Consider the following 72,089-nt stretch of genomic DNA (forward strand, 5'->3'; position numbering starts at 1 on the left):
TGAATTAATGTACTCATAATCTAATAAAACAATTTTATGCAATTAAGTATATTTGTACATTAGATTGATATGTAAATAAACTGCAATTCAATTATATAATATTTCCATTGATTTTTAATATTTTGAAGGAATTATATTATTAATAATATTTATTATCATAAATATATAATGTTAAAGCAACATTTTCTTTACAACCTACATATTTATGATATTTTTCCTCTTAAAAAAATATAATGTGACGATAAGATAAATAAATTTCAGCCAAGGTAACATAAATTACATGATTATCTTTTTTGGAAAACTATTAAAGTTGAAAATGAAATTTATATTATATTAATATGAATTAACTTGTTATAAAAAATAACATATAAAAAAGTAAACTATTAAATTAATTCAAATAAATCTATTATATTAAATGAATTTATAAATTATATGAATATTAGTAAGGGCATTTTTGGAACATTCTATAAATTTAACATATTCTCGATAATAAATCCTGTAAAACAAACATCACTATCCAAATATTTCCAGATATCCTTAATTATAAATTTTTCTACGAAACAAGCGTGACTATCTAAAGAAGCCGGACATTTAAATTCCAGGCATTTGAAATTCCAAGCATCTGTAGATGTTGGGCATCTGCATTCCTGAAAAACAAAGAGCCCTAATAGCTTAATTTTTTAAACAGTTGCAAATATGTCAAATACATTTACTAAAATTAACAAAATAGCAACCACATTTAGTTTTTTTTTTCAAATATAGCACTTAGAAAAAACGGAGGTCCAATTTTAAAATAATAACCTTACTCAAATGATATACATCTATAATATATCTGTAATAAATTTGACTATTGATATATGTATGTGATATACATCTGATAAGAAAGGAGAAAGAGCTTTTTCACTAGCAACCTAGGGTTGGTAGCGAAATTCAGTCTTCGTGACCCCATAACTGCAATATGTATGTGATATACATCTGAGATACTATTGATATGAGTATCTGTGCAATATGTATGTGATATACATCTAATATACTACTGATATGAGTGTTTGACTACTGATATGAGTGTTTGATATACTACTGATATAAATAAAATTTTTTGCTATATTTGAAAATTTTAAAAAACAGGTGACATTTTTTGAATTATATAAAAGATTTTCGCTACCCACCGTAATTTCCCTTAATTTTTTAAGAAGATTCTTGCAAGAGAGGTGCTAGAAGTTGGGGAAGATCTCCTTGCCATGTAGTACTAAAAAACAATTTTAGGGGATTTTGATTGCACAATTTAATTTAAAAAGATTTTGGACAAATAATGGGAATCAAATCTCTAACCTTTGGGATGATAAATGTAGCGTAGATGATGAACTCACAAGATCTTTGCAGCTATTTTCAACATACAACGAATTAGTGTGTGGGCACCTTTTAAGAGAAAGGATGAGGAATAGCTTCTTCTTGATCGCTACTAAAGATTAGGGAGAGTAGCACATTAGCCAAAAACCTGATGAATTTCTTAATTACATATTTAATTTTCTTAATTGATGTGTTGCTCTATCTCATGGATTTGGGAATATGAACTATTCCACGAGACCAGCCAAATCATGTAAATTAAAAGTCAATTAAACATTTTAATTTTAAAATAAATAATTAAAAGTTAACGAGAGCAAAAAGCTATTTTAAATAATTAACATTTTAATTCTAAAATAAATAATTAAAAGCTTCCAACTTATTATTCGTTGCAAAAGTTAACAAGCTAGTAGGAGGAGAGCTAGAGGGAGCAAGAGCGCGAGTAACGGATAGGAGCGAGTGAGTATAGAATAGACGAGTGAAAGCGTGAGTGAGAGAGGAAGAGCGAGAGCTAGAGTAAATGGAGAGCGAGAGCGAGACCTATTTTCAGTGTGGTTAGAAGCGTAATTTTATTTTGGAAAACCAGGTCAGATCTGATTTATGCTCAATTTTTCATGTCAGATAAAAAACTCAAGAGAGAGAAGAATATCTTTTTAAAATATATTTAAAATTTTGCCACATCATCACAAGAAAATAAAAAGGCACATCATTTCTAATGTTAAAAATGTTCAAAGAAAATTAACAGTAGTTACCTAAAAGCAGCGTTATTGAAACCTTTGAGGCAAAAAATGAAAATAAAATCGAAAACTCAAGCACAAAAAAGATATTTTTCCCAAATTTTACTATTTTATAATTATGTAATTGACTACAAAAAGAAAACCCTCATGATTATTTTTAAACTTTCCTACAGTTATCTTTGTTTTCAACTTTTATATTGGGAGCTACAACATGAGCAGATTGTAAATTGTTTCAAGATGGTGTAAGATTAGCACAAACTGCCAACTTTTGGATGATCGAAAAATTTATCCTTATCTACATTTAAATCCTATTTTATTTTGGTTCTTGAAGTTTCATATTTATAAACTGACATGAGAGCTGCTTTCCTCTATAATATAATAGGTGCCCTTTAACAAAACTGTGCCTTTGCAAAATAAAATCTACATTTCTCAAGTTTCAACTCGTCAAGATGGATTGTCAAAGCGGACATAACTCAATGGTAATTAACATCTATCTCCAACCAAGAGGTTATGAATTTGATATCCTATCCACACGTTGTACTAACAAAAAAAACTCACCGTAAAGAATTAACATTTATGTGGACAAACTACAGATAATAATGGCAGTAAGAGGCAGTGAAGTCCAAAGAATGAAGAAAATTACCGCTCCCTTTACCTGTTAATGTTCCTGTATCACACATCTTACAAACTGTTCAACCACTGGCCAATCTCTCGAAAAATCGCCATTACCGTTAGAATCCGAAGACCGTATCAGAAGTGAGATCTTCTTCCGTCTAGCCACACACAAGGACATCAAAAAGATATAAATTAGCTATGTGTTCTCTTCAGGCTTGTACTTCCATTTTCCATCAACGATCTTCAGGCAAATCAATCAGACACCAGCACAAATAGCTCCTGGAGAAGGGGGAGACAATAAATCAACTTGCCGTAAACTTCGTATTTTTTGTTTAATGTTGAAATTTTGGGGTTGAGACGATTGATTTCTCATTTGATTCGTTATATTAGAGAGAGACAAACCTGCAGCCCAAGAAGAGCAGCAAAACTTCCCCTCGTCAATGTATGCAACGTCGAGCCCAACAAACCAGGAACCGGCCGTGACATCGTCATGGGCGTAAGAACGGAGAATAGATCTACAGATTTGATAAACCCAATCTAACCATTTGTGTTGAGGCATATTACATGCAGACAATGGATGACAAGGAGAAAGACTTGCCTGTTTATTGAAATAAACTTGGCCAGAGCTTTTGATATGACATACATTTCACCTGAAGCATGACGGAAGTATCTGTTTTCCAGAGATGACAATTTTTATTAAAAAAAATACAAACATATGAAACACAACTATAAATGCGTATTGATAACTTCCACAATATATAGCTGAAAAGATGAGTCAATGTGTGTTTGGAAATTCTTTTAATATAAATGCTTTTGCTAAAAGTAATTCAATTATAAGTCTTTATTACTAAAAGTACTCAATAACCAATAATGATAGTTTCGGTTCGAGAGTGCTTTTGACTGTACTGAAAGTGCAAAAACACTCCCAAACATAGGGTTAGTATTCAATATATTGCATCTCTCTCCAGGGAAAAAAAAAAGAAAAAGAAAAAGTACTCAAAATATAGCATGTTTGCAAAGCAAGTGCAGTGGAAAGTATTTAGCAGGACGAACTAGTAACATAAATATTGCAATATGGCATACGCATGCAATATCACTCACGTTTTTTTGTCACCAAATTTCCACCAATCTGGTTCGTACCATTTATGGCCCCTGAGAAGGTCCAGACAGAGAACGATAAGAGATTTAATTTCATGGTCAAAGGTTCAGTACCTATGTTAAAAACCTACTGTCATTTACGCCATACTCACGGTTCAGAGAATACTTCACCAGATTTCATGCACCCGACATAGACACGAGGTTTGTCCAAATAAGAAGCAAGTGTGCTCCCCAGGGCATCTGTATAGGACAAAAGTAAATTACAAAAATTATAAGCCCATGTATACATTTCCACTCATAAGTGCATAAGCACAAAACGGGAAGAAATTGAGAATAATAACGAAGACAAGACTACAAACTATGTGGTTGAAGATATAGTAAAAAGGTTGAGAGTATTTTTCTTTAGAAGAAAAAAAGGGTCATGAAAAACACAGGCCAAACCCAAACAAAAGGAACCCTAGAAAAGAAAAATTCCAAGAAGTAAATCCCTGTAATAGTCAAAAGGTAGGATAATCATAAAGACCCAAAAGGAGGCGTTTACATATACTAGACTTCAAAGTACTTCTCAAGGTTCCACTACCTTCTTAAAATTTCTTTTTATTTCTAACCAATGCTCTAAAGAATAGCGAAAGAGCCAGTCTACAAATGAAATCTATCTTCAAACAGATGATGCACAAGGCCCTCCATTATAGTGCAACAGTATCAACTAATGTTGTATAACTTGTATTACATTATCTCACTTTTAATTCAAAGAGATATAGCAATGGCTTATCAAGAATCATTGACAGGCTGGTGTTTTCTTCTTGTCTCAAAAATGCTAATCAAGATCAGTAACTTTCTTTGGGAGGATGTTTCATATGCAAAGCTAGATGAATTGACTGGGAAATATTCATCTCAATGGTTGTACTAACCAATATTTATATAAACATCATCATTGACTTTGGCATAAAATTCGGCATCCCATTTATCAACAGCATAAGCAAAAAAAAGCTTAGCCTTCTTTGGAAGCTCTTCAGGCGCCTCCACATGGTCATTCTGTAAGAAGTAGGCCAAAGCCAGTCAACTAAATTTTACTTACGTTTAATCCAAAATTCCATCACCTATAAATGGATGGTTTTGATGTTGAAGCACACTGTCTATAACAATTAAGAAAACATACATGTATAACGAAATCATTATATTGTCTATTTTCATCGTCAATGGCCCTGTCTAAACTGTCCCCACGGTTTGCACTGCCATAAAACTAGATGTTAAGAAAGGCATTCAAATTAAAATCAAAATATTAGACATAAAGATGATAAATAGATGGAAATAGAAACCTTCTTCCAATGACAAATCTAGCAATTATGCCCTTCTGATTCTCCATTTTTTTCAAAGAAGCACCTGCAAATGAAGCTCTTAGTTCTAAACATTCAATAAAAACAGCTTTAAGAAATGAATGTATATACAGAAGAAATGAATGTTCTAAACATAAAGAGGGATAAAATTTGTTCCCCTGCAGTAGGAAAGTGCCACGATGAATTGCAGTCACAAGAAGCAATATTTTTCACACCATATCAAATCCCCAATCTGATTTTTCATTCTCAACCTTGAATTTTCTGTGTTCGTTCTATGAGGCCTATACAACCACAATCCTAGCAATTGGGTACACGAATAAGTTTGACCACAGAGAATAATAATGCATTACCAGTTCCCATCCATGCTTTACGAATTGCATCTCTGTTGTTTTTGCGGCCAAATCTAGTGATGACTCCAATTACAACCAAGGGGATCCTTGTTTCGTTAGTCTCTCTTGAATGCTTCACCAAAAAACCCTCCTGTCTAGCAGCAGCCAAATCCATCTCAAGCGCCATCAACTTCTTTTGTTGTTCCCTATCAAGAAAAAAATATATTATGAGAGATTGGTGCTGCATACTTAAAATTAGATAATTTCAATTCAACCAATCAAAAAATAACTACCTGCAGGCTATGATTTTTAATGTATCATCCACTGAGATAGCAGACTGTCCCTGTACAAGTACCACAGATCAATTTTAATAACCCAGGGAAGACAAAAATAAACAAGTGGATATGAAATCAACAAAAATTCCAAGTGGATCTGGCACCTATAAAGGGGCATAATAGTAACGAATTCAAAGCCAAGAACTAATAGCCACTACTACACGTTTAGGATAGGCCATAGGCTCATAGCAAATAACATGAAAATATGCTCCGTTTAAATCGTTCTGTGCCATCTCATAGCAACGGTTCAACTAGCAAATTTTGGTTGATTAAAGTTTTCATTCAGGATTTGAATGCACCTATCCACTCGTACCTTTGTAAATCATAAAAACCAAACAAATGAAAACAGGAACGGTCTGTATTTGTTTGATAATTACCGAATAAACTGTGGCAGGGAAGCCAGTTACAGAAAATGATAAAAATTGGCAAACTCATACTAAGTTTTTCCAGGCATGAATATTCCTTTAAGAGGCGGGATATCTTGAAGTAAAGAAACATGTAATGTAATATATTTCAAGGACCTTCGTGTAAGTGTCAACCACGTGCTTCTCCCCTATGCATTCTACAATGCCATTGAACGCCACTTATATTAATATTAATCAAATTCTAAAAACCTTCCCAATCAATGTAATAATTGAACCACCCGTCACAGAATAGTATCTGAAATTCGGCTTAAGCCCAGTATAGAACGAAATGCGGATGCTCAACTGGCGATTACAAATAACATCCAAAACTCCATAAATCAGTAAGCGCAATTAATGGCTGAAGCGGCTTACTCACCTGGCCAGTTAGCCTATCCAGCTCTTTAATCAAGTAAACCCTGTTCTCCGCATCCTGCCATAATCTGCACACATCGTCCAGGATTCAAAATCATCGATAATCAAACAGGGAAGGAAAAAAGAAGAAGCGGGGACGACGAAATCAAAGAGAACGAACCGGCCGGCGACGTAGATGGAAGCGAAGGTAGCGAACATGGAGAGCAAAAGGGTGGGAACTCGGGATCGAATAGGCATGCCCGACAGGCGAGCATTCGATCCCTTACTCCGCATCTTCTCAGCAACTAACAGGCTTCGTCTTCAACCTTCGAAATCCAAAATGATTCAAAACTGATGCATTTATCAGATCTTGCAGATCACAACATCTGAGACTTGGTTCGGTAATGAAATTGCTGTGCAGGATGGATTCGATTCCGGAGCAGAGAGCTGAGAATTGGCCGAGACTGAGGTTGGAGGAGCAATTGGATGAGAGAATGGGGGAGAAGAAGATGGAAGAAGATTGATTCCGCGGTTGGTGAATTGTTTCACTCCATTTCAGAGCTGGAGATGAACAGAAAGAAATTGCATTCAAAATCTCATTATCAAACTTTGGTAAGTAATAAAAACACACAATCTTTTTTTTTTTTATTGAGAAATCTAATTGGTTAAACACAGAGAGGAATATCACAATTAACCTCTTCCTACATTTTTTACCTAAAAAAAATTAATATTCTTTTCAAAAAAAACAAAAAAATAAAAAACATTGATATTTACTATATGTGAAAATGAATTTAAATACTTGTCAAATAAATAATGAACTTTATAAATTTGAATTTAGAATCTTTTTTCTAATACTCCATAGGAGTAGAGATTTTAATGTCTTTAACAGAGTTGAGCGCTCAGTTGACAATTTGAATGCTCAATGTCAAAATAAATAATAAAATTTTAATTTATTGTATTTTTTTTTTATGAAAAGAAAACGAAATTCGTTAATTTGTTATCATTTTACAAATAAGTTTATGTATGTTCTAACTTTTAAAGAGATATTTATTTGTCAAAGTAAATCATAAATTAAAAAAGTTAGTAGTCATTTTTAAAGTATTGTAAATATTTGGCAAAATGAATAGTAAAATTTTAATTTGTTATCAGTATCATAACCTTTGTGTGCTGAGAGGGACAGATTTATTTGTCAAAATGAATGATGAAAATTAAAGAAAAAAAATTACCACCCAAATTTAAACAAATGTAAACATTGTTTTTTATGGGGAAAAAATAAAATTTTACCTCGGACATATCACAGTCAATTTTCACTCTAAAATTTTAATTTTGACCAATTGAACTGAATATTAGATAAATATTGCAAATTTTTTATCTTCCATTTAACTTTCATTCATTCATCCACTAATTTTAACGGAAAAATAAACCTTAAAATTTACTAATTTCAACGAAAATCAAGTCTCAAACAAAATTAAGTTTAGTTAATAATAAGCATTATTCTAAATTTCGCTGGAGTCGATATGTCGACGATCTCGACATCGACATAGGAGAGAAAATCGTTTTTTCCCAATGTCGTCGACATGTCGAGGAAATGTCGATTTAGTTGTTTTTCAAGAAAAAAATCTAGACCGAAAATTTTGAATCCAGAAAAGGTTTTCCGCAAAGTGCAAAAAGTAAAGTAAAACAATGATCTATTTTAAATTTAAATTAAATTTAATTAAAAAAATCTAACAAAATCTTCAAGTAATTGATTTAAAAGACAAAAAAATTTTAAATTAAATTTAACTACCAAATCTTAAAACATGAAAAATCAATTTAACTCATTATTATTAAAAATTTAAATTTTAAACTAAATCTAATTTTTCTAAAATTATTTCATCCTTTATATATATTTATATTTCACATGTTTTATTCGCTATATTGATTAGAAATTATCAATAAAAAAGCAACATTAAACTTTAATTTATTAACTCAAATAATTTTTATATATGTATACATATGATTTTGTTTCAATATTTTCATCGCGACGATATTTTTATAAATATATTATTTATATATTTAGATATGATGATTAAAAGTGATTAGTTAAAGGTTTATTAAGCTACAATTAAAATATTATTTATTAATTTAAAAATTTTCCATCAATATCTACTATTTTCGCAATTTTCTCCGAAATATCCATCGATATGTCTGTAACATTGGGACCTCGACATTTCATCGACATCAACATTTCGAACCTAATAAGACTTCATTCAATAGCCCTACTAAAACTCAAAAAATTCTACAAAAATCTAGTTTTAAGGTTATTTTTCTTTATAATTTCGTAATGGATATATGTTATATAATTCATTAAATACACGTAAGAATATTTTCACAAATTTTCAAATATAAGCATATGAGAAGATAAAAATGGCCAAACATGTTGAAATTGAAAGTTGAAAGTAAAAATGGATACAACTTCCCAAATTTAGGATTAAATATTGAACTTAAAACTTCCCTTCTGAAGATTTAGAAGGAATCTCCTCTCGAATTTCCCGTAGTCCAATAACATATAGATAAATGGACATTTCCCACTCCCCAGGTTGTTAAAAAAAAAGTAACCCAAAGTGAGTAATCCAATTTGGGTTTTTTTTATTTTATAATTTAGGTGGGTGGCTAAATTTTAGCACCCATTTTAAAAAATGACCATTAGTTTTTAATTTCACATAAATGGTTAAATCATATTTTAGGAGTTTAAAAATATGGTGGTTTTCCAACTTTACCTTTGACCATGTTTTTTTTGTCCTTCTCATATTCAACCACCTAACAAATTTGATTTGAAATCAAATTTACTTTCCTACCATTTTAAGTTGTTTCCTAAATATATTACCACAAATTAAATTATTTAAATTATTTTGTTTTGAATTTGAATTAATTTAAACGATTTGTCAAGGTCTTCAATCTCATCCATCTGCCATTGTTCTACTGTCATTGGTGTGGTTTTTTAATTAAATTATAAGGGCAATACATGCATAAACCAATCAAAGAATTATTAAACTTTGAAGGACAATACATGTATATATAACTATGCAATTCAATTATAAAAATTAGAAGGTCAATACATGTATATACCAATTGAAGAATTATCAAAAGTAGAATATATGTTTTGAGTCTATCGGCTGATGGGATTTTTTTACATTAAGAGGGGGAATCTCTATATTAACAGGTCAATACATGTATATACCAAAATACAACTCAATTATCAAAATGCAACTTCATACATGTATTAAGGTATGTTGGTCTCGATGGTCCATACATGTATATATTAAAATGCAACTCAATTATAAAAATTAGAAAGTCAATACATGTATATACCAATTGAAGAATTATCAAAATAAGAAGGTCAATACATGTATATACTAATTGAAGAATTATCAAAATCCCTCGTCCCGTTTCTAAGGTGATTGTGCATGATTCCTTTGAATGCCTTGATGTTATAAAAAAATGGCCAAAATAAATAAGGCGTCTTAAAATATGGCCAAAAATATGAATAAATCTAGAAAGGGAAGGTAAATATGTAATTCCATTTTAATTGCTCCAATGTTTTTATGCATGAAAACAACCGAAACATATTATCATCTAATAGATTATCTACAACAGAAGTAGGCAAAAAAAATCAAAGACTCACCACCAATATCCATAAATGAAGTAAATATGGCCTCTTCCTCAACCGAGACATTTATATAAAACTATTGAAGCTATACCTCTTCCTTGCTTTCTAAGATACATTGTAAGATTATTTTAACCCTAACTTTTATGCCCACACTAATTCTAATTAGATTTACTTAAATATACGATGTATTATAATATAAAACAACGACATTTTGATGCAGTGGGTCTTAGATGTTTCTATAGCCTATATGGACATCTCTAACAAAATCTGAAAAAAAAAAAACAAGGGAAAGTGGTTATGGATATTTAAAAAAATGTTTTTATTATAAATGAACCATCATTTAAATACATTTTAAAACAAGAACATAGCACTCCTCTTCTACGGACAGAAAACAAACATCATCATGTTCTCATAAAGACTAGTCTGCATACATGCCTTGATTTGTATATGCAAGTATCATCCCGATGGAAACATGCGTGATGAAAACACTTTCCTCTATTTGTGAACACTTTCTAGGTATCAACATCATCTTCTTTCCATGGAGTGATTGGTAGCGGTTTTCTTATTCTTCAAATTCAATTACTTTTTTGCTAAAGTAGTTTAAATTTATAAAACCATATTTACAATTTCTTATTCTATATAATCTTTATTTCACTAATTTACAGGTTGTTTAATCATCTTTTAGGGCTTGTCAATTGCCACTTCTCTCCCCCTTCCTTCTCTCGTCTCCCATTCCCCTACCCCTCTGGTAGCACCTTCTTCATCGACGACCACTCATTCCTCATGCTTACCCTCGGCCCGTTTGTAACGTTCTTCCCCAAAATCCACCCCCCCAATCGCCAACACCGCCATAGTTGAAGCCTAAGAGGAGTCCAACTACTTTGCCATGTTCAACCCCCTCGACAATGTCGTCGCTCTTTATCTACTAGGCTTCGATTTGATAAAAAAGCTCAGACAAAGTTCTCTCCTAGATTTTTTTCATTTGGTGCTGATTCTCCTCTCTCATCTACCCTCCCATCATTTTCTCGTTAGGCCTCATCCCCTCCACTCCCTTTCTTTCAGGTTGAGTTGGGTTGAGTTGCAAATCAACTTCGATTCCATCTGGTACCTAAATTGCCTGACTCAAATTTTTGAGTTGGTCCAAAAAATTCTCTTAACCCAACCTAACCCAACTCGTGAACACCCCTAATCCAAATAGTTATGCTACGGTTTGTAAATATCGATTAGAGATACTTATAGAGTAGGTACTATATTCTATGAAAGTAGTGAGAGGGCTATTATGGTCATTCCACAAGGGTTTGATGCACCGTCTTAGGCTTTTTTAAACACATTAAGCATGAAGGTATGACCTTATCATTCCTCTACTCCAAAGAATGTGTATCGTAGGAATACAATTATGAAAAGCTTTCCACAAACAATGCTTGATTTTGGTTGTTCTGTTTTTACAGAACTGCTATCTGTGACGTAGGGAGTTACCCCACGTCACTTAACGACCCACTCCCCTGCAATTTTGCAGGGGAGTTTTTATTATATATATAATATTAATAAAATTAATATTAATAAAACTAGTATTAATAATAATTGATATATATATATATATATATATATATATATATATATATATATCAAATAAATAATTAACACTTAATTATTTATTACAAAAGTAGAATCATATTCTATAGCATTTCTCTCGTATAACCTATAGTTGTAACGTACATCTTATGCACATTATTTTTAATCTATAGTTTTAATATGAATCATATTCATATGAATCTCATTCAAATAATTTCTCTCATAATATATAGTTTCAATTAGAATTAACTATATATTATAATATATCACTATACATATAATCCCTTGAGCAATTTGAACATTTCAAAATTTTTCAAAAACTCGTTCCTTGTTTTATCTGTAATGAGGTAGCAGGGGGACCTAATGGACCTACAGATCAAAAGCTTCTAACGATTCGAGATTAATCGGTCAAACTCATTGACCGAGTTAATCAACATTCGTTAACTACGGGTCACTCTACTAAAGACCCACAACTGCACTCTTCTCACTGCAGAATGTTTTCGTGTCCACGAATATACGACCATTAATGACAAGTCAATCTTTCATGAGTGTTCCTAACCACAAATGTGTCAAATTACCGTTTTACCCCTGTGTCACATCTTGCTCCTTAAATACCACTGCTCCTCTAATGAACAACCCAGTTATGGTCCGACCAATGACCGGAAGTCCCTCTCGGGCTAGTTAGAGGGTTGGACCCCTTGTTCAAGTCCCGGAGTCAGCATTTAAGAGAACACTCTTCTATTCCCTAAAGTCAAGGAGGAGTGAATTCCATCTTATGAAGTTATGTTCTCAGCTCCCCACTCGGTCTCGTCCCCAAAATGGTAGGAATATTGAGTCGGCGTTGCGGGTCACTCTCACCCATACAGATCAAAGGACGAGCCCTCATGGGCATGAGTCCATAACTCACTCAGGATTGAGAATGAGTTGTTTGGTCATCCTAAGAAATAGCAATCTGTTAGTTAACAGTGTTACATCTAAAGCTTGGCTATTTCGTGGTCCGGTCTTATACAAACTCATTGTATAGGATACCCTCACTTGCATGTCTCCACACGAACGACTTGGATCGAGCCGTTTGTAACATTTACAAAGTGGGTCGTATCCATAGTGTTGTTAGGATAAGATACCTAGCCTTATCCATATACTATAGACTCTTTACGTTATTCACAGAACATTATCCACTTGTATATCAGGGGTATATCAAATATATACCTAGTATATCAGGGGTATATCAAATATATACCCAGTATATCAAATATATAACTAATAGATATACTGTCCCGGTTACATGATGATAACCTTGTATGTTTAGTTTATTGGGTTTTGGACAATGCAATGCTATGAATTCAACAACAAATTGATTGAATAAAACTTTATTGAATATACATTTCTTTTTACATAAATACAAACTACGAGTTTAGGGCAACACACCCAACAAACTCCCACTTCAACTAAACTCGAGTGGGGTGTACATTATCAAAAAGCAAAAGGAAAATACAATAAACTAGGGCATACACTATACACATTACATTTCTCCCACTTACCATAGACTAATCGTACAATGCTCGTAGACCTAGACTTTCTAGATGACCCTCAAACACTTTAGCCGTGAGTGCCTTCGTAGAAGGATCAGCAATGTTCTTTGGAATTTGCCACAACATCACTGTTATCACAAGAAAGCGTGATGGCCAAGTTCATATTTGAAACAACTTCCAAATCGGTCAAGAACTTCCTAAGCCAAACCGCTTCTTTTGCTGCTTCACAAGCTGCAACGTACTCAGCCTCCATCGTGGAGTCTACGATGCATCCTTGTTTGATGCTTCGCCAAACTACAACTCCTTCGTTAAGAATGAAAACTGACCCCGACGTGGATTTCCTAGAATTCTTGTCTGTTTGGAAGTTAGAGTCAGTATATCTTATAAGGATCAAATCCTTAGTGCCATACACGAGCTTGTAGTCCCTCGTTCTCCTTAGATACTTGAGAATTCTCTTAACAGCAGTCCAGTGATCATATCCTAGGTTGGATTGATACCTACTGACCATCCCTACTGCATAGCAAATGTCAGGCCTAGTGCACAACATAGCGTACATTAGGCTGTCCACTGTTGAAGCATAGGATATACGTCTCATATCTTCAACTTCTTGAGGTGTCTTAGGACATTGGTCCTTAGACAAATGAATTTCATGCCTGAAGGGCAATAAATCTTTCTTGGAATTTTGCATCGAATATCGAACAAGCATCTTGTCAATATAAGTTGCTTGAGACAGGGCTAGTGTTTTGTTCTTGTGATCCCTTAGAAATTGGATGCCAAGAGCATACTGAGCTTCTCCCAAATCCTTCATTTGAAACTCAGTAGCTAACCATTTCTTTATGTCAGTGAGGTATCCTACATCATTCCCAATGAGTAGGATATCATCCTCATACAACACTAAGAACCTCATACAACACTAATAAGGCTATAGTGTTATTGACGATCTTATTGTATACACAAGACTCATCAACGTTTTGGTCAAAACCATAAGATTTGATTGCAGTACCAAACCTTATGTTCCAAGATCGAGATGCTTGTTTCAATCCATATATGGACCGTTTAAGCTTGCAAACCTTTTGCTTTTGACCTTGTGCTATGAACCCTTTGGGTTGAGATATATATATACTTTCTTCAAGATTGCCATTTTCATAAAGGCAGCCTTGACATCTATTTGCCATATCTCATAGTCATAATATGTGGCAATGGACAAAAGTATTCTTATGGACTTAAGCATAGCTACAGGGGAGAAGGTTTCTTCATAGTCCACCCCTTCTTTTTGTGTGTAACCTTTCGCCACTGTCTCGCCTTGTAGATATGTACCTTTCTTTCGACGTCTCGTTTTCTCTTGTACATCCATTTGCATCCTATGGGTCTTACCCCGTCAGGTTAGTCTACAAGTTCCCAAACAGAATTGAAACACATAATATCCATTTCCAGGTCCATGGCTTTGACCCATTTGTCATTTATCGACGTCTTCCATTGCCTATTTGTAGGTCAATGATCCTCGACACCGTCATTAGATATGACAACTTGGGTTTCAATTAAACTCATATAGCGATCAGGTTGTGACACAATCTTCCCACTACGTCGAGGCACTCTCAATTCTTGAGATGGATATGACTGAAGTGATGTACTGGCTCCGTCAACAACTTTTGTTGTAGTGTCAGTTTGATCAACAACTCTTGTTGACGTGTTTGTAGCCTCTTCGGAAATCTCGTTAATCATCACCTTACTCCGTGGTTTATGATCTCGAACGTGGTCTTCTTCCAAGAAAGTGGCATTTGTCGATACAAACACTCTGTTTTCTTGTGGATCGAAGAAAAAAACCATCTCTCGTCTCTTTAGGGTAACCTACGAATAGACATACTTTTGAACGAGGTTCCAGTTTCTTTGGGTTAGTCATTAGCACATGTGCCGAGCATCCCCAAATGTGAAAGTGACGTAAACTAGCTTTACGACCCTTCCATAGCTCAAAGGGTGTTTCAGAAACACTCTTTAAGTGAACTACGTTCAAAATGTAAACCGCAGTCTCCATTACCTAACCCCAAAACGAGTTAGGCAACTGAGCATAGCTCATCATTGATCGAACCATGTCCAACAGGGTTCTGTTTCTCCTTTATGATACACTGTTTTGCTGAGGTGTACCAGAGGCTAAGAGTTGAGATGTGATTCCATGTTCTATCATATAGTCCTGGAATCTCAAGTCCATATACTCTCCACCCCGATCGAATCGAAGTGTTTTATGGTTTTGCCTAATTGATTTTCAACTTCAGTCTTGTACTCCTTGAACTTTTCAATAGCTTCAGACCTATGTTGCATTAGGTATAAATAACTATACCTTGAATAATCATCTATAAAAGAGATGAAGTATTCATACCCTCCTCGAGCTTTAACATTCATCAAACCACAAAGGTCTGAATGTATAAGTTCTAAGGGCTCTTTGGCTCTATAACCTTTTCCAATAAAAAGTCGTTTAGTCATCTTGCCTTCAAGATAAGATTTACATGGTTGTAAAGAATCATCTTCTAACTCATTTAGAAGGTCATTTTTAACTAACCTCTCAATTCTATTGAGATTAATGTGACCTAATCTTAAGTGCCAAAGATAGGTATTTTCTTTGTGAGAAAATTTTTGCATTTTATTTTGAGTTGTAGCATTTTTAAACAACTCAATATTTAAAACTGCTTTAGTTATGGTTGGTCTTAGCACATACAAGTTTTCAAGTAAAGCAGAACAAATGTTGACACCATTTCTTGAAATGAACGCTTCATTTAAATTAAAAGAAATGGAATACAAATGTTCTAACAAACAAGAAACTGAAAATAAGTTCTTTTTAATTTTAGGAACTACGTACACATTATCTAATAATATATACATATTCTTGTTTGTAAACAACTTGAGCTCCTGTACTGCCACAGTTGAGACGACCTCTCCCGTTCCAACCTTGAGAGTCATCTCTCCAGTGCCAAGCTGCCTCTAGGAACTAATTCCCTGAAACGAAGAACAAACGTGATTAGTGGCTCCTGAATCCAATATCCAAGCGTAGTCATCGTTCTCCACTAACCATGTTTCCAAAACAAGTAAATCATATTTACCTTCGTTGGCTTTCTTCTTTTCGGCCAGGTATTTCGGGCAGTTATGCTTCCAATGCCCGTCCATGTTGCAGTGGAAACATTTTCCTTTGTCTGCAACCTTGGCCTTGCCTTTCTTAGCAGCGGCAGCAGCGGAATCAGGTTTAGACCCCTTACCAGCAGCCTTCTTCTTCTTGAAAGTCTTACTTCTAGAAGAAGAGGACGCAGACTTTATTCTAGAGGACGAACCTCGATGGAACCTCTTTGAGGTGGCAACATTTGCCTCCCCTTCTTGTCCCTTACTTTTCATAAGAGACTGGTAGGTCTGCAACTCGTTTAAGAGTGTGGTAAGAGTGTATTCCAACTTATTAATAACCGCATTACTGCAAAATGGTAGGAAACTCTTCGGAAGAGGTTCCAGAATGAAGCTGACCTGACTCTGTTCGTCTATGACAGCCTCGTTCGACTCTGCTACATTGAAGTGGACCATCAGGTTGAGAACGTGTTCTCGCTCTAAGGAGCCCTCCTTCATAAGGGAGTTGTAAATGAACTTAAGGGCTTCGTTTCGAGCTTGTGAGGACGGTTGTCCAAACATGCTGTGCAGCAAGTCCATTATCTCCTTAGCAGTGATCGTGTCCTCGTGCTTTTTAGAAAGCACATCAGATATGCTCGCCAAGATGTATACCTTAGCCTTGTCATTGGCCTAGATCCATCTGTCATAGAAGTTGCGCACCGCCACAGTGGCGTTAAGCATAGGAGCTTGAGGACAATCCTCTCACAAGACGAACCTACGATCATCTATCACGAGTATAATGTTTAGATTCAATTTTCATTGTTTGTAATTCTCGCCATTAAGTTTTTCCGCGGCTAGGAGTGCAATAATAGAAGTAGACATGCTAAAAGTAAAAACATACCTATATTAGTTTCATGCATTATTCTTTTGAAACCAATCAAATTTTAGCAAAAGTAATTAACCACCCTAACAAAATTGTTTTGCAACGACGCTTCAGTGATTTAGAGCAACAGCCACCGTAGGGCAGACAGTTACTCCTTCGCTAAATTGAGACATTCTCAACTAAATTTTATACCAGAATAACTCCTATTCTTATAATCTTTAGTCATTGTTCATTTGGTCAGGAAATTTCTAACTAGCTTAACAATTTCCCGTAAGTGTGACCCACCATTTTCAAACCTCAGAGGTCCGCCCCAATTATCCCACTGTAGGGAAGGAAAATATTGGAGTAAAAGCTAAGTGACCCTTATTTGCCATGGTTTTGATTCCATACAATGAACCCTCCGTAGGGATGGTCGTATCAGGACGATACGCAGGTCATGTATGAAATCTCATGGTGCAAACCAATGGCGGAGACCGCAGGATGTGTTGTCACACATCCTTCTCCCATTTACTATGAATATTATCTCCATTCACCTCGATATTGAACCATGCAAACACTTTCCGTAGGGAGGTCGCGCTCAGTGCGACACGAGGCCGAGCAAGGAACTTCACAGTGTGAATATAAAGGAGAACGTGAGAAAGAGAGAAAAAGATGTTATATATACCTTGTATATCAAACATATACGTGGTATATTACATATTCCCTTTTGCTCCCACTTAGTATTCTAAGACCAGGTAGAGGTGTTCCCTTACGGTCAGTTTAAGTACCTCAACCTTAGGCAAAACCTTGCTTAGACAGGGTTCCCTTATAAGCAATATTTTATATTTAATCTTTTATCATTTCATTTTAAACAAAATAAAAGACAACCCCCTAATTATATTAAAAGATATAACCTAAGGTCCAATTAACTTAGACCCTATGTTTGCATGCAACTCTTTATTATAGATTTTAATTTCTATCTACTAAATTTTATAACTTTTATAAAATTTAAGAAATTAAAACTATAAACATGAATTGACGACATACATTAATATAACGATTATATTAACTTAAGTAATGTCATGTTCAATGCAGCTTTATTTTCAACTAATTAATACAACACTTATATTAATCATGAAAATAAAACATCTATTCATACAATAACATTTATAACTATATGATGCATGATTATACATACATACTATATATCAAACATACATATTATGGCATGTAACCTATGTGGGATTTTAAAACTATATGACACACAATATGCAATATACATTTAATTAAAATACACATTCATAATGCAAAAAATAATTAAATAGCAAAGTTGGACCAGATTTGGGCACCCTAAGAGAGCAAAATTAAATAAACAAATAAAAGAAGATAACATCCGAAATCGCCCCTCGAACTGCGAACTAGAGCCAGGTCGGAGAACACCCAAGACAGCGTCGCGGAGCCTAAGGGCAGCGCTGCGGTGCTGCTGCAGCACAGCACAGCGCCGCAGCACTATAGTGCTGCGCTGCGGCGCTGTATGCTGTTCTTCGACAGCACCATGGCGACGCCACAAACAGCTTTCGAGCGACCCGGACTTACAGACTCAATACAAAAACATAATGCCCAAAACATTGGGCCCTTACATGATCAAGTCAAGAAGGAAAATGATATCTAAATGCCAAAATCCAAAAAACTCCAACCCGCAATACTCATATTTCGAAAATGATGAAACACCCACCAATAACACTGATTTTGTTCCAAAATATTCAGAACGTAAACACCACTCTGATACCAATTAATGGGATGTAAATCCTGCAGCGGAAAATGGATCGAGTTCTTGAATTTTGAAGAACAAAACCACATAATTGAAAAGGATGAAATATAGGGGAAAAGAATGTTTTCCCTTTACCTTTAAGAACTCTTCTTCAATGAATCCTCCGAACACCATCAAACGATCTTCCTTACTATCCTCAGGGTGCGACGATCTCTCTTGTGGGAGCGTCGGTTTGGAACGTGAGGGAGAATTGAGAAAGTGTGATTGAGAGAATGCTGTATCTTTCTTGGGCTTGGTTGTTCTGTTTTTGCAGAACTATTCTACAAAAACCAAAAACCAAAATCCCCATGTCACTTAACTACCTACTCCTCTACAATTTTGTAGGGGAGTTTTTATTATATATAATATTAATAAAATTAATATTAATAAAACTAATATTAATAATTAACATATGTAACAATTGATATATATATCAAATAAATAATTAACACTTAATTATTTATTACAAAAATAAAATCATATTCTATAGTATTTCTCTCGTATAACTTATAGTTGTAATGTATATCTTATGTATATTATTTTTAACCTATAGTTCTAATATGAATAATATTCATATGAATTTCATTCAAATAATTTCTCTCATAATATATAGTTTCAATTATAATTAACTATATATTATAATGTATCACTCTACATATAATCCCTTGAGCAATTTGAACATTTCAAAATTTTTCCAAAAACTTGATCCTCGTTTTACCCGTTATAGGCTAGCAAGGGAAACTAATGGACCTACAGATCAAAAGCCCCAGTGATATGAGATTAATCGGTCAAACTTATTGACCGAGTTAATCAACATTCGTTAACTACGGGTTACTCCACTAAAGACCCGCAACTGCACTCTTCTCACTGCAGAATGTTTTCGTGTCCACGGATATACGATCATTAATGACAAGTCAATCCTTCACGAGTGTTTGTAACCACAAATGGGTCAAATTACCGTTTTACCTCTGTGTTACATTTTGCTCCTTAAATACCACTACTCCTCTAATGAACAATCCGGTTATGGTCCGACCAATAATCGGAAGTCCATCTCGGGCCAGTGAGAGGGTGGGACCCCTTGTTCAAGTCTCGGAGTCAGCATTTAAGAGAACACTCATCTATTCCCTAAAGTCGGGGATGAGTGAATTACATCTTATGAAGTTATGTTCTCAGCTCCCCACCCGGTCTCGTCCCCAAAATGGTAGGAATATTGAGCCGGCATTTCAGGTCACTCTCACCCGTACAGATCAAAGGACGAGCCCTCACGAGCAGGAGTCCATAACTCACTCAGGATTGAGAATGAGTTGCTTGGTCATCCTAAGAAATAGCAATCTGTTAGTTAACGGTGTTACATCTAAAGATTGGCTATTTCGCGGTCCAGACTTATACAAACTCATTGTATAGAATACTCTCACTTGCATGTTTCCACAAGAACAACCTGGATCGAATCATCTGTAACATTTACAAAGTGGGCCGTATCCATAGTGTTGCCAGGATAAGGTACCTAGCCTTATCCATATACTATAGACCTTTTAGGTTATTCACAGAACATTATCCACTTGTATATCACGGTTGTATCAAATATATACCTAGTATATCAAATATATACCTAGTATATCAAATATATACCAAATAGATATACTGTCTCGGTTACATGATAATAACCTTAGATGTTTAGTTTATTGGATTTTGGATAATGCAATGCTATGAATTCAACAACAAATTGATTGAATAAAACTTTATTGAATATACATTTGTTTTTACATAAATACAAACTACGAGTTTAGGGCAACACACCCAACATGATAAACTCTCAGTAAAGATGAGAAATAGATAAGGAGATATAAAATCACCCTGACGAAGTCCTCTAGAGATAATTCTTCCTCTAAACTCCCCATTAATCTTGATAGCATAAAGTTCACTGTTGAAATGCAGTGCATAATAAAGGACACCCACTCTTCAGCATAACCAAATTTGAATTTTATCATTACTCTTTCTAAAAAAATTCACTCCACTCGATCATAAGCCTTGCACTAAACTCTTGGTTTGTAAATGTCAAACAAATTATTTGTTCAATAAAGTTTTTTTTTTGAAGTTTTAGAATTGCATTTACCCAAATCCAATAAACTAACATCCAAGTTTATTTAATAAAACTGGAACAATATATAATTGATATACATGGTATATAGTAGATATACAATCAGATCATGTTCCAGTAATAACCTAAATGACTATAGTATATGGATAGAGTACCCTCATCCTAGCGACACTATGACTATGATCCACTTTGTAAAAGTTACAAATGACTCGATCCAAGTCATTCATGTGGAGACATGCGAGTAGAGGTATCTTATACAATGAGTTTGTATAACATCGAACCATGAAATTATTAATCTTTAGTTGTAACATCGTTAACTAATTAGATTAACATTTCACAGGATGACCATGTAACTCGATCTCAATCCTGAGTGAGTTATGGACTCATGCATATGAGAAATTGTTCTTTGATTTATATAGGTGAGAGTGGCCCGAGACATCGACTCAATATGCCTAGTATTTTGGGACAAGTCAAAGTTGGGAGCTGGGAATATAACCCCGTGAGATGGAATTCACTCTTCCCAACTTTATGGAAGTAGACGAGTTGTTCTCTTAATTGCTGACTCCGAGTCTTGAACAATGGGTCACACCATTTCATTGGCCCAAGAGGGACTTTATTTTATGGTAGAACCATAAACAATTGTTCATTAGAGGATCAGTGGTACTTAAAGAGAGAAGTAATTATAGAGGTACAACGGTAATGTGACCCAACTGTAGTTACGGACGACTTGTGAAAGATTGACTTATTCATTATGGTTATATCCATGGACGCACAATATTCTACAGTGTGAAGAGTGAAGTTGTGGGTCTTTAGTGGAGTGATCCACAGTTAATGAATGTTGATTAATTTAATTAATGAGTAATCTTGTATCATTGGAGCTTCTAATCTATAGGTCTATACTAGCTCACAATAGGTAAAATGAGGATCAATAATTTGAAAGAATTTGAAATGTTAAAATTTCATAAGGGAATATACATAACGTATACACCATTTACATATATATTGATGTGTTATATAATTAATTTTGAATAAGGATTTGAAATTAATACTATATTGTTATGAGAAAATTATTTGAATAAAATTCAAATAAAATTTAATATGAATTATTGATTCATATTAAAGCTATAGGTTTTCCAAACACTCGTAAGGTGCCTATGTCGCCACACAGCACATCCATGCCCCTATTATGCTGGCGGTTGATTGTTCTACATTGGGTACCTGCATTGGATACGACATCAGTAACATACATCGTCATGGAAAAGTATTAAATTGAGGATATGGCTTTGAATATTACGTGGCAGCACGTGTGGATGGAAAGCCTAATCTCACAACCAGCTCCGTTCTCATCAACGTGAACTCCTTCTCCGTATTTGACCACATGCAATTCAACCCATTCTCCATATGCCTGAAGGCGTCTGTGAAGGCTCCAGCCTCCCCTTCTGGTGCATCTCTATGAGAGTGAGCAATAACCCGGGCGTCACCAGTGCCAATATCAAAATGAGATTGTGGAATTGTCCTTGAAATGTCATGATCCACAGTTAACTGGTCACAAACTGGCGTACATGAAGTAACTAATCCTGGTGCCGTCAACATGTCCACGTCCACCTTCGTGTCAGGTTCAACTAACATGGCTTCCTCATTAACTAACCATTCCTCGTCCGCTGTGGAGTTTTGTCCTACCGCATCCATCACAGATTCGGAGAGCTCCTGGTAGCCACCATCCCGTCGTCTCCCCTCTAAATCGGACTCATGTATCCTTCCAACTACAGCCATCTAACACTCATAAATATCAATATGAATTTAGTTGCAAAAAGATAATAATATACGCTTAAAGTAGATGAGGAACAAGGCCATGTGCACAACCTTGCTAATATCCAACACTTTCTCGATTACTATGGTCTGGACATTGTTAAAGTTGGACCCACTACTACAAAATATGAAATAGACTACACTGTCTTTTAGACATTCAACTACACTTTAAATAAACCTGTAGTCTAATGTTCAAGAAATTGATATAACTGTAGTCTAAAAAAATGCACGGATTTATGTACTATGATTTTTAGCAACCATGGTCTAAAAATATATAATAGACTACGGATTTGGGAAAAAGAGTAGTCTAAAATCCTACTTTAAACCACGGATGTAAAAACCGAGGTTTGTACATCCGTGTACTAATCTACTTTTGACCATGGTTGTGGTCTAAAATTCCACTTTTACACTATGGTCCAAAAAAATAATGGCCTATAGGATTGATACTAGATTACTTTTGACTACAAGTACGATCTAAAATTCCCTTTACACCATGTTCCAAAGCCAACTGTACACCACGTTGAACAAAAATTGTGGTTATAGATCGAATCTTTGTTAATTGTTAAATCATTAGTGTATACACCATATTTGGTATGACTTAATTTATCAAATAAAAAAGAAGAGAAAATAATAAAAATTAATTTAGAAAATATTGATTGTTTTTAATTAAAAAAAAGTTTGCAAAAAAAAAATCTATTTTTCTTTATTAAAATCGTGGAAACATAAATAAAAAATAAGAATGTTACCAAATGGGCTCATAATAACCACAACTGTGGACGTTTGATATTATGCTACACTGCATCTATTGATTTATTTTTGTATATAAGCAATTAAATTTTAAAATTTGAACATAAATTTTAATTTTTCGTTGGATTTAAGAAGATGGTTTTTAGGAGTGGTGAAGGGAGGGCCCCAATTGGTAGAAAAAAACTCGCAATCCCTTGGGGTTATCTTGCACTTTGAAGAAGGAGTAGAAAAAGGAATAAATATAGTGATAATTTGATTCTTCGTCGCAATAGTAAATAAGAGAGAAAATTTAATTTGTTTCTTCGTCTTTACAAACAAACAAAAAATAGGAGGTAAATTCACTGTGGCGCACTCGTTAAAAAAAAAATCATTTTGTGGAAACCATTTATTAAAAAATAAATAAATAAGCTTAACACAAAGTCAGAAAAAGAAATAATAGTAACTTGGTCCCGAGTATCTACCATTATACCCATAATGATTGGACATACTATTGCTATTCATAATGGAAAGGACTATTTGCCTATTTATATAACGGATCGCATGGTAGGTCATAAATTGGGAGAATTTGCGCCCACTCGAATTTTTCGGGGGCATGTGAAAAATGATAATAGATCTTGTCATTAATAATTAATATTATTAAAAAAAAGTGAATATAGATACCTATCATTCATTACTAAGAGGTAAACCGTATGATAAAGAAGATAAAAAAGAATCGATATACGGAAGTATACGCTTTAGGTCAACATATATGTATGTCCGCTCACAAAGTGCGAAGAGTAATTGATCAGATTCGAGGACGTTCCTACGAAGAAACAATGATGATACTCGAACTAATGCCTTATCGCGCATGTTATCCAATTTTAAAATTGGTTTATTCGGCAGCAGCAAATGCTAGTCACAATATGGGTTTCAATGGAGGTGAAATTTGAATTTGATCTAACTAAATGTTTTATCCATTTTGTTGAAATTGGAAAGCAAATGACCCAAATCTTTTTGTTCATCGTGTCTTTAGGTAAATCTCTCTCTAACACATGGCAAATGACTAGTATTTTGTGTACTTGGGAGTTGATTTTAAAATTTATTTATTTTTTATGTTAAAAAATGTTGAGAATCTAACTTTAAAACTTATTTATTTTCCATAGTTTATTATCCCTCCACTAACAACATTGACAAATTTGGAAGGTACATAATTTGAAAAAAAAAATTCCATACTTTGCATTAGTATTAATCATCAATTGGTTGATTCTTTTTATTTTTTAACTCATTCCTATAGCACAATTACCATCTCGAATTGATGGCTTAGGTTGACCCTAAATAGTTAATATAGTAAATAGTTACTTAATTAATTGATATGTAATTAATTTTAAATTTAGTGTGAATTGATTCATTTAACCAATTAAATAACTAAAAAATAATGGAAATTTAAGAATATAATTTTGAATTGATTTGTGTTTTGTTTTGCTTATTTATTTATTTTTAGTACAGAATCTATTTTTGTTAAGGTTATATAAAAATCTTGATTTTAAAAAGAATGTAAAAATAAATTTAAAATAAGTTTTTGGACCTAAATTCAAACTGATTTTGATTCTTGCCAAATTTAAATTAAAGATTAAAAATTCGAATTTCAATCTTACTCCTAAATTAAAGTTTAGTAGTTCACCCCATGTAAGGAAAAAAAAAAAAAGGTCGGAGAAGGAAGGAAAATAATATAAAATTGAAATATTTTTTTTTCACTGAATCAATTTTTTTTCCTACTTATCTTATCTTCTTTTTACCACAACCACATTCTCTCTTCTCTTTACAACTTCCTCACTCTTTCTCCTTCTCTCTTTAAACCCTAGTCTCCACCCTTTCCATCTTCTTCAATCTCCATACCCGCCACGAATCTGAAATCCAACGACTCTCTACATCAGATCCGACGACGCCCACATCAGATCCGGCATTGACGACCGACGACCGACGACTCCTCGACTCCCCCATAGAAGTAGACGGCGACACCCGACAACGAGGTACAGCGACAACGCTTCAACGCATTAGATCTGCAGGCAACCTCTTCTTCGGCTAAGATCTGCAACGCTCGACACCCACGACGACCCACAAACAGGTCCTTGATATCCAGATCCGGAAACCCAACCATATCTAGAGAGTTGGTGAGTAAGGTAAGCGACTCTGGAATTTTAGGATAACTAGAATGTATTATGATAATTATTTTGTATCTGAACTGTTTGATTGTAAAATATAATTCTTATTTGTGTTTGTGATTATTAAATTTGTGGGTATGATTTGGTATACTCGATTGACTTATGGTTAAGTTTATGATTCTAACATACCGTTTGTATTGAAAGTTCGAGATTCTTAATTTTTTTACTCTAAATATATGTAGATATTTGGACTCTATATAGTGTTGAAGCTATTTTATGCATATATGGATAATTATGTTATGAAATTTTGTGTATTTTGATATATGGGTTGTCTGTGGTCTTGAAAGATTAATTACGTAGCTAAATTATTTGTTTGTGGTTGCAAAAATCTGTAGTTATTTGGATATTTCTTCTTGTGATATTTTGATTAAAAAATTTTATGGATATTTTAAGTGTATGAAATATGGCAAGAGTTTAAGTTTTTGTTACGAAATTTTATTTGTATTTAGAATTTTTAGGATTTGAAATTATTTTTGGGTTCTACTTGAAATTCTTAGTATTGTGAGTCTTCAAGTTTGTGATTTATTAATTTTGTGAATATTAGAAATTTGAAGTTTCTTAATTTTAATTCATAAATGATTGGATTTTTTGAACTAATTATATATGCTTTGATATTTTATTTTATTTATTTTTTAATAAAAAGAGAAATAAATGAGAATAGAGTATTGTGCTTTCGTAGAGTTTTGACTCCTATACAAATACACGAATATTCGATAAAATCTTGGATTAAATCCACCTTTTAATAAAATAAAGTTTAAAATGAGTTACTATCTTAAGAATGTTTCATGTGTTAAATATGTTGGTAATATTTTGAATTTGTATTATAATGCCTAAATATTTTAGGCATGCACTGTTAAAAGTGAGATTAGTGAATTCTAATTTTATAATCATTTTAAAAATATTTTTAACAGATTATTCGATATGTATTTGTAATATGGATAAATCTTGAATGGGAGCTTATAGACTGTCAAAGCAATATGAGTTGGGTGTGAACCAGTTTATAAAATTTGCTCAGCATCACGTTGATGATCCATCAAGAATTCGTTGTCCATGTTTAAAATGTGGAAATATTGACATGCATGATGGAAAAGAAATTATGAATCATTTAATTATTAATGAAATTGACCTGAGTTATACTACATGGTTTTGATATGATGAAGAACTTCCTGAAAAGTCATATGGGAATGGTAAAAAAAATATGGACACATGTCAAAGTTTTGAAGAGTATAATGTTAATGAAACAATTGAAATGGTCGAAGCAGTGCAAGAAGAATTTTACAAGTCTCCAAAAAGTTTTGAAACTTTACGTAATCATGCCAAAAAGCCTCTATATAAAGGTTGTAAAAGATTTACCAAGTTATCAACATTGATCAAATTGTATAACTTGAAAGTTAAACATGAGTGGAGAAACATAAGTTTCACGGAGCTATTGGAGTTGATAAATGAGATATTACCAGAAGAAAATGGACTTCCAAGTTCGATGTATGAAGCAAAGAAGATATTATGTACATTAGGATTGGATTATGAGAAGATTCATGCGTGTCCTAATGATTGCTGTTTTTATAGAAAAGAATATGTGGGCATGAATAAATGTCCAATTTGTGGAGAGTCAAGATGGATGCACCATAAAAATTCAGATGAGAGAATTGGGGTTCCCGCGAAAGTAATATGGTACTTTCCACCAATTTCTCGTTTCAAGCAAATGTTTAGAAATGATGAGCTAGCCCAAAAATTAAATTGGCATGCTAATGAGAAAATAAATGATGGATTATTATGTCATCCAGCTGATTCACCTTCATGAAAATTAGTTAATTACTTATGGCCTAACTTTGGTAAGGAATCACGAAATCTTCGTCTTGCTTTATGTACAGATGGAATGAACTCACGTAGTGTTATGAGTAGTAATATAGTTGTTGGCCAATAATGATAGTAATATACAATCTCCCACCATAGTTATGTATGCGAAGAAAATTTATGATGTTAACTATGTTAATTTCTGGACCAAAACAACCAGGTAATAACATAGACATTTATTTGACTTCGCTGGTCGATGATTTGAAAAATTTATGGGAAAATTGTGTTGAATGTTATGATGCATATCGTTAGAAAATGTTTAACTTGAATACATGCTCAATATATTTAAAACATGGGAGGAAAATATCTTATCTTGGTCATAGACGATTTTTACATCGTAATCATCCTTATAGAAAACAAAAGAAAGCGTTTAATGGATTTCAAGAATGTGGAGTTGCACCTCAACCACTGAATGGAGAAGAAATCTTTAGTAAGTCAAGTAATATTTTATGTCGTAAAGGATGAAAAATGTCAAACGAGGTTCAGAAAAAAAAACATCAAAACAATCTTTAAATAAAAGGTCAATATTTTTTGAACTTGAATATTAGAAAAAACTTTATGTCAGACATTGTTTGGATGTGATGCATATTGAGAAAAACGTATGTATGAATATTATTGGCACACTCTTCGATATGCCTGGAAAAACAAAAGATGGATTAGCAACGAGATTGGATTTAGTCGAATTGAACATTCGACCCGAACTAGCACAAAAACTTGGACAACATACTACTTATATTCCTCCTTGATGTTACACGTTATCAAAAGATGAAAAACGTCAAGTATGCAAAACATTATGCGAAATCAAAGTACCGGAAGGATACTCTTCTAATATCAAAAATCTTGTATCACTTGAAGACTTGAAGCCAGTAGGACTTAAATCTCATGATTTTCATGTACTTATGCAACAATTGTTGCCCGTTGCTATACGATCAGTTTTACCGAAGTATGTGAGGTATGCAATCACTCGGTTATGTTTCTTTTTCAACAAAATATACAGTAAGGTTTTGTCAGTATCCCAATTAGATGTATTACAAAACAATGTTGTAGTCACTTTGTGTTTATTGGAGAAATATTCCCTACCATCATTCTTTACAATAATGGTTCATCTCGTCAGAGAAGTTAAATTATGTGGGCCTGTCTATTTACGGTGGATGTATCCTTTCAAACGTTATATGAAAATTTTAAAATGATATGTGAGAAACAAACATCGGCCAGAACGGTGCATGGCCGAAGGTTATATCATTGAAGATGCAGTGAGTATTGTACTAGTTTTTTTTTTATCAAGAGTAGAATTGACTGGTCTTGGGAAATATAAAATAAATGAAAAGTTAGACGTTGGAAGACCATTGGGGCGTGGTTCATTTGTTAAACCTGTAAGAAATTATTGGAGCAGGCTCATGGCTATGTATTGGAAAATACACTGAAATGTTGCCTTATATTGAGTAAGAGTCCATTCAATTTACATATATAATGTACTTTTTCCAATAATCTACTAATTAGTATGTAAACTTTGTTGCAGTCGACATATGTCTACATTAAAGGCTACAAATCCATCTAAAGTCAAAAATAAAAAATGGCTCCAAGATGAACATCATAAAACATTCATCCCATGGTTACGTAAAATGGTATTCTCAAACTTTATAATTATATATAATTCATTAAACATTGTTAACAATTAATGTTTTGTTAAAGAATAATTTTTATATATGTTTCAGGTTGCATTTGAATTAGAAAATGAAACAAATCATGTCTCGAATACTTTAAGATGGCTCGCACATGGTCCTCATGTAGAAGTAACAACCTATGAGAGTTATACAATTAATGGATGTCATTACCAAACAAAAAGTCAAGATGATGTGCGCTCTGTTCAGAATAGCGGGGTTATGTTAGTGGCTAGAACGATGCAAATTTCTAATGCTAAAGATAAGAATCCAGTTATTACTGATATGTCTACAGGATAATAAAGGAGATTTGGGAGCTTAACTATAATATATTTTCTATTCCAATGTTGATGTGTGATTGGGTAGAAAGCAAAAATGGTGTAAAAATTGATGATCTTGAATTTACTTTAGTAAATCTTAATTGAATTGGACATAAGGCTGATAGTTTTATTATGGCTACTCAAGCTAAACAAGTTTTTTATATACATAATCCAGTTGATTCACAATGATCGATAGTACTTGTCATTCCACAAAAAAAATATGATGATTACAATGATAATTGTGATGAACTCAGAGATACAGTACTATTATCTAATGGATTTTCTAAATATATGTCATCTTCCGATTCAATTGAAAATATAGATGATGATGAGATGTCATATATTAGAACAGATTGTAATGGTACATTGATTATGAATAATAATACAAATAAAGGTAATTTAATTAATATCTTATTTTTCATTATTATATATGGTGCATAATTGTATAATGTACTCATATGTATTTGTTTTGTATTTTATTTTTTAGAGGATAATGGAGCACCTAAGTGACAGTGATGATAATGACAAAGTTACTCAACCTGATGATGTTCGTGCGAGGAACACGAGAGGACCGACTGTTATGCGAAACTTGTTTCATTTACGTTCAACTGGTGAGTGTTTAGATATTTGATATAATGCTATAAGACAGCCTATCATAGTAAATGCAAAACAAATGCAAAGTTATATATGTTAAGGATAAGGGTACTCCTTCGTACCCGAGTATCATCACAATGGTATGATTTTGTCCTCACGGCTTTACTTTTGGTTTCACCTAAAAGGCTTCATATCAATTGAGATAATTGTCCTCTCTTATATACCTATGATCATTCCCTTCCCTAGCAAATGTGAACTTTGTTTGCAATCACCTTACAAACCCAACAATATAGGAGCTTGTGCACGCAATCACATTCCTATTTCTTTTAGTGACTAGCATCGTGTTCCGAAATAGTTGAAAACCAAAGTTTATGAGTTGGTTGAGGTATGTAAATTAAATTAAAAATAAGTTTATTTTCAATTATTTTATAATATGTGTAATGAACTTATTTACATTATATTTATAGGCTGCGTTTGTATTAGATGGTATCAAGAAAGAGAAAATTTTGAACTCAGCATCTCAAAAATGGCGTCAATTCAAATCTTTATTAGCATGAAAATATATCTATCAAAATAAAGATGATTTGGATTGTATAAGGAATCCATCGAAATTGTATCCTTTCATTAGTCAACAAGATTGGAATAACTTTATCCATGCAAGACTGAACGAAGAGTTTCAGGTATAAATTTTAATTTAATTAAATGTGTAAAAATCTTATTTATTAATAGTTTACATATGTATTTGCAGACTTTACATATCGAACAAAGTAAAAGAAGATCAAAACATCGTTATGGACATCGATTATCACGTAAAGGTTACACAAATATGATTGAAGAGTTGGTAAGAAAATACTATTTTTTTGTAATTATTTATGAATATATTAAATTTGATGTTATATTTAATGGTTGTTATTTTGATTTCATTTATTTATTACGAAGAAAGATAAGGGGATAGATACTACATAATTTGATAAAGTAGACTTATTGACATATGCTCGAAAAAATAGCAAAGGTGAATTTTTGGATGAAAGACTGCAAATATGGCGACTAAAATAAAATGATTGATATTTGTTTGTTTATTTAAAAATGATCACATATAATAATATTAGTATTATCATTTTGTAGGCAAAACTGTCCCAAGTAGCTTCAAATAAGAAAATACTACCATCGTCGAATGATATATTAAGTCAAGCTTTGGGAACATATGAGCACAGTGGACGTGTGGGGGCTTTGGGAGAATATGTTCTGCCAAGTTTGTATTTTCGCACCCCTAGTAATAATGTAAGATTTGACACACATCAACAAGTACTTGCTAAAAATATAGAATTAGAAGAAAAGTGTCACAATTTGGAAGAATATAATACTGTACTTGAAGAACAATTAAAGTTAGTGTCAACAAAACTAAAGTATTATCAAGAGTTAAAGAAGTAAAAATCTCACACTCCAATATCTGAGTGGGAGAGTTGCTCACAACCAGTTATGGATGTAACAACTCACAAGGTATATTCTTCTTTCACAAAATTGTATTTTCATATATTATATTATATCATTATGTATACAATTTCTAATAAATATTTGTCTCTTTAGAGGAAAAAATGTGAATTGGCAACGAATAGTGATATGATGGTAGTAGCATCTGGCTATGTATACGAGACAACTGACTTGAATGAAGTAGTATATGACACTCCAATTGGAGAAGATATTGTTAAAGTGGGCATTGATATCGCTACATTAGAGAATCGTCTATTCCTGTTTCCAGTCAACGAATTTATCGTACGTGTAGAAGATGTAGTAGGATATGAAGTAGCATAGCCTTATGATCTTGCTATCTATCCAAAACAAGTTAAGGTACTTTTTGTAAATTAATTATTTCAACATATGAAAAATAGTTTACTGTAATTTTCTTTTGTGTGGTAGTTGTCTACTCCCAAAGACAACGTTGCACAAACAGTTAAGGAACTAAATAAACTACAGAAATCACTAAGCTTGCTATTTGAATATTTAGAAATGAGTGATGCCAACAACAAGTTCCATAAAAGTGAACCTACATAGAGATGTATATGGAATAGAGCAGAAAACACATATATTGGATGAAGATATTTTTCATTTCTTTACGATTGTAGAAATTCCAATTAACGTTATTGCAGCTTATATTAGGTAAGTTTTTACTGTTAATAATATGTTTCTATACTTATACAGTTATGTATCAACGTTAATAATGATTTTATTTGTTTCTAGCTACTTGCATGTCATGTTAGTTCATAATAGTGCATCAGACAAATATTTATTTGTGGACCCAAATCCACTTGGTAGCCTTGTTGGTACTTTTGAAAAACGTGTGTTGTATTTAGCGTCAAGATTGGTTGCAGCTAAACATAATCAGTGGGTCATTATTCCATTAAATTTTGGGTATGTGTTTTATTTTTTTGAATGTATATTTATTACAATATTTTATTTTATTTTTTAATAATTATATTTTTTTTGTGCAGATATCATTGGGTACTCGTTGTATTAGATTTATATGCAGATATCGTTAGATTCACTACGAGGTGCTATTCATCAAGATGCAAAATCTCTTATCAACATTTAAGTATTTTGACTTGTTGTACGTTATCTTACTTATATTTAATATATAATATATTTGTGTTCATATTAGTGTGGACTTGATTTTTTTTAAACAGAGCAATAAAGTTATTTAAATCTGAAACGAGATTTGTTGGAAAAAATATTCCTACGTGGAAATCTCCTATTAGAGTAAATATTCTTTTTTTCGTTATAATTATAAAGTTGATCTTCATTCATTAAATTTTATTGTCGTCTCATTACTTGTTATTTTTTATAGAGTCCTCGTCAACCTGGATTTGTTGAGCGTGGATATTATGTGATAAAAGATATTAGAGATATTTTTATGGATAAATAGAATACATCACTCAAAGAGTTGGTATGATATAAATGCATAATTGTTTTATTTAGTATAAAATTGCTTAAATTATATTTATATTTTTTGTGTTGCGTTCTTTTCATCATGCAGTTCAGTAGAAAAAAGACATACACACATTCATGCATGACATAATATGTAGTATTTTTAGTTCTTAGCTTGAGTAGTTTACTTTTATATTGTGTAAACTTACATTTATTTATTATTTTTAAGTACATCATGGGTGGGGTTCGAACTCTCAACCTTATGGTTAGATACATATGTCTTAATCTGCTGAACTATGCTTTGGTTAGCTACGTTTATTTCATTTAATATAAAAGTTTGCATAAGTTTTATTTTCCTTAATGTTAGAATCGTTTTGTCAATTGAAAGTTTTTATCCATAATAGTAAGATTTTATTGCCTTATTTCGATAATATCAATATCGATATTTGTTTTAAATTTATTGATATTAAAATATATATATATATATGTTAGTATAGACCACGCCTAACATCAACCGTTGTCTATAATTATAAACTATGGTTGACGTTAGACATGGTCTATACTATAGACTACGACTTACATTCGTTGTAATCTATACTATAGTCCACATATAACTTCAGCTGTAGTCTAGACTACAGCTACGTTGGTCGTGGTATATAATACTATAAACTACGGATAACGTTAGCCGTTGTTTATATTATACACCATGGCTAACGTCAACCATGGTATATAATACTATAGACCACGACTAACGTTATCTGTAGTTTATACTATAGACTACGGCTAATGGTAGCCGTAGTTTATACTATAGGCCACAGCTAACGTTAGCCGTGGTCTATAGTGGTCTGTAGTATAAACTATAATACCCATATACTACGGTCAAGCAACCATGGTCTATCAAAATAGACTATGGTCATGTGACCATGGTTTAAACCAAATTTTGTAGTAGTGACCATTTAAGTAGGCGAGGCACGACAGTGTTACTGATCCTGCTAGCGGCCTTACCTTCTAGCGCTGATATAATTTCTTATGCCCACACCTGCAAGCATATGTATAAAATGAAAGATATATTGTAACGAGAATAGACTCAAACTTGGGACTGTATCATACGATTAGTTTGGAATATTACTTGGAAAGCAACTAGAAATCCTATCAAGTTATACTTTAAGTGATACTTTGGATTCTTCCCTCCCTTAGCAATACACATATCGACCTTGTCCTTTAGAGCAATTAGAAGGCCCTTAATCGTGTTGCCAAATTCGTGTTCCCAGTCTATATTGTTGAAGTAATCCAAGTCCTCCACATCGTCAAACAAATCCTTCTCAACGTTGCACTTCTTCTTCGCTTTGCCCATCATGGGCAGCTTCGTATAGATTACCAACGACACCTTCACTACATCGTCGTCACTCTCAAACACAAGCTTAATATAAATCTCCTCTAGAGTTGAAATCTTCATTAATCAATCGTTTTAGCGAAGTACCTATTTACTAGATAGCCCGTCGACTCCTTTTGTGCAATTGTAACACGAGTCCGTGATAGTCTAGTGATTAGCAGAAAGTCGTTCTTCAAGAATGTAACGCTGGATTCACTTATGTTAAAGGTGATTACATCTAGCCTTTCATCCACTACCTTCCTCAATAGGAAATAATGCACCAACCCACTACAGAAGATGAAGTCCACATCCATAAATGGGGCAAACACCATGCGCCTGAACTTCTCCAGTTGAGCCTACGTCAGCTTCTTCTTTTCAATCAAATTAGCATGGTTCAAGTGAGCTAGGTTGGTTGCCTGTCCAGCAAAATGCTCATCCTCATTTATCTTCAAAACTGGTTCCATAGTTGATACTACAAAATTAAATAAAATAAATAAGATATTCATCTCATTACATACGAGCTTGACAACAACATATTGACATAGGAATCTAACTTATAACTCAATTATCGACATCGCTATGTACTGTGCATCTCTCTCGACCTCGACACCTCCACATTGACATCGACTACATCTCTAGTATAAGCGGTCCTCAATAAAACTATATATCGATATAATGTAATCGACGGCCAATGTAGACATCAAGCCGACCGTTATACACATTCGACAACACTACCGCAAATTAATTGCACAATCGATACTACATGGAAGACAAATTCGTGCTATAACAACAAAATTACTAATGCCTACGAGAATGAACTTGATGAGACACGCCGTGAGGGTACCATTACTTATTACAACATTCGAACGAATAAAAGCCATAATCCCTAAACTGAAATTGTATCGCGGAGAACTTAAAACATGCGGTGAGCGCAACATTACATATTACAACAGAATACAAGTTCAGAAATCGTTAGACATCGCAAAATGGAAGAGCTATAGCTTCAGGTACTGTAACGCCCCTAAAATTCACACAACTCAAAGTATGACACGTTACTAAAACCACCTAGAAAGTCTTACTCATACTAGATAATTAGACCACTAGCAATACAACTATGACAAATTCTCACCACACTTCCGCTGCGCTACTCTGATTAATCACACTTACAAAACTTTAAAGAAACTAGTCAACACATGAAAATCATCAAAATTACAATCTTTTATAAACAACAAATTAAGGGACAAACCCAGCTTAAATAAACTTCACAATCTAAATGGCGACTTAATTTTAACAAAAATCAAAGTAGTAAGTGGAAGATCTAAAACATCTGCCAACGGTCTGAACTTCGCACAATCATTATCTAAACAGAGTACATTAACTGAAACAGGATAACCTCCTAACAACCTATCCTAAATTCAATAAAACTAAATGGAAGCTAGTCATGGTCTTTCTCCTCGAGTCTCCTCCGTGCCATCACCATTTCAAGACTTAACTCGTTATCTGCAAAAACTGGAGGGAAAAAGAAGCCCTTATCTGAATAGTCATGCACAAACAACATGCTTATCAAAGAATCAACACATCATGCTTATCATTAACTTAAAGCCTTAAATGAAAAGAAACATATTAAAAAAAGCATTTTATGCATAATTTTAACTAAACATGCACCACACATGTCGAACTCACATCTCAACTCACTAGTTCTCTTTATTGATTCCTCCAAGACTTACTCCTTCGAGTCGTACCGACCCCTGACCTCGCTAAGCATCGACACTTCTCTATAGTGTTCGGCGTTGGACCTTGACATTTATCCCTAAAGCCTCAACTACTACTCAGCATATTGGTCTTTGACCGCCACCACATCAAGACCCAATACTAATTCAACAATTAGACTCATCGTGCCAACCCCCAACCTTTTGTACCCGGAGCCTTGACACTCATCTATACCAAAGCTAGTGTATCGATCCCCGACCTTTGTACCTATAACCTCGATTGCCAACCAGTGACGTGCCAACTCTCTTGCCCTGTTAATCCTCTATTCGCTTCATTACATCTTGAAACTCTCACCAGGGTCCTACCATGCTTCTAAGCCATGACCCATGCAAAAATTATCTCACGACAATTTAGCATGCGTTATACACAAACATATGCAACTATCATTCAGACATGGCCATCCACAATCACAAGAATACATTTCTCTCAACATTCAGCATGCTCTATATTCAAAATGAGAAAGCCAACATATATCGTATCAAACAAGTTCGCAATAGTTCCTATTCAAATACAAGTTGCATGACAAAGTCAGCATGCTCCAAACATAACAAATCATATAGTCAAAACAGTTAACACAACTTTCACATTCAGCCCAACCAGGACATAACATCAATTCAACTTAGCCAACCAATATTACATCCAACATGTATATAGCTCATAATACAGTATATCACATATCTACATGTATTTCCAAATTCTACTTAACAATTATAACATAAACAACATTTATAAGGTATCATAAATCTCAAACAATCATTCAAAAGACACTCATAGGCCCACAATCAACAAGCATTTCATAGTAACACACAACAAACAATCCCCTCAACCTTAGATCTGCATGGGTGAGAGCAGCTCAACAACGCTGGCTCAATAAGCCTCCTATTTCAGGGGTAAGACCCGATAGATAGCTAGGGACATAGGGTGCAAAAAGGAATTCACTTCTACCAAATTTTAGGATAGTAGAGAGTTTGTTCTCTTAAGGGCTAAATCCAGGTCTTGAACAATAGGCGCCATCCTCATCAAAAGGTTTGAAAGGATTTTTGATTTGATAGTTGGACTACAAATCATTGTTCATTAGAGGATCAGTGGGACTTAAGGAACAAGAGGTAATTATAGGGGTAAAGCGGTATTTTGACCCGCTGTAATTACGACAACCTATGAATGGTCGACTTACCGATCATGGTTATATCAAATGGACATAATATATCTACAGTGAGGAGAGTGCAGCTACGGGCTTTAGTTGAGTGACCCGGTAGTTAACGAATGTTGGTTAACTAGGTTAAAGAGCTTAACCGGTTAATCTCGGATCGTTGGAGCTCATGATCTGTAGGTCCATAAGGTCCCCTGGCTAGCTCATATAGGAATAAACTTGGAATAATTTGAAGGAATAATTCGAATCGTACGAATTAGGTTAATCATATGAGATATGATTAAGTAATTGATATATCATATCAATTTGAGAAATTTGGTAAAAATATTTAAATAGGATTTAAATATTAAAATTATGAATGCGGATTCATAATCGGAGGCATGGATTTCGTCAAACAGTCAGATTTTGGAAAAAGTCAAATAGTTGACTTTGACCAGAGAAAGTCAAAGGTTGACTATGAAGATTAAAATAATGTTTTTAACCAAGTTGGTGGAAAATTCCACTAACTTGTTGAGTGGAACATTTAAATAATCTCAAAAATCCACTTTTTGACACTTAGCCATGCATGCATGAGTGGAATGTGTGTTGTAAGCTTTTGGTGAACTTAAACATGCATTTTGACACTTAGTCATGCCATGCATGAGTGGAATGTGTGTTGTAAGTTTTTGGTGAACTTAGATATGCATTTTGACACTTAGCCATGTCATGCATGAGTGGAATATGTGTTGGTGAATTTTGACATGCAAGAGTTGCATGTAATTTGCCTATTTAAGAAGGTTTTTGTTCAAACATTAATAAGTCTTGGAACCTTTGGCCATTTAATATTTTTTTTAATAACTTATATAACTCCTTTTAGCGCCACATTTCTCTAAATTTTTCCTTCTCTAAAAAGAGTCCCACCACTCTATTCCAATCCTTGAGAATAGCTAGGAAAATCTCTTGGTGGTCCTCATTGGAGCTATTTGAAGAATTTTGAAAAACTACAAAGGTATATATTTTTTTCTAAGCATCATAATGTATGATCATGCATGTTTAATCCTAGGTTGAATTATGCATCTAGATTGTTATTTCGAATGTATGTATGATCTCCGCATGTATGTACATTAAAAAAAATTGCTAAATCGGCCTAACAGGTTACATTCTCACCGCTGTAAATTTAGGCTTGTAGTATCCCCAATGCTTCTATATCAGAAATGCTAAGGATTACACCAAGTTGTATTGTATATAAATTAAGGTGGCGTTTTGATAAGTCTTGATTAAAGGCTAAAAAGAATAAGTTTGCATGCTTAGTTGAGGGTTATTTAGGATGGAAAATGTATGTTCATACATATAATTTAGGGAAAATGTTCATATTTTGTGATTAAGGACTTCGGCATTTAGTTATAGGTAAATGAAGACTAATTGGTGTAAATATGTTTACTTTGTAAGGAATCAGAATGTGCCAGCCACATTACTTTGAAAGATCCAGCTTCACAAAGCTTTAGCCACATTCGGTGCCTAGATTATCAAATTCGAAATAACCACTTTTGACCAAGTAATTGGTCCAAGATTTGGTTTCACTTCCTCAAATCTCTACAACCATAATTGGTTCCAAACTTCTCATGAATTCCTCAACTTGTTACTTCCCCCAAGCCTATAAATTGAAGCTCCTAATGGTCATCTCAACACACTTCATTTTCCATGCTTTTGTTCTTCCTTTCTACTTTGTTATGAAACTTTATTTTTATTTTTCATGCATTGCGTGTTAGTTATCTTATTTTTCTTTAAATTCAATTATTTAGTTTGAATAATTTACAGAAATAAGAACGCGGTTAAATGTGAGAGGTTAAACGTGAAAAGAGGAAATTTAGCTAAAAACTTACCTTGCCAACTAGACAACACTACCCCGTCTACTTCCCACCATCCTCAACCACATGGTGATGTCAGGGAGTTTTTATGACCTCTAGTATTATTTCATTCAATGCATGTTCTGTTTCTGTTAATAAATTAGTAGATGTGCATATCAGGATTTAGGTAGTTAGTTGATTTTGTCTTTTTGGAAGAATGTTGTCAAGTCGTGGAAATTGTGATTTGTTGCTTTGGATTAGCATTGACATGCATGGGAATAATAAAATTTGCTTGTCTTAACTCAGTTCCCACTCTGTTTGCAAAAAAAAGTCTCACTTAGGAATACTTGTAATTTTATGGTAGCAACGTTGATCTAGCTTGACTTTGTGCAACTCACCAATTGACAAGCTCAGATTGGTTGCCAGCCTAAAGAATCCCGTGACTACCTATTTTTCGAGTCATTTTTGTGCTAGAAAATTTCCATTAAAGGAAGTGTGCATAGTCTCTACTATATTTTGAAAAAGTTATTTGAGTTAGAAAATAGAAGAATTTAAAATATTTTTATCTTTTAAACAAATGTGGCTCTATGATGATTTTGCTTGAGAAAAGTACTAGGGATTAAAGCTTTGATGTTCCTCCTGAGACACAATATGAGCAAATTACTCGACTTTGCTAAATGTTTGGTTTACTCTCGTATTTTGCATGCTTATTATTGATTTGTTAATTGTTGTTTTTGCTTGAGGACAAGCAAAATATTAAGTTTGGGGGTGTGATAAGCCAAGATTAAAGACTAAAAAGAATAGGTTTGCATATTTAGTTGAGGGTTATGTATGATGGAAAATGTATGTTCATACATATAATTTAGGAAAAATGTGCATATTTTGGAATTAAAGACTTTGACATTTAGTTATAGGTAAATGAAGGCTAATTGGTGTAAATATATTTACTTTTTAAGGAAAATTGAAGATTTATGATCAGAACACGTCAGCTACATTACTTTGAAATATCCAGCTTCTCAATTCTTCAGCCACATTCGGTGGTCAAATTATCAAATTCGGAATAACCACTTTTGACCAAGTAATTGGTCCAAGATTTAGTCTCACTTCCTCATATCTCTACAACCATAATTGGTTCCAACTTCACATGAATTCTTCAACTTGTTACTTCCCCCGAGCCTATAAATTGAAGCTCCTAAGGATCATCTCAACACACTTGTTTTGTTCTTCCTTTCTACTTTGTTATCATACTTTAGTTTTTGAGATTTTGTTCTAGCATTTAAGTTTTTTTCTTCAATTAATTTTTCTACAATTATTCTTTGTTTATTTTATTGCAATTCTATTTATTCTAATTTTGTACTTTCTTTCCAACTTCAATGGAAATGTATTATTCTGTTATCTTCACTTGTTATTTCATTTCTTTTAATTCAATGATTAGCTAAATTATTTCTTCAACCTTCCTACAAATGGTTTAGTTCGTCTTATTTTAAATTACATCTATTAGTGAGTACGGCGTATTACGCTCATTTTGCTTATCTTGATTGATAATTATTCTAGTTGATTTTCTTGTTGACCACTTGTTAAATCACATTAGTTTGAATTTAGTTCTGAAAAGGTTAGATTCAAATGGATTTCATCAAGGTAAAACGAGAAGTTACTTAGAGATAATAACTAAAACAAGATCCTAGACATATGCTCTCTAACCCGTTAAACGTAAGTTGGAGTTTGATTTATTTATGATACTAGAGTTTCATAGACATATGTAAATGCTAGCCTAAACTTCTAAACAAACCAAAAGCGGTATAAAATAGGAGTTGAACTCGTTTGCATGAATTGAGCATAATTACGGGCACATTTAGTAGGTGTAATTCATCTTTTTAGAACTAAACAATAGTAGGGGGTTGGCTTTTTAAATTCTTTTATTTTCGTGTGTTTTTCGTGTTCAAATAGATTCACCAATTTTTATCCCAAACCCGATTGCTCATTCAAGCGATTTACAAAATCAATTTTAAAATAAAACTAATCCCTGTGGTGGCGAATTTGGAATTTTTCCAGATTATTATTTGTGACAGTGTGCACTTGCATTCTACCCTCTAGCTTTTAAGTAGAGGCGCAACATGTTTCATGCAAATTCATGTTATTATCAATTCTTATAAAGTTTATAACCCGGTAAATTAATTTAAAAATCCTTCATGTACACTTACAGAATTTCAGCAAAAAAAATGGAAAATGACATGAAAATAGAGGTCATGTAGTTGATTAACTACTCCACTCTTGAGAAAGACGAATCACATCATTAGTAATAATAGAGAAGTAGCCAATAATCAATGCCTTTAGCTAGAAGCACATCAGAAATTCGCTTCACCAGAATTGAGAGAGACAGAGAGAGACGTTAAAACTAAACAGAGATAAAACAAAATAAAATGAAACAGGCATGAGAATACTTGTAATTCAAGTTGAGAATAAATAAAATCAATCAACATTAACCATGTCGAATACAAAAATAGTCATCCCCATTATCCTCCTCATCATCATCGTCACACATACTGGCACTAAAAACTTAAAAAATAATAATAATATAGTAGAGCAAAGTCATATAAAATTACAAACTTGACCAAACACAATCTGAAGTAAACTAGCAGAGATCATCCATCAGAGATGGCCAAAGACTCCGGTTTCAAAAAATGAAGTGAACAGCGGTGACTCAACTACAAGGGAGATTAGGGCTGGGTGAGGGCTGAAGAGAGTGAACGAGAGGTCGAAAGACTACAAAGTTGTTTTTTGAAGTGTTCGTATTTTAACATTTTTTCCCAAGATTTTTTACCTTTGAAAAAAACAAATACATAAAAAAAATTAGCATTTGTTGATAAATATAAAAAATATATGTATAATTTCTTAAACTTTTTAAATACTTTTGATAAAAGATGATAATTTTTTTTTTTTTGATAAAAGATAATATATTTTTTTAATAAGATTCTTACTTGATAAATTTTTTTTGAATGGTTGTTTTAAGGGGTTTTTTTTTTAACTATCTTTGATAAAAGATAATATAATTTAAAAGTTTGTTCATAAACATATCATTTTTCAAAGAATAATTTTCTAAGGTCTTCAAAATAATTCAATAAAAAAATAGTACATTTTCTATGGTCTTTGGTTCGTCGATGACGAGGGAATACAACCATCTCTGACCTCGATCACCATGTCCACCAACTTCAGTTTCTCGCGAATGGCTCACGTGGCCGCCGCCATGTGTTTAGGGAACCAATCGGTGGCTCCACCACCGATAGTGAATTTCATCTCTTCTAAAGCCTTCTTCACCAATCCCTTGATCACTCTCATTTTATACATATTCTTAACACTCCCCATCACTAGTTAACTTGAAAATAAACGTAAGACTCTAAGTGACTATCATAATAAATTTTTAGAGAAATGACAATATATAAAGGTTCAAATACATAATCTTCCTGCTCTAATGCCATATTCAACTACCACTAAATCCAAATTGATAAAATAGGCAGTAAGAAACTTACTCGAGCAATGAGGATCCAAGAGTTGGAGCAATACCATGGATCTTATGTCCAGTCACTTCAATAGTTGGTCTCAAACAATACAAGTCAGTAATAACATAATAAACATGAGAGACTAGTTAGATATAAAACTTGAAGATACAGATAGGGAAGAACCAAAAATGAAAATAAGGTAACCATTATAGCGTGCTTATTCTATTGGTGGTTCAGTTTCATTCCCAATATTTAATAAATATTATGCAAATTGACTATCACTTTAGGCTCTCTTGTTTTTTGTTAGTTAAAATTTTCTCATCTGTTTCCAAAGATATGACTTTACCAAACTTTCATTAATCATCTGTTGTCTGATTGCTCGTGGGACAACTGGTAACACTTGTCGAAAATCTCCCCCAAATACAATAACCTTTCAACCAAATGGGTCTATAGAATCTATTATGTCTCTAGAAGCTCTATCGACTGCTTCTATTATGGTTTATTTTTTTTTTTTGTCATCGATGCCTCATCCCAAATAAGAATAATTAATTTGAAATATTAAGGTTATAATCATGTGAAATTAATTCCCTTAACTATCTTCTTGGTTGAAAATAAGTAGAAATTGATATATTTACTTGAGAAATTGAGTTGTGGAACAGTTGCTCAATGGTAAAGTTATTTCTCTAGAGTATGTGATGTATTTGAAAATTCATAGCCCTTTATTTGGATGGTCTGTATAAGCTTGATGAATAATACACTTATATGTGTGATGTACTGTGAAATTTATAGCCATTTATTTGGGTGGTCTGTAGACTTGATGGATAATACATTTATGCTGTGACGTAGTGTGAGAGTCCATAGCCCTTTATTTGAGTAGTATGTATGGACTTGACGGATGATATACAAAGTCTTCGTAGCTCAATCTTTTAGTGGTTTATTTGTGTTAGACTTGATGAAACAATAACGTAATTATGAAGTTGGGCTGCCTTCTATGAAAGAATTAAAAGGTATCTTTCTAGAGCTTTCACGATGGCCCAAGGTTTTGTGTGCATTGCCATTAATAGCACTTGATTTATATCACGGAATCGAAAAACAATGAATAAAATGTGTTGTGGGGGTCTCAACCATACTTACTGGAAGTTCAAGAGACAACTCACTTTCATTATTTAGGTTGTTGTCTCACTTCACTATGCATTAATTCAAATTGTAGATGTTAATGCTTAAGTTTATTTTTTTCATTGTTCAGAAAATGTATTTTTTTAGGACTAGTTAGTCATTCGTGGGGGAATGTTGGGAATGACTAATATGTCCTTAAAAGACTTAGTCTTCTAGCTATTTTTAAACTTGATAAATTTAAAGTATGCTATTTTTAACTTTACTATTTTTTAAACCACCAAAAATAGCATATTGTTTCTATATAAATAAAGACTTGTTTTTGTTTTATAACAGGAAAAGAAAACCTTTTTAAGCACGTGGATCGATTCCATTTGGGCCATGCGAGTGCACGCCTGGGTTCGAAGTTGTGTTAATCTTGGGGAGCAATAGGCGAGCATACAATGTAGCACCATGGTCGTGTCGTAATTGCTTTCAAGGCAATGGCTTCATCCACGACACAACAATCTTTTTCATTTAATCCTCATTTTTTCCAACATGAATAATGTCATTCATAGGTCGTCTTTTGAAGAGACGGCCAACTATTTCGAAGCATTATTCTTGAAAATAGTTTGGGTAGTGGTATATATTTGGAATAAGTTTCAAAAATAGCATTATTAAAAAAAAATCCTTACTTTGGTTGCACATATTTTGTCAGGTTTGAAAACAATCCTTGATAATAAGGCTACAAAATTATTGTAGGACATAACAAATGGGCTAAATATGTGTTTTGGCCGAAAAAGCATTTTAGGTCAAATATACCTTGCAATATTTATCTTACTACATAATTAGCCTTTAAATCTCTAATAACAATTAAATACATTAAAATAGAATATTTAATTCATACCTTACCCTCTCAATCAACATGAATGTTTTTTAAAATGATTGAGATTCTGAACGATTGCTTATTATTAAGAGATTGAACATGCAATTAAATACTCTGAATAGCTGGAATTATATGATTAAAAGATTGAATTATACAATTAAGCATATTTATTTTGTTGTTCAAATTATAACTGCTCACACTTAAACTTCCCTACAATTGTATATAAATTAATTGTCACAGCTTACCACGATTCAGACTATCCATAAGGACTCGAAAATTAAACTTTCAAGAAGCCATATATTGTGTACACCAAGAAAGTTTAATCATTCACAGTAAGTTGCAAAATTTAAATTCATTTTTATTTTTGTAATATAGTGATCATCTAACATAATTTGTTTAAACAATACACATATATCAATGACAGAGATGCTAATTGCAGATGTGTTAATCTCAGGGATGTCAATTGCAGAGTTGAAACCATTTCAAAACGTATGGTGCACAAAAGTCACCATTGTCAGAAAATTCATCAAACAAAAATTCAGAAAAAGAAAAGGTTAACATATACACATTCAAAAATAAATTGTTATTGATAAGGATGTAAAACTATTTTACACACTATTTGTCTCATTTTTAAAATAAATGTTTAAAATTGTATGTTAAATATTATTGTAGGGAGACATGATTAAAATTACTCTATTTACGATTCGATTGAGAAATTCGCTGAGAAGTTAGAAGAGAAAATGACATACAAAATATTTTATGGGAGTATAAAACCAATTGATACAAGATACAAGAATGTCAATGACAAAATTGAGATTGTTGATGTAAAACAGTGAAGTTGATGAAATTGAATGAGAGATATACAGGTTGAAGAAAATAAATTTAGTCAACTTCGAATTAATGAAAAATCCAAATGACATGGATTCACAGACGAGTATGCATAATATTATAAGTTTATTTTAATTGTCTTATTTATTACCTAATAATAAATTCTTAACTTTTTTGCACATATGGTTGGTCGTGGAATACAAGTCAAGTTGACGATTATTAGGAAGTTTCAAGTAAACTACAACACGAAAAGAGAATCCAAATCATGGATAACAAGTAATATTTAGAATTATTACTTTTATACTTATATAAATTTGTTGTTATTGTTTAGTACTATTTATTGACAAAACTAATCTGATGCTTTGATAATTGTGCAGATTTAACATTATAAAAGTGATATTGTTTGATGATTTACTTGAAATTGAAGAAAAATCCTAGAGAGAAATTGCCATAGAAACAATATAATTCTCGTCATAAATGTTAGAAAAAGTAACTATAAAGGTAATTTCTTTTACGTATTATGTAATTTGAATCAACGTCATTATAAATTATATTCTAAATTATTATTCCTCACACGAGATTTCCGAAGAAATTATATTTCATGGAGTTGAACTTTTATGTTGTTATGTTGTATAGTGGATTCAATCTCTAATCTTTATCCTCTGATTCTTTTTCTTAAACTTGATGTGAAGATTGAGATGCTTGTTCTTGAATTTATATCGAAGTTCTATGTCCTTCAAAAGTCTTCAAGTCTTATAGTTTTCAAAGTCTTTAAGTCGGTCTTCGAATCTTCAAGTCTTCAGAGAGTTTTCAATTTGGTGTGAATTCTCTCCATTCTAAAATTCTGAACCCTTGAAAATGAGGGAAACCCCTCTATTTATAAAGGTTTCCACTAGCCTTGTGGTATTTTGGCTTTGAGTAATTTTGGACTCAAACCATGGATTTGGCTCTATTTGGGTTACGAGCTCAATTTAATTTCAAATAGATTTGGGCTTGGATGATTTTGAACCTAGCTCAACTATTTAAGTGGATTTAAACTATTTAAATTTAAATATCAATCCACCCGATCTTGTGATAATTTGGGTTTTTGGCGAAGATACAATCCAATAGATTTGTGAACTAAATTGATTCAGGGCCCAATTCTCGTATGACCCAATTTAACCAATTAAATTTAATTTAAGAGACCAATGAAAGACATGTGACGACATTATTTGTAATTGTCACTTTGTCTTAAATTTTAATTTATGGTTAATTTATAATTGATCCCTAAATAAAATAGATAGTGACGCGGTCGTTTATGATTGACCTAAAATTTATGGTCCTACAAATGCCCCATTTTCAAAATTTATGTCAAACATAATTGTGGATGAATTTCGAAAATATTGTGCAATCAAAAATATGAATTTAAGTAATCATTTTGATAAAATTTTTAATCATGGATCAAGATATTATTGTAGGTCCAATTGACAATAAATTTGTACAATTTAAAATACATCTGAAATTTATCAATTAAAATTAAAATTATCTTCAGAAGTTTTTTTAACTTTTAATTTAATTTAAAAGTTAAAAAAACTTCAAAGACATGTGACGACATTATTAATTGTCACTTTGTCTTAAATTTTAATTTAGGGTTAATTTATAATTGATCTCTAAATAAAATAGATAATGACACGGCCGTTTATGATTGACCCAAAATTTATGGTTCTACAAATGCCCCATTTTCGAAATTTATGTCAAACGTAATTGTGGATGAATTTCAAAAATATTGTGCAATCAAAAATATGAATTTAAGTCATCATTTTGATAAAATTTTTAATCATGAACCAAGATATTGTTGTAGGTCCAATTGACAATAAATTTGCACAATTTAAAATGCATCTGAAATTTATTAATTGAAATTAAAATTATCTTCAGAAGTTTTTAACTTTTAATTTAATTTAAAAGTCAGAATATGATTCAAATTCAAATTCAGGATGAATTTGAAAATTTGGAATTTATCCAACTTTAAATTAAACGTTGGGTTATAGTTCAAATTTGAATTTTGGATCAAATTCGAAAACATGGAATTTATCCAACTTAATTTAAAAGTTGGAATATAATTCAAATTCAAATTTGGGATGAATTTGAAATTTTTTAATTTATCCAACTTTAAATTAAACGTTGGATTATGGTTCAACTTTAAATTTTGGATCAAACTCGTAAATATGGAATTTATCAAACCTAATTTGAAAGTCATAATATAATTCAAATTCAAATTTGGGATGAATTTGAAAATTTGGAGTTTATCCAATTTAAATTAGACGTTGGATTTGAATTTTTACCCCAATATTGATTTGGAATATGGCCAAATTTATATTCAAATTCGGTAAATTTGGAATATGCCCAAATTGAAAAATTCTACCAAGATTTCGAATTTTGACTTGAATAGGAGTGAAATTTGAATTTAAATTTTTACCACAATCAAGATTTGGAATATGGCCAAATTGATATTCAAATTTGGTTAATTTAGAATGTACCCAAATCGAAAATTCCATTAAGATAATAATATTCGAACTTAAATCCTTATTTTATTTTGATTTAAACTGCAATCTTTATCATGTTTGGATTGGGAGTTGATTTTAGTTAAAATCCCACCAAATTTCAAATTCGAATTTGGATAAAGAATCCTATTCGAATTGGGATATGATTTGGGTCAAATTTAAATTAGGAATCCAATCAAATTCCAACTCGAATTTGAATGAGGAATCATATTCGAAATGAGATTTGGATTACTCTTCTAGTTTGAACCCCAAGTCATTGCCTATAAATTGAGCCTTCAGGTGTATTGGTAGAAGCACAACATAAGTCCAGCGAAAAGGTTGGCTTCAAAGTTTCTTCTCTTTTTTCCTTCTTCTTTTTGTTTTCTCTATCCATTTATGATTATCTCTTGTCTTCATGCAGTGCGATCTGACCATTTATTTCTTCCACCGAAGTGCTCGTGGGCGAAGGGAGCAATCGTTCAACATCTTCTCTTCTTCTTTCTATTTATAGTTGGAAACAACTTTTTTATTATTTTCATTTTAAACATGCTGCATGTGGCAGTTTTTTTTTCACTCCCTACCATGTAGTAGAGAAGATTTTATCACTTTTCACTTTTTTTAATCAATTTTTTTAATTATATATATATATATATATATATATATATATATATATTTAACTCAAACTCCCTTTTTAACTTAAAATCTTTCTTTTTTTAGGAGCTAATTTTATCTTGTCACTTCTTCTATTGGAATTGGAATATCAAATTTTCAGTCTTTACTTAATTATCAAGGCTTGTCCTTTATCTTGGTTTTCTTTTTCTCCTTTTTGTTTGCTTGTTTCTCTCTCTTGCAGCAAAGATACTTTAAGGATTGACAAGATCACCTATTTTGCTAAAGTATCCCTCACGGTTACCATCCTTTCGGGGATGACACCGATATAGGGATATCATCCGGCTTACGCTTCCTCGTGGGACAAGACCATTTAATTTGGTGAAGTATCCCTCACGGTTACCATCATTTCGAGAATGATGCCTATATAGGGATATCATCCGGCTTACGCATCCTCGCGGAACAATGCCACCTAATTTGGTGAAGTATCTCTCATGGTTACCATCCTTTTAGGAATGACGTCTATATAGGGATATCATTCGGCTTACGCATCCTGGTGAAACAAGACCACTTAATTTGGTAAAGTATCTCTCACGGGTACCATTCTTTTAGAGATGACGCTGATATAGGGATATCATCCGACTTAAGCATCCTCACGGGACCATGCCACATAATTTGGTGAGGTATCCCTCACGATTATCCTTTCGAGTATGACGCCTATATAAGGATATCATTCGGCTTACGCATCCTCGCGGAACAACGCCACCTAATTTGGTGAAGTATCCCTCACGATTACCATTCTTTCGAGGATAACACCTACATATGGATATCATTCGACTTACGCATTCTCGCGGGACAATACCGCCTTATTTAGTGAAGTATCCCTCATGGTTACCATCTTTTTGAGGATGACACTTGTCGCAACGTCATCGCGACGTGGAGTGGCCAACGTCATCCCCTAAAGGGTCTCTTTCGAGTTAAGCGTTTGGAGTCGCTACCAATCATCTACGAGGTATGGTCGATCACCTATTTAAAAAACTTGGTCTGCGAAAAACATATATTTTTTTCGTTCGGAAGTCGATTGAACGTAAGGAAGGTGTTAGCACCCTACGACATCCGTTTTAAAAACGGTACCATATTTTTGTCAAAAGTTATCCCATTATATTATTTGGTCCAAAGAAAAATAATTTTGTGTTTTTATTTGAATGTCCCATATTTTATTAATTCATACTTTTTTATAAAATATGAACTAATAATTATGAGTGGCACGAAGGCCATTAAGAAATTTTATCACCTCAAGAATATTGGAAAGCTCCAATCTCCGTCATTGGAGTTTTCGAAATAATTATTAGTTTAAAAAAATAATGATAATAGAAAAAATAATATTTCTAAACATAGGAAAACATTGAACTTGGATCATAGATGTGAACAACCAAGCCTCTTACCACTGTGACAATACCTTAAGATACAAACGGTTGTCTTTATTAAAATCAAATTTTTTAATTTTTCCTAAAACCTTATTTTAAAAACTTTAATTCTTTTATTTTAAAAAACAAACCTTTTTACTTACTTTGCAATTTGAAATTCATTTTAGGAATTAATACATTGATAGCCTATTTAGGAATTATAATTACATAAAAGGATTGAAATGTATAAAATTTACACTTTTGTCATGAAACAACATTAATTAGGATGGTACCCATCACCCAAATTACTAGTATATCCTTTTAAGGATCCACCTCAATATTAAATAATTTTTTAAATCTAGAAATGGTAAATTGAAATGTTACAATTTAAATACAAAATGTGCTTAATTATACTTTTCAAAATAAAAAAAAAATCCCAAAACCTTACAAATCCCCATAACCATCCATTTTCGAAACCCCTTTCTTCTTTCCGATCATCCATTATCCTTCTCTGACCGTCCGTCTTTGTCTGCCTTCCTCTCTGGTTGCTCCGTGTTTCTCCGTCGTCCGTCTCCATTTATCCCGTTCGAAAGGAGATTTTCGTCTTTCCTTCTTCTTCGGTCGTTTCTGCCTGCCTTGGTCTTCAACCAATGTCTGCTTGCCTTTATCTCCAGCCGCCTCCGTTTTTCTCTGTCGCCAGAGTAGTTTGTCTTCGTTTATCCCGATCAAAAGGTTTGTATTCCAATGGTTGTTTTTGATTTTTGATTTCGTGTGAACTATTGTATATATAAGGATATATATTATAGTGAGTTTGATTATGATATATCTTATAACTCAACTTGTATATATGTATATATGCGGATATATACTATAGTAATTTTGAATGTATATATGCGGATATATAAGAAGATATATCTTATAACTCAACTTGTATATATGCAGATAGGCGGATATATACTATAGTGATTTTGAAGGTATATAACAGGATATTTAAGTGGATATATACTGTGATTTTGAATATATTTTTTGAATATACGGATATATGTTTATTGAGACTTCAAAAGATGTTTGTGTGATTTTGAATTGTTCTTGAAGATTGAGCACCAATGTGGGAGTGAATTAAGGGAAAATCAATCTTTTTTAAGGAGTAAATTAAGGTTTTTGAATGAGTGAATCAAGGGATTTGTGTTGAAAATTAGTATGGGACCCACAATAATTAAAGGATTATGATAATAATTTATGGAATCAAATCTTTTATATATCAAAAGAAAAACAAATAACTATGATAAATGTAAATGCAATAAATAATGGTAAAATCGAAATTAAAATAAACTCCTACCTGCAAAAATCTAAAAGTGTAAAATTAGAAAATTTTAGACATTTGTGTAAATAAGTTTCTAATAGAGTCATTCGAAGACATTATCTCGTCATTTTATTTTAAAACAAAATTTATTTTGAAAAATCTTTTACTCTTTGTTTTTTTTAAGAAATTTGTTAAAAAAATATCTAAAACAAATGCTTTTAAAAACATTTTATTTCGAATAACAATTTCTTTTTCTAAAAGGAAAAACTTTTTTTTTTAGGATTTTTCCTTAATTAAAAAAAAGTTTCTTTCCAAAAAAAAAGTATGACCATCGGGGAACTTTTTTACTGATTTCTCTTATTCCAATCAAGTTTTGATGACTTGCATTAGTGTTGTAAGGAGTTATAACTATATCGAATAAAAATTTTAAAAATTTTATTTGATCTTCGGACACAATTTTATCTTCAATTTTTGGGTAATTAGTATTAAGAAAGATAGCATGAATCTTATTTGTCCAAACGTTTTCACTATCATTTTTTTATCGAAGTTTCATTTATCATTGAAAATGAAAAAAAAAAAAGGATTCGTCTTCGGTAAGGTCCGCTCAAAAAAGGATCATATGCTTTTGGTAAATAGTATTTTTTAGTTTTATCATTACATAATTGAGTCTTTTTTTCTAGTACATCCCGAGCTAGAGTAAGGGATCCCTTATCTAGAACTTGAATTCTATTTATAAACTTTTGGTTTAAATTTATTATTTTTTGTTCATTGAGATAATTCCAAGGATTATCCAATTCATCTTAATTAAAACCTATATATATATAGATACACGTAGAGGATGTTGTTCGCACTGCAGTGGATCGCCTTAAGGTTGGGTGCCTGCTGCCTTTGACGCCGCCAGTCAGTCGCTGCCGGAGTTTGCAGTCGTAGCTAGATCTGTCGCGCGGTGTGTTCGCCAGAATCTACCGCTGCTTTCTGTGTGGTTGCCGGAGGGGTTTAGAGTAAGATCTATGTGGAAGAAAATAAAGGATAATGAAAGGAAGATGGAGGGAAAAAAGGAAAGGTAGAAGATGAAGAAGATGGTGATTTTTTAGAGAGAGAAAATAAAACAAATAAAAAGAAAAAGTAACTATGGAGGATGGTGTGATTTTAGATAGAGAAAGAATAAAAAAATGAGTTTTCTAAGAGAGGAGGGGTGGTGCATGTGCAGAGGTAGAAGATGAAAAAAGTGGGTTCTTAGAAAGAGAAGAATAAGAAAAAATGGGTTTTTAAAGAGAGAGAATGAGTTTTTCTAAAGAGGAACAAGACTTAAATCTCTTCCTTCACCACTATAGTTCTTTATGTTCCGATCTTCTCAGTTATGTGTTGTGCTTCCTCTTTGTGTGTTCCCTCTCCTCTTAAATACTAAAAAAAACAACAGTGATATATGCTAAAATAAGAAAACCAGAGAAAGGACAAGAAGGAGGGGTTGGAGAAGATGCCACGTTAGTGGGCTTTGACGAGGGAAAAGACGAAAGAAAAACCAATTATTTATTTTTAAATAAAACAAAATATCTTTATTTAAAACAAAAAATTTTTTAAAATAAAATATCTTTTTAATTTTTTATTTCGATAATAAATCGAATTCTTTTAAAACAAAATCTAAACTTTTTTTTTAACAAGATTAATTAAATTAAACTTTTACTTAAAAACAATAATGAAGTAAACTTACGTTATTAAACCAAAACAATTAAAATAAAACTTAATAAAGTAAAAATAAAATAATAATAATAATAATAAATAAACAAAAATTAAAATTAAGTCAGATCAAATATGGTGTCTACAACTCCTATATAGGGATATCATCTAACTTATGCATCCTCGTGGGACAAGGCCACCTAATTTGGTGAAGTATCCCCCACGGTTACCATCCTTTCGGGGATAACGCTATATGTGGATAACATCCGGCTTACGCAGCCTCGTGGGATAAGACCATCTAATTTAGTGAAGTATCCCCACGATTACCATCCTTTCGTGGTTGACGCCTATATGAGGATATCATCCAAGCGACTACAATTTCTTCACCAACGATCGAGCAGCTGCCATTTTTTTGCCTAGCTGCAACTGCTTTGCTAACGATCATATGGCTACAACTTATTCCCCAACAGTCAAGTCTTCTTCGACAATGATCAAATGGCAGCAACTTCTTCACCAACGATCATGTGAAGATCCAATTTGGAGTATGACACCTATCATGGGGAACAAAACTTAATTTGATGGTATATGCCTCAGTGATCATCCTCCATTTTGCTGCAGGTCTAGCCTTTAATAGGGTTGACAAGTATCGTCACCCCTGGTAAGATTGTACATATGCATCTTGTAGTGTCACTGTGGCTTCGCTTTTCTTTAATTTTTTTTAACTTTGACCAAACTTAAAGTTTTCTTTAAGCTGCCTATGTACCCTTTTAAAGAAATGGATCAAGTCATAACGTAGTTCACATACAATAACTTTTTTTCGGCCATTCACCTTTTAAATTCATGCGGTCCAGGAGTAATGTGCAGTTTAGACTCTTACGATAAGGAGTGCTATATTTCAAACGCTCTTATTTTCATCACAACTTCCATCACGTTCTTATTTTTAGAATTGGTTGATATGAAGAGTTTTTGCTTTACTTTTAAGTAACATTCTATAATTATGAGAAGGGAGAATTTTCTCTTCATACGTGAAGAGACAATGCTATGAATTTTCTTTTCATCATTTACTTCACCAAATGATTTCGCTTCCACGGTCTTCATCTTTCTTTCATATTGATCGTTTGTCACTTTGAAACAATGAAAAACAGATTTCGAAGATTGATTTTTCGTCGACATGGATATGCTTAGCCTTTGAAAGATTGAAGATCGAGTGGAGATGGAAGTAAGACATTGACTTTCTTCTTTTGTTGTGACCATACTCATTCTCTGAAAGACTGGAGGTCAAGTAGTTGAAGACTTTATGTGATCGAAGACAGAATTCCCTTCCTCAATTACTTTTGAGTCGTAAACTTCTTCCACATTTATGTAATGTGAACTTGTAAGATTTTTTTTTTCCTTTTTGACATGGAAAAACTTTATTAGGAAAAACTCCTTTAAGGTCACCGATATCTGAGGTCAAGAGGAGTGATGCAAATCCAACAACGGATCCATCGAATGTACCCGAGGGAGCAATTACAAGAAGCAAAGCAAAGAAGATTCAAGAGGCTTTCATATTACATCTTCAAAGGCTAGCTAATGCACACGAGGAGACGAATATTTCTGAGGCCAAAATTCTTTACAATGTTACTTTAATGAATCAAGAAGAGAATGGAGCAAAGATGGCACATAAAAAGTTGTCTATTTTGAGAGATGGCACGGAGGGCAAAAAAGTGTGCAGATTTATGAACAGGTGCCTTTGCAGATTGCACCTCTTGGGAGTTTGTGATGTCAAAGCTTGTCAAATCTCATTCAAACGTAAAGCACCTCCTACATGTGATTTCCAAGACAATTTAAAACAATTCTACGTTTTTGGATTTGCATTTAGTTGTCTAGTTTGATATGCAATCAAGTTTTAATTTGCATGTCTTAGTTTCTTCAATTTGCATTAAATAGGATTTTGATAGACTTTTGGTATTCCTTTGTTGAACGACCCTTTGGCCTATTTAAAGGCTTGTAATCACCTTGTTTTGGACGATTCAACATATTGAAATTCAAGAACTTTTGTTTCTTAACACATTTGGTGTTGCTTCTTTCAAATCTTGCTTTAGGTTTGATGTTAAATTAATTCATTGAATTAGTCTCGATCAAGCTAATTCTGGAGTGAGTCGTCTTAGGATCTAGGAGTGACCATCGTAGATTCTAAGTCCGATGTTAGAGCGATTCATCTTCTAACCTTACTCTTGGTTGGAATCATTCGGTAAGTTAGTTGTTTTTGTGAGAGTTTACAAGGATCCTAGAAGGACCTCTATCTTTGTAAACCCGAGCAACATTGGCGCTTATCATTTGGTATCAGAGCACTTGGTCGACATTCTTTGGTCGGCTTTAGAGGTGAAATACCTTTACTTTATGTAATTTTATTTTTTGTTATTTTCCTTTTTTGAAAGTAGTTTCTTACAAAGTGTAACAAGACATACTACAACTTGTCTTGAATTTCTTTTATTTTTGCTCTCGGATCATCATAAAAAAAAAAGTAGTAGCAAAAGAGAAAGAAAAAAAAAGCAGTATCAAAAGAGAAAAAAAAAAGCAGTATCAAAAGAGAAAGAAAAAAAAAGTAGCAAAGAAAAGAAAAAAAATTAGTAGCAAAAAAAAAATATTCAAAGATCCGAGGCACAAGAAAAGTTTTCATCGTTTTATTTTGTTTCGTTCCAATTTCAAGTTATTGGTTCTAAGATTGAGTCACTCTAGTCTTAGTTTGTGAAAGTTAATACTTTTATTGGTTATATCAAGCGTTAAACAAGATTGCACCAAATTTTAAGCCAACCTTTACATATTTGACCTAATACCAAAAACCTACCCTTGAGTGATAAACACGAGTGTCCTTGAGTGAAATCTTGGTGAGAAGAGTGGTAAGGTCTTTATTATCATTATTATTGTTCTAACAAAATGGCACAGGATGGCGTACCACAAGTACCGCAAGATCCTAATATGGCTATTCTTCAAGCAATTCAAGGTATGATGGAAATGATGATGGAAGATAGGCAAGAAAGGAGAGCGCAACAACAAAGAGAAGAACAAGCCTTACAAGAGATTATGCGTTTAACCTTGCTGAACAAGAAAGACATGTTGGAGGAAGAAGAAATGGGAGAGGAAGATGACGAAATAACTTTGCCAACGTTATGCAACCTAGAAGATTGGAAAGATTAAATGAAAATAGGGATGGTGGAGTTAAACTCAAAATTTCACCCTTTAGTAGAATGACGGACCCTGATGCTTACTTGCAATGGAAAAGGAAGATAGAGCATGTGTTTGATTGCTAGAATACGAAGATGAGACTCGCCATTGCTGAATTCACCAATCATGCCTGTGAATGGTATCAAAATCTCAAATTAGAAAGAAGAAGGAAGGAGGAGGATCCATTAGACACTTGGGAAGAACTCAAAAAAGCCACGAGAAGGAGGTACATTCCAAAACACTATGAAAGAGATTTAAAAACTAAACTGCAAGCTTTAAGGCAGGGAACGAAAAATTTTGCTAATTATTATCAAGAAATGGAGACCTTAATGCTAAAAACTTAAATCCGAGAAGAAGAGGAAGACACTATGTCTAGATTCCTTTGAGGTTTGAATCAGGAAATTACTCATGCTGTTGATAGAAATCCACCACCTTACCTAGAAGATATGTACCATTATGCTGTCAAAATAGAAGATCAATTGAAGGAAGAAAAAGAGTATTAAAAAAGGTACACATCTAAAGCTAATACATATTCCAATTCTAATGCTTGGAACAAGGCTGGTTTTGTGAATAGGAATGAATCAATGCAACCAAAAGGAAAGTTCGTAGCTGCTAAAAGAATGGAGGGTGAGAGTTCCAATACTAAAAAGAATGAAGCTACAAAGGAGGTAAGGGAAAATACTAGTTCTATTCAATGTTGGAAGTGCAAAGGGTTTGGACACATGAGTAAATATTGTGTCAATAAAAGAGTTATGGTGATAAGAAATAGCGTAGTTGACTCAGATGATGATTGTGATGAACATGATGAAGAATATGAAGAATGTGATGAAGATTATATTGAAGAAGGTAACTTCATATCCTTGATAACAAGTAGGGTACTTAATGTACAAATCAAGGAAGAGAAAGTTGAAGATCAAAGGGAAAACTTGTTTCACACAAGATGCTTAATTGAAGAAAATTCGTGTAGCTTGGTGATTGATAGTGGAAGTTGAACAAACGTGGTAAGTGGTTTTCTTGTTAAGAGACTTCAACTTGCTACACGTCTGCATCCAAAAGCATACAAACTTCAATGGTTGATAAACAAAGGAGAATTAAAGGTAAACTCCCAAGCTCTTATTCATTTTACCTTGGGAAGATACGATAACGAACTTGAAACGCGGAGCCCGAGTGGAGCATTTAGCAATGCCAGCAAAGATGAAGTCCTTTGTGATGTTGTACCTATGCATGCGGGGGATATACTGTTGGGCCGACCATGGCAATATGATACAGAGGTCACATATGATGGGCTGTTGAACAAGATAGTTTTACTTTGAACGGAAAGAAATTTACTTTACTTTCGTTGTCTCCATTTGAAGTACATTGTGACCACTTGAAACTAGAGAAGAAAAGAAAAGAATTTGAAGAAAAAGAGAGAAGAGAAGAGAGCAAAAGTGAGACTAGTGAACAAAAAGAGAAGAGTGAAAGGCAAAATGAGAGTAAAAACCAAGAAGAAAAAAAGATGAGTTGAAAAGAAAGAATGTGAGTTGATTCTAAGAAAGAGTGAATTGAGAAATGTGTTGTTAACCCAAGAGCCACATTTTGTGCTTATGTGCAAAGGTATGTGTTTAGCAATTGAACCAAAATCTTATGATGTTTTGCCAAGTGCATTTAAGTCTCTTTTGCAGGAATTTAATGACATGTTTCCCCATGAAGATGCACCTACAAGTTTACCTCTTCTTAGAGGAATTGAACATCAAATCAATTTTATACCCGGTGCAACTCTCCCAAACACGGCTGCCTATAGGACCAATCCCACCGAAACCAAGGAGATTCAAAGGCAAGTGGAAGAACTCATGGAGAAAGGTTATGTTAGAGAAAGTATGAGTCCTTGCTCGGTTCCAGTAATTTTGGTGCCCAAGAAAGATGGCACATGGAGGATGTGTGTTGATTGTCGAGCCATCAACAAAATCATGGTAAAGTATTGACATCCTATTCCTAGATTGGATGACATGTTAGATGAATTACATGGTACTAATTTGTTTTCAAAAATAGATCTTAAAAGTGGTTACCATCAAATTCTAATGCATGTGGGAGATGAGTGGAAAACAGCTTTCAAAACAAAGTTTGGGTTGTATGAATGGCTTGTCATGCCATTTGGCCTTACTAACGCACCAAGTACTTTTATGAGGCTAATGAATAATGTTTTAAGAGAATACATTGGAAAATTTGTTGTTGTATACTTTGATGATATTCTTGTTTACTCAAAAAGCTTGAATGATCATATTTTGCATGTCAAGACAATTTTAATACAGCTTAGAGAAGAAAAGCTTTAAGTCTAACTTCAAAAAGTGTAGTTTTTGTCAAGACCAAGTCAACTTCTTAGGGTTCATTGTTGGAAAGGATGGGGTAAAAGTTGATGAGGAAAAGGTAAAGGCTATTCGAGAATGGCCAACACCCACCAATGCAACCGAGGTAAGGTCTTTTCATGGTTTAGCCCGTTAGAGTTGGTCGTTCCGAGCCGGAAAGCGTACCGGCAGTTTGAGTCGCGAAAGGGCCGCTTGCAGGGATGGACGTAAACTCGTAAGCTACGGAGGGTAGAGATAATCATCCAGGTTTAGTTTTTATAGGAGGTTTATTAAAGATTTTAGTAGCATAACCTCACCATTGAATGAACTTGTTAAGAAGCATGCTAAATTTGAGTGGAAAGAAAAGCAAGAAAATGCATTCAATGAATTGAAATATAAATTGACCAATGCACCTTGTCTTGTTTTGCCTAACTTTGACAAATCTTTTGAGATTGAATGTGATGCAAGTAGGATAGGTATAGGAGCTGTTTTGATGCAAGAAAAAAAACTGATCATGTTCTTTAGTAAGAAGCTAATGGAGCACAGCTTAACTACCCAACTTATGACAAGGAACTCCATGCACTTGTGAGGGCTTTACAAGTTTGACAACATTACTTATGGCCAAAAGAGTTTGTTGTCCATACCGATCATGAAAATTTGAAGCACCTCAAAAGCCTCAAGACATTTCCTTATGTCATTCATTACAAAAAAGGTAAGGACAATGTAGTGGCCGATGCATTATCAAGAAGGTATGCTCTATTTTCTTCACTTAGTGCAAAAATTCTTGGTTTTAAGCATATGATTGAGTTGTACAAAGTTGAGAAATCTGAATTTTATGATGTGTATATGCAATGTTTGGAAGGGAAAAATATACATGATTATCTTGTGTTTGATGGTATGATTTTTAGGAAAGGTAAGCTTTGTATTCCTAAGTGTTCCATTCGGGAGTTGCTTGTGAAGGAGGCTTATGGGGAGGACTTATGGGACAGTTTGGAGAATTTAAAACATATAGCATGCTGTGTGAACACTTTTATTGGTTAAAAATGAGGAAGGATGTGAACAAAGTGTGCAAGCAATGTTTCAAATGTAAGGAGGCTAAGTCTAAGACTCAACCACATGGTCTTTACACACCTTTAGAAGTTTCTAGTGAACCGTGGGTTGACATTAGCATGGATTTTGTTTTGGGGTTACCAAAAACTAGAAGACATCATGATAGCATTTTGTGGTGGTTGATAGGTTTAGTAAGATGGCACATTTCATTCCATGTAACAAAACAGATGATGCTACAAATATAACTAATCTTTTCTTTAAGGAAGTGGTTAGACTACATGGTATCCCTAAAACCATTGTTAGTGATCGGGATGCTAAGTTTTAAAGTCATTTTGGAAAGTTTTATGGGGCAAATTGGGTACCAAGCTTTTGTTTTCTACAACTTGTCATCCACAAACTGATGGTCAAACTAAGGTGGTTAATAGAACATTAGGGGCCTTGCTTAGGTCACTCATTTCTAAAAATCGTAAGTCTTGGGAAGAAACTCTACCTTTTGTGGAGTTTGCATATAATAGAGCTGTACATAGCACCACTCATTGTTCACCATTTGAGGTTGTTTATGGCTTTAATCCTCTAACTCCTTTAGATTTAACACCTTTGCCACCTAATATGTTTACAAGTGATGCAGCTTTGTCTAAAGCCGAATACATCAAAACATTACACAAAGAGATCAAGGAACGGATTGAGAACAAGAATCGAAAGCTAGTAAGTTGCAAGAACTAAAGAAGAAAGAAAGTTATTTTTAACCTAGGTGATTGGGTTGGGTTCATCTACGAAAGGAACGGTTTCCAAATCAGAGGAAGTCAAAACTTCAACCGAGAGGAGATGGTCTCTTTCAAGTGCTTGAACGGATCAATGACAATGCGTACAAATTGGATCTTCGAGGTGAGTATAATGTAAGTTCTACTTTTAATGTGGTTGATTTGACTCCTTTTGATGTAGGAAATGAAGACCTTGATTTGGGGACAAATCCTTTTAAAGAAAGGGGGATGATGCAAATCCAACCACAGATCCATTGAATGTACCCGAGGGAGTAATTACAAGAAGCAAAGCAAAGAAGATTCAAGAGGCTTTCATATTACATCTTCAAAGGCTAGCAAATGCACACGAGGAGACGAAGATTTCTAAGGTCAAAATTCTTTACAATATTACTTTAATGAGTCAAGAAGAGAATGGAGCAAAGATGGCATGGGAAAAGTTGTCTATTTTGAGAGATGGCACAGAGGACAAAAAAAAGTGTGCAGATTTGTGAACAGGCGCCTTTGCAGATTGCACCTCTTGAGAGTTTGTGATGTCAAAGCTTGTCAAATCTCATCCAAATGTAAAGCGCCTCCTACATGTGATTTCCAAGACAATTTAAAGCAATTCTACGTTTTTGGATTAGCATTTAGTTATCTAGTTTGGTGTGCAATCAAGTTTTAATTTGCATGTCTTATTTTCTTCAATTTGCATTAAATAGGATTTTGAAAGACTTTTGGTATTCCTTTGTTGAACAACCTTTTGGCCTATTTAAAGGCTTGTAATCACCTTGTTTTGGAAGATTCAACATACTGAAATTCAAGAACTTTTGTTTCTTAACATATTTGGTGTTGCTCTTTCAAATCTTGTTTTAGGTTTGATGTTAAACTAATGCATTGAATTAGTCTCGATCAAGCTAATTTTGGAGTGAGTCGGCTTAGGATCTAGGAGTCACCATCGTAGATTCTAAGTCCGATGTTAGAGTGATTAATCTTCTAACCTTACTCTTGGTTGGAATCATTCGGTAAGTTAGTTGTTTTTGTGAGAGTTTGCAAGGATCCTAGAAGGACCTCTAGCTTTGTAAACCCGAGCAACATTGGTGCTTATCAAGGAGTCTTTATTTTATTTCCAGTCTGATTTAGGTTTCCTTTAATTCTTCTTTCCTTAGTGTCCATACTCTTTGATGAGCATATGTGACTTCTTCTGAGCAAAACTTTGTTTTTGTTTCTTCCAACGAGTCATAATAGCCCAGCCTTCCTCTCCATGATTGACGGATTTGACAACATCTTTAATGGTATTTCTTGAAGTCTTCCGTTGAGAGCAAATAGATATAGGCTTCAACGTTCCGAATTGGATCAAATTTATTTCTTTATTGTGAAATAAGCTTTGAGGTGTTTGGCTGCTTGTATTTGTTATTACTGCAGCGTGATTTGATTGAACTTATTCATTGAAATCCAACTCAATTTTTCCTTCTCGAGCTAAATTTAGGATACGCTATTTTAGGATAAAGCACTTTTGCACTGACTGATAACTCGGTGATACTTGAAATATTTGGGATCGTCAACTTTACCTATTTCTTCCGACCGTATACATTTGGGAAGTACAGTCAATCATGATTCCAGTAGTTGTTCCAACATATAAGGGATGTCGAAATCAGGAAAATGATAGACTTTTTCTTGTGTTTCCTTCAAGCTTAGCCATCTTTTCTCATTTCCTTGTTGCTTCCCAATTCTGTTTTCTTTTATTCTCGAAGACAACTTGGGAAAGGTCGTGTTTACACCAAAAGATTCATTTGAAGTTTTCTCGACACTTTTGCTTTCTTTTGTCTAAGTCCGACACTAATAAATTCTTACTTCCTCGACTAGCAATGCTTAGCTTAATATCAGGAGCACGAGTTGCTAGCTCTTCAAAGGTGCGAGGTTTTATACCTTGAAGAATGTAAAGAAGTCATCAGTGCATACCTTAAGTGCATAATTCGACAGCAGATAGTTCAGTAAGTCTATCTTTGTAATCAAGGCTTAGAGCTTTCTACCGGTTGATATATTTGATAACCGGTTCGCCTTTTCTTTCTTTGTAGCTGGTGAGCTCCATCATGCTGACGATTCTCTTCATACTGTAAAAGTGATTTAGGAATTCTCTTTCAAGCTATTCCCAACTCTCGATTGTTTCAGGCTCGAGATCTGTATACCAGTCAAAGGCATTTCCCTTCGAGATTCGGACGAATTGCCAAACCAGTTGATCACTTCTTGTACCTGCATTCTCACAAGTTTCGACAAAGTGAGCAATATGTTGCTTAGGATTATCTTTTTCGTTGTAATGCTGGAACTTTAGTGGTCGGTATCCAGCAGACATTCTCAGATAATCAATCCTCTTAGTATATGGTTTAGAATACAAAAGAGAATTTTAAGTAGGTCCATTGTACTGTGCTCTGATCGTGTTCGTGATCATATCTTAGAGTTGTTGTACAGACAGCAAAAATATCAAAGTGGAATGTTGCGATTGATTTTCTTGAACGATGGTCTTTCCTTTATCATTTATCTTGAGAGCATGGGTTTGACTGACTCAGCAACATCTCTACTTTCAATCTGATTTTTCAGAGAAACGATTAGAGTATCTTTTTTTTCGATTGTCTTCATCAAATTTATGATTTTTCTCTCTGTTTATGTCATTTTTTCATCCATAGTGCTTGTATCAGTCATCATAACAGAGACTGTGTCAGGATTAGGATCAAATAAAGGGTTATGATTAACAAGATGTTTCTTGCAGTATCATTACTTTTTTTGCAGCAATACGAGGAGTATGATTTTCCCATAGTTGGAATTCACCAGAGTAACCATGGGTGATATAACCCGTATGAAAGTCACTCATGATAGTAGCTATTGTATAAGCCTTTTAAATTCCATTGCTTTTCTTGGAAAACTTTAAGTCTTGAGAAATAGATGAGAGGTAAAGATTGTCCCACCAGACGTGTCTATTTGCTCATACAAGATTTTCAGAAAAATACCATTTCGTGGAGTTGAACTTATACGTTGTTGTATATATTGTATAGTGGATTCAATCTCTGATCTTTATCATTTGATTCTTTCTCTCGAACTTGATGTGAAAATTGAGATGCTTGTTCTTGCATTTAGATCAAAGTTCTATGTTCTTTGAAAGTCTTCAAAGTCTTCAAGTTGATTTTCGAATCTTTAAGTCTTCAGAAAGTCTTCAATTTGGTGTGAATTCTCTCAATTCTGAAATTCTGAACCCTTGAAAGTGAGCGAGACCCCTCTATTTATAGGGGTTTCCACTAGCCTGTTGGGGTTGAGTAATTTTTTGGACTCAAACTATGGATTAGGCTCTATTTGGGTTACGAGCCCAATTTAATTTCAAATAGATTTGGGTTTGGATGATTTTGTACCCAGCCCAACTCTTTAAGTAGATTTAAACTATTTAAATTTAAATATCAATCCGCCCGATCTCATGGTAATTTGGATTTTGGGCCAAGATACAATCAAATAGATTTGTGAACTAAATTGATTCGGCGCAATTCTTGTACGACCCAATTTAACCAATTAAATTCAATTTAGGGGTCCAATGAAAGACATGTGACATTATTTGGAATTTTAAATTTGTCTTCAATTTTAATTTATGGTTAATTTATAATTGATCCTAAAATAAAATAGATAATGACGCGATCGTTTATGTTGACCCAAAATTTATGGTTCTACAATTATCTCAGGTGAAACTTTGATATCATCTATTAATACAAGTGTTGTCACAGATCCATTAGTAGACATGGCAGAGACACTTAAAACAATGGAAGTATTAAAAAAAATTATTAAAAGCATTTAGAAATTTGAAAAGTATTGTAAATTCAAAGTTATTAGTTTTATTTTAATTTTTAAAATATATTATCTTTTTATGATGCAAAGTTTTTCAAAAGATCACAAACTTAGAGATCTTTTACATCCATAAAAGAAACTGGTGGAAGCAAAAGAAGCAACACTAAAAAACATAATTAAATGAGAACTTGGAGATCTTTACTGTTCTTTTATCAAAAGAATTGTAAAAATTCAAAACTAGGAAAATCATTGGTTTGGAAAGTGTAATACATGCAACGAAAGACTACATCCCATAGACTATGATTCAACTGCATCTTGTCAAACTTGTGAAAATAACAAATCAACATTTGTGAGAAAATATTTGTTAAGATTAATAGTATCAGACGGAGAAGAAGAAAAAGCTTATGTAACAATGTTTGATGTTGTTGAATACTTGATCGAATATACTACATCAAAATATTTCAATGATTTGAAGGTAATTGAAATAAAGTTATTTAAATTTTGTTTTACGAAGAACTTAACTTAATTGAAATATGCAGTCTACGAAAAAGGAAAAGAGCAAATATTATTAAAAAAAATTAGTGTTGGCAGAATATAAGAAATATTAGGGTGTGTTTGGTTGGTGATCTGAAAACATAAATCTGAAAATAAGAGATTCAATAAAAACAAAGTTGTTTTAAGTGTTTTCAGATATGTGTTTCGTAGTAGATTTAGAACTTGAAAATCAATTTAAAATTTTTTTTAATACTACTATTAGTATATTTGTAAACTAGCGGTAGTTACCAAGTAAATATTTAGTTAAATTTAAAATAATATTAATTGATTTATTAACATATATGCTATAAAATTTGTAATGTTATTATTTTACAATATTATATATTTTATATATATATATATTTTTCTGTTTTTAACAAAGATGAAATGAGTTTATAACATGATATAATATACTTATCAAAGTTTTTATTGTTCTTAATGTAATTCTACATTTTAATGGTTTCAAATTTAGGATTTGAAAACACTGAAAACATAAAAATGTTGTTTTCAGAATTTCCACTATTTGAATCACAAAATTCAAAAATAGTTTTGAAACATGTATTTATTGAATCCATTTGATTTAGTAAATCTGGAAACAAAAAAACAATGATTTGAAGATCTATTGATTCTAACAACTGATTGTAGAGTTGATCATTTGCACCTTTAAATTCATAGACGTGGATCTTGGATCTATAATTGAGGTATTCTCAAAACTCACAAAGGAAAAAGGAAGTGAGTTAGACAAAGCGAGAAGAAAATTGGACAAAAAAAAAGTAACTTGGACAAAAAGAAATGAAGTGACTTACACAAATCTTTTTCATCGATGACCTCACATATCAAACATGCACTTGCCAAAAAATTCACAAACGTACAAAATTGGAAGTTTGAATTCAAAGTAGACAAAGATATGTTTAATATATATATTTTTTTAATTTCAGAAGATATGTTTGAAGAGATGAACTATTCCTTGCATCTTTCTATTTTGTTATTTTTATGTTACTAAATTTTACTTCAGTGAATTTGCCTATCAATATTTCGATTATTTTATCATAATATTTAAATTTTTACTGTTTATAACTTAAAATTATATTATTATTTAGTTTATGACAAGAAAAACATTATGAAACAAACCCTAAACCCTATATGAAACAAACCATATACCCTAGACATTATGAAACAATCTATAAAAAAAACTAAATAATTAAAAAAAATAAAGTATACAAGCAATTACATTAAAAATATAAAGTAAATAAGTAAAACTATTTAAACATTATATTATGTGCAATTACTAAAACATTAAAATCAATGATTGACTAACAAAATTCATACAACATTATATAATACAATGAAATTTTAAAATAGAAAAAATAATTAAAACAAAATAAACTAAGTCAAACTATTTAAACAAAATAAATAAACATATAAGCTATTGCCTCAAATAAGTATTTAACATTATGAAAACTTGCTAAGTCCCAAGGGTAAGAATGAGTTGAAAACCATTAAATATTCAAACATGTACTAATTATAAGTATTAAATATTGAGATATGTAATAAACAAAGTATATACTAAATTCAAATAAATTTAAGATTTTAAATATTTATGTTATTATTTAAATTTTGAATTTAGTTCAAAACTTTAAACTATTTAATATAAATCTTTATTAAGTTATTACATTTAGTTTTTACAACATGAAAAGACAACCAACAAATTAAACTTAATAAGTTTAAAAATAGAATATTGGTAATTTATAAAAACATTGTAACTAATGTTTTAAAAAAAATAATACATTTAAGAATAAAAAGCAGTAACGGTAAGAATTTAGATAATAATTATGATAGAAAAAATAACACTTAAATTTAAACTCTATATAATATGTTGCTTCATGCTCTTTACAAATGGTCAATTTATTCCACTTTCTATATTCCTATTGTCAATTTATTCCACTTTCTATATTCCTATTGCTTTTTTACTTGACATGTTTATGTTTAAAGTAGTACGGAACAAAGTATCCAATTCATAAGTAAGTTTCCAATTTTAATTAGATCAGTCATTCTTATCCAATTCATGCGATCTATTATTGTAATTCAAATAATTTATATCTACTTTAAAATTGTGAGTAATATATTATTTGTAATATATAACCATTTATTATACAACATTCACATGAGTTTCAAGAGGTCGATCGTCTACAATTTCGTGTATGGAATACTACTATTATAAGATACAAATACGTGAACCCACTCAATCAATTTTACTTCTAGTTGGAAGACTATTCCAAATAATATGTCGTTGATATGTACATAAAACTTGAAACAACTTATCTTGATTTCTACAAAAAGCACCAGTCACACATTTGATCGAAGTTGTATCAAGAGATTGTTTATGTTGTAAATGTAGGAGAAACAAGAGGAGACAAGGTTGAGAAATGTGTTGTTCTTCCTTCCACATTTATAGGTGGGCCTAGAGATATGCATCATCACTACCTAGATGCAATGGCCTTAATACAACTTTTTGGGAAGCATGATCTTTTCATAACGATGACATGTAATGCCAAATGAAAGCATGATCTTTTCATAACAATGACATGTAATGTCAAATGAAAATAAATAAGAGAATAACTAATGGAATGACAACCTTATCAAGATAGGTCAGATTATAACTTCAAGAGTTTTTAGAGGAAAATTGATGGAGCACCTTAAAAATCAAATTGTGTAGAAAGAAATATTTTAAAAAGTTGCAGCTTTTGTATGTGTTATTGAATTTAAAAAACATGGTCTGCCACACATGCATATGTTGGTTATATTGAAAAAGAATTTCAAAATCACAAATGTTGAAGAGTATGACAACTACGTTAGTGCAGAAGTTCCAAATAGCTAAACAAATTATGTCCTTCATAATGTTGTTGTGAAACACATGCTTCATGGCTTGTGTGGAGAAGATAACAAAAAATGTTCATGCATGATCAATGAAAAATGTAAATTTCATTATCCAAAATAATTTACATCAAAGACAATGCATGGAAATGATGCACACCCAATATAGAAGAGTAGAGACAATGGAAAACATATTGTCGTAACGTCATCGCAACGCGAAGCGACTGACATCATCCCCTGACGGGTCTCTTTCGAGATTAGGGTTTGCAGTCGCCACCAATCATCTACAAGGTGTGATTGGTCACCTATTTAAAAAAACTTGGTCTACAAAAACTGAATTTTGGTTCGGGAGTCGATTGAGCATAGGGAAGGTGTTAGCACCCTACGACACCCGTTCGAAAACGGTACCATATTTTGTCGAAAATTATCCTATTATATTTGGTCCAAATAGAAAAATACTTTGTGTTTGATTTTAAATGTCCCAAATTTATTGGTTCATATTTTATAAATATGAACCAACAAGCATAAGTGGCGCAAAGACCATTAGAAAAATAAATTATCACGTCGAGAATATTGGAAAGTCTCAATTTCCGTCATTGGAGCTTCCGAAATAATTATTTTAAAAAAAATTAAAAAAAATGAAATAAAATTTAATTTGAGGCCCGCAAGGATTCAAACTTGAGCCATGAGTATTAATACCCAAGTGCCTTGCCAATGTGCTAACACCTTAGGATGCAACTTAAAATTCTTTTTTATAATTCAAACTTTTTATTTTTGAATTTTGTGTAAAGAAAAATTAAACGAAAATCCTTTATTTAAAAGAAGAAAAAAAACTTTTGTTTAAAATGATTATTTGGTTAAAACAATGATAAAAAAATGAAATAAAGTAAGAAAAAAAAATCATTTTGAGGTATACATAAAACTTGAATTTGTAGCATGGGTGTCAATACCTAATACTTTTGCCACTATGCCATACACTAAGATATGTTATTTAAGGTCTTTTTAAACAACAAAGTTTATTTTTGAAATTTGTACTTAAAAAAAAAGAAAAAAATATTAACGAAAATAAAAAAAAAACCCTTTTATTTTAGGGATTTGAAATTCGTTTTAAAAAAAAGAATCTCCTATTTAAAATCAAATTGGTTTAAAAGAAATCTTATTCACTTTTTCCAAAACTTAAATAACAAATCTTTACTTACTTTTTAAAAATATTATTTAAAACGTAAAACAAGATCTTTAAAAAAAATCATACTGGAAAAGAAGAAAACAAATCTTACTATTTTAAATAAAAATTTAAATTTTCAAAATCTTTTATGTTCTTTCCTTTTAAAAAAACTTTGTTCTTTTTAATAATAAAAAAAACTCTCTTTCCAAAACAACATTTGTTTAAAGCTAAAAGTTCCATTTTTCTATTTCCAAACTCACATTCTCACCTAGACAGTTTTAAACAGAGGTTCTCAGAATGTTGCGGGTCGATGAGGTGTATATTCGAACGGGTTCGCCGAAATTAATTTGCGCCACTGCCAGAGTTGATCGTGGTCGAAGGTTGCCGGTGTAGGTGAAGAAGAGGAGAAGATAATGGTAAAAAAAAAAAAGTGAATGATTTGATTTTTTCTCTTCTCTGTCTGGGTTTTCTCTATTCCTTCCCCTTTCCACTGCAGCCCTCTTTAAATACACCTAAAGATAACGGTAAAAAAGAAAAAAAAAAGAAAAAAAAAGGCAAGAGAAGAGAGAAAAAGAGGGAGGAGAAGAAAGGAAGGGAAGGGAAGGGAAGGGAGAGGAGGCCACGTTAGGGAAAAACAAGGGGAGTAAAAGGAGTAAAAGGAGAGGAGGCCACGTACGTGCCTTTGACGAAGAAAAAAATCCAAGAGGAAAAACAGTTAAAAATGAAAGGTTTTGTTGAAATAAAATCCTTATTTAATTAAAACAAAATCTTTTTAAAATAAAATTATTTACTTAAAAACAAATCATTTTTATTTATCTATTTTTTATTTTAATACTAAAACAAAATCTAAACAAACCATTTTTTTATTTTCTTATTAATAAAATTAAACATTTTAATAAATCTTAACATTTTAATTTTAGTTAATTTAAACTTTATATTAAAACTAATAATAAAGTAAACTTACGTTATTCTTTAATTAAAATAAAACTCAATAAAGTAAAATACAATAATATAAATTAAAATTAAAATAAAAAATAAGCCTGACCAAATACGGTGTCTACAGCTTGCCCTCCTTTGTGTATCCTTGCAGAACTAAAAAGGTAGACAAAGGCAAAAGACCAAGTATTTGGGAAGGCGAAAATTTTATTCAGACAAGACAAGATAGAGATGGATCCAACTGGACACTAGGCGGGATCTCGACATGCAAAGAACCTCGTACTTGATACAGGCTTTAACCTCAATCTTGGATCAGATTTGATTTAATCGACATGATAAGTGCGATAGACCTGGCTTGACACAGGCTTCGACCTCGGCTTGGATCGGGTTCGATTTAACCGAATGATAATGCAATAGACCTGGCTTTAACAACAGGCTTCGACCTCGACTTGGATCGAGTTTGATTTAACTAAATGATAAAATGCAACGGACCTGGCTTCAACCTCGACTTGGATCAGGTTCGATTTAACCGAAAGAGAAAATACAACGGACCTGGCTTTAACAACAGGCTTCGACCTCGACTTGGATCGGGTTCGATTTAACCGAAAGAGAAAATACAACGGACCTGGCTTTAACAACAGGCTTCGACCTCGACTTGGATCGGGTTCGATTTAACCGAATGATAATGCAATGGACCTGACTTTAACAACAGGCTTCGACCTCGACTTGGATCGGATTCGATTTAACCAAAGATATAATGCAATGGACCTAGCTATAACACAGGCTTCGACCTCGACTTGGATCGAGTTCGATTTAACCGAATGATAAAATGCAACGGACCTGGCTTTAAGACAGGCTGCGACCTCGACTTGGATCGGGTTCAATTTAACTCAAAGATAAAATGCAACGGACCTGGCTTTAACAACAGGCTTCGACCTCGACTTGGATCGGGTACGATTTAACCAAAGATAAAATGAAATGGACGTGGATGTAACAACAGGCTTCGACCTCGACTTGGATCGGGTTTGATTTAACCGAAGATAAATGTTTGATCATAAAAATGACCAAGCTTGCGAGCTTGGCTCAGACGAAAGGATGACCTTGATGATTAGTTGAAACGTATTGAGCAGGAGACCTGCAAAAAAAATACTCTGATGCCCAAGTCAGGAAGAATCTGAGTTGTATTCGAGAGAAGATACAATATTCGCGTACCTGGGATTGAGACAAATGATTTCTATATATAGACAAGGTCTCTGACATGATTCCCGTCAAGGCCTCAACAACTCTTTAAGGTAAGCGTGAATCACGACGTGATGTCACGAAATTTGACGGAATATATGGTCGAGCAAGACACATCTAGGTCGGTTCAAACAAAGAACGGGAACGAGACCAAAGGAGATCTTGGTCGCTTGGTCATAACGGGCGTTGGCTTGGTAGATAATGGAAATACCGAGGTAAAAAAAATTGGCTTCACAGACTCCACGCGTGTTTTTTTATTATAATAAGGATGTGCCACGTGTGAGGTAGAAAACCACCTCCAACAGATTAAACTACAATTTCTTTAAAAAAGGCTAAATTTATTTGATTTATTAGGAAGTTTGTTACCTGAGTTCAGGGTTTAGAAATTCTCCTAAACTTGCTAAATGCATGAGATATGCACTTGACACATGACGATAAGACTAACAAAAACCACGTGTTCATGCTAATGGGAACTTCCAATGGCAGTATGCAGTACTTATCGTAGAGGGAGTCTGACATCCGAGCGAGAGGTCAGACCAATTCTATTTATCCTGGCAACCGACACTACATTGCGTAGGTACCTGTGTAGGTGAAACATCGATCGGTCATTTAATTGCATCCCCTTTTAAATGAAAGAGCTTCATGCCAGAAATAGTTAATGAAGATCGATTACCCTGTTGCTGACAATTGAGTGTGGCCTATCAACTAGCTCTAACTCTGCGCGATCTCTGCCGTAACTATTTTGCAACTATTTTATGATGGATTGGTGCATCTACAAATATGTATTGCCCCAATATCATGAATGACAAATGATGCTCCATTTTATTTTGTATTTATTTTTATCACTTGAAAATGTGTAACAACATATGATTTGTTTTTTATTTAGCTTAGCCAATGAATTTGATTTTCAATGCATGATGCAATAATGTATATGCCTCCTGAAATCTAGAATGCAACATGTATGCATGATACTAATTTTTTTTTTTACAATGGAACGTGAT

General features: G+C 32.9%; 1 protein-coding gene, 1 long non-coding RNA gene and 2 pseudogenes across 4 annotated transcripts; 3 read left to right on the top strand and 1 right to left on the bottom strand.

Moving 5' to 3' along the window:
- Positions 1–2,533: 2,533 nt before the first annotated feature.
- Positions 2,534–7,148, bottom strand: LOC111019306 (Galactosyltransferase family protein). The gene is made up of 12 exons (XM_022295650.2): positions 6,732–7,148; positions 6,576–6,639; positions 5,754–5,803; positions 5,482–5,666; positions 5,114–5,177; positions 4,954–5,026; positions 4,706–4,829; positions 3,947–4,034; positions 3,798–3,848; positions 3,295–3,366; positions 3,099–3,211; positions 2,534–2,975 (listed from the first exon to the last, which is right to left on the bottom strand). The coding sequence occupies exons 1-12, from the start codon at positions 6,842–6,844 to the stop codon at positions 2,953–2,955; spliced, it is 1,020 nt and encodes a 339-aa protein (XP_022151342.1). The 5' UTR covers positions 6,845–7,148; the 3' UTR covers positions 2,534–2,952.
- A 21,198-nt stretch (positions 7,149–28,346) lies between these two features.
- On the top strand, positions 28,347–29,189 carry LOC148209801 (uncharacterized; annotated as a pseudogene).
- A 102-nt stretch (positions 29,190–29,291) lies between these two features.
- LOC148209802 (uncharacterized) lies at positions 29,292–32,152 on the top strand (annotated as a pseudogene).
- A 6,204-nt stretch (positions 32,153–38,356) lies between these two features.
- LOC148209803 (uncharacterized) lies at positions 38,357–40,832 on the top strand. 3 transcript variants are annotated; one of them, XR_015792966.1, is made up of 2 exons: positions 38,357–38,542; positions 38,983–40,832. It is a non-coding gene; the product is annotated as an uncharacterized LOC148209803 (long non-coding RNA). The 3 variants fall into 3 exon arrangements; XR_015792968.1 differs by having other exon boundaries at positions 38,990–40,832; XR_015792967.1 differs by having other exon boundaries at positions 39,352–40,832.
- The last annotated feature ends 31,257 nt before the right edge of the window (positions 40,833–72,089 follow it).

Source organism: Momordica charantia (assembly GCF_013281855.1).
Source record: "Momordica charantia cultivar OHB3-1 chromosome 8 unlocalized genomic scaffold, Mcharantia_2.0 BLBB01000008.1, whole genome shotgun sequence".
In the NCBI taxonomy this organism is placed as follows: Eukaryota; Viridiplantae; Streptophyta; class Magnoliopsida; order Cucurbitales; family Cucurbitaceae; genus Momordica; species Momordica charantia.

Bases quoted from the DNA above. Each gene is read 5' to 3' on its own strand.
- LOC111019306 (XM_022295650.2), bottom strand. From the start codon at position 6,844: ATGCGGAGTAAGGGATCGAATGCTCGCCTGTCGGGCATGCCTATTCGA. The intron at 5,178-5,481 runs GTAATGCATTAT...CTTCATTTGCAG, and splicing joins TAAAGCATGGATGGGAACTG to GTGCTTCTTTGAAAAAAATG. The intron at 4,035-4,705 runs GTTAGTACAACC...TGTCCTATACAG, and splicing joins TGATGTTTATATAAATATTG to ATGCCCTGGGGAGCACACTT.